Source organism: Theropithecus gelada, chromosome 1 (genome assembly GCF_003255815.1).
Source record: "Theropithecus gelada isolate Dixy chromosome 1, Tgel_1.0, whole genome shotgun sequence".
Lineage (NCBI taxonomy): Eukaryota > Metazoa > Chordata > Mammalia > Primates > Cercopithecidae > Theropithecus > Theropithecus gelada.
Genome location: NC_037668.1, coordinates 868805 through 929752, shown reverse-complemented (window position 1 = coordinate 929752; position 60948 = coordinate 868805). Strand labels below are relative to the sequence as shown.

At 41.2% G+C, this 60948-nt stretch overlaps 2 protein-coding genes across 2 annotated transcripts; both read right to left on the bottom strand.

Moving 5' to 3' along the window:
• Positions 1-219: 219 nt before the first annotated feature.
• FNDC7 (fibronectin type III domain containing 7) lies at positions 220-29601 on the bottom strand. Its single transcript, XM_025355444.1, has 13 exons — positions 29539-29601; positions 28976-28994; positions 24755-25009; positions 23739-23999; positions 20203-20460; positions 16719-16973; positions 14678-14935; positions 13870-14124; positions 11772-12026; positions 9404-9664; positions 5401-5430; positions 1141-1209; positions 220-1058 (listed from the first exon to the last, which is right to left on the bottom strand). Exons 1-12 carry the CDS (start codon positions 29599-29601, stop codon positions 1178-1180), a joined length of 2202 nt encoding a protein of 733 aa, XP_025211229.1. The 3' UTR covers positions 220-1058; positions 1141-1177.
• An 11371-nt stretch (positions 29602-40972) lies between these two features.
• On the bottom strand, positions 40973-51182 carry PRPF38B (pre-mRNA processing factor 38B). The gene is made up of 6 exons (XM_025353907.1): positions 49946-51182; positions 47047-47115; positions 46617-46768; positions 46474-46534; positions 43947-44170; positions 40973-43621 (listed from the first exon to the last, which is right to left on the bottom strand). Exons 1-6 carry the CDS (start codon positions 50222-50224, stop codon positions 42763-42765), a joined length of 1644 nt encoding a protein of 547 aa, XP_025209692.1. The 5' UTR covers positions 50225-51182; the 3' UTR covers positions 40973-42762.
• Positions 51183-60948: the final 9766 nt, after the last annotated feature.

Here is a 60948-nt window from a genome sequence, read left to right as displayed (position 1 = left end):
AAGTTTGTTCTTTCTTCCATGCTTAATTCAAGCCTAATTCCATGGTCCAATTCCCCCTGGGTGGAGTTTTATGGTTGTTCCTAACTACAGACATTCTTGGCTCCATAGCCACGTGTTTGGGGAGCAAACACTGTAACTGTGTGTGTGCATGTGCGTGTGTGTGTTATACAAGTCTATTCACACTTTTTAAATTAGGTTACTGATATTTGAAGGACAAACTTTTTTTTAGGTATGAGAGATTTATGTTATATTTCATAGCCTTCCCCCTCCAAAGATGAAAAAAGTAATTACAGTATGAGTGGGAGATACGGCCAATAAGATTGATGGTCCTCCCCCCCAAAAGGTGCCTGTGTGTCAGTCGGCCACAGTTTGAGGCTCTCCATTTGACATCTTCTGTCATGCAGAAAGCATAACTGCAATCCTTCTAGCAACAGGCTGGCAGCTCTGCTTTCCCAGATGCTCCCATGGATGTCACATCACCTGATGCTTTGGCTCAGAAAACCCTGCAAGCAGCTCAGCTTTGCTCCTAACTTGTGATGAGGGCGGTTGTTATCTCAGGTTGCCCTGGCAGCTACTGCTTTCCAAGCTATACTGAAGTCCTGCTGGAGGTTTGTCTTGGGATAAGTGCTGTCTGCATGTGGGTGGCTTGACTTTCTGGGAGTGAACATTTCCAGTCCCTGAGGGGGCTGCAGGCAAGTGCTGTTGTCAATAAAACACTCATGAAGTGGATGTGTTGAAGTCTGTGGTGTGTCTGGATGTGAAATCGCAGAAAGAATTTCTGCTAAGCAGACCTTTCGTGTTTCCAGGGTTCTCACAGCTTGCTGACTCACACTGGCAGCTGTCCAGGGGATTTTCTGGATCCATTTCTCTCCAGAGTCTTCACACGGCAGATCTCCAACTGCTGTACAGGTGAGGACACACCTGACCTTGCCCTCAGGAAGCAGAGTCAGAGTTGTTCTTCTAAAGGCCAAAGGAGCTTTTCCTATCCTAGAGGCATTATTTTATTCTACATTCTAGTAGATCTTTTCCATCTCTAATCACTAACAAATGAGACAACTCTGCAAGACAAATGGGAAAACATTTTAAACAAAGACAAAAACTTTGCCATAAAATCACACAAAATCAATTTACATTACTCACTTAGTCAAATTTTTGTTTTTATCTGGGGCTCACTTTGTCATTCTTCATTTCTCTTCCCTCTATAAATCACTGAGAAGGGTAAGGAAGGAAAGCAGTAAAAGATGCATTCAATATGCAGACATTTTCTTAAAAAGCACCAGTGTCTGAGATTTTGTGTGTATTTTGATTTGAAATACTATTTTTGCAGCACTTCACAGCAAGTAAACTTGAAACTATGACAACTGACCAAGTGTTCAAACTGATCAGCAATTTCTAATCAGAGCAATCTCTCTCCTGCTTCACCAAATGAACCCTCCCAGAGTCTCTTTAATCCCAGACTGCTGGTTCAAAACAAAAGAACTTTCCTTTCCACCCCCAGGCCAACTTGCTGTGCTCCTCAGGGAACTCCAAAATTGTAATGACTCAGGGAGTTTTATACAGAGAACATAAACCTGTTTAGCTGCTAAGCGTGTCACAGACAGGAAACTTCCTCAAAGTTGCCCAGGATGTGCAGGTGACACTGAAACATGTTGAGTCCTAAAGATGAAGGAACGCCCCCAGCCCCTGCTCATGGTGTGATGTCAGGCACAAACCCCTCCCATCTATCTACCTCTTGTTAGAGCGCCCTATCACCTCAAATCGGTTTTTTTTTTCCTTTCCCTTCCAAATTGCATCAATTTCCAGCATCGAAATAGCTTTCTTGAATTAAAGCCATGCTTTTTGTACTTTAGCATGCATCAGAAGCACTTGGAGGGCTAAAACAAAGAAGGCTGGGCCTTAGTCCCAGAATTTCTGATTCAATAGGTCTGTGGAAGAGCCTGAGAAATTGCATTTCTAAGAGGTTCCCAGCTGATGCTGATGCTTTTGGTCCCAGGACCACAGTTAGAGAATCAACGAGGAAGTGTATTATGAGGACCAAGGTTAAAATGCGAATATCTTAGAAGTAGCACATTAAAATGTTAATAATTGGTACATAATAGAATGTAACATGAGCTTAAACTGAATATGAATTAAAAACTACCATTTATTAAGTAGTTGTTATGAGCCTATTATTGTGTCCAATAATTTACATTCTCATTTAATCCTTATGTTCTTTTATGAGGGATTATTGTTTACTCCAATTTTCAGATGAGGAAACCTAGGCTTAGAGAGAATTTACACAACTTGACTAAGAGCAAGTGATGGTGGCAGGATTTGAATCCAGATCTCTCTTAAAAAGTCTGTTTATGGCCAGTGCAGTGGCTTACGCCTGTAATCCCAGCACTTCGGGAGGCCAAGGCAGGTGGATCACATGAGTCTAGGAGTTCGAGACCAGCCTGGCCAATATGGTGAAACCCCATCTCTGCTAAAAATACAAAAATTAGCCAGGTGTGGTGGTGCATATCTGCAATCCTAGCTACTCAAGTGGCTGAGACGCAAGAATCACTTAAACCCCAGAGGTGGAGGTTGCAGTGAGTCGAGATTGCACCACTGCACTCCAGCCTGGATGACACAGCAAAACTCTGTCTCAAAAAAAAAAGTTTGAAAAGCTTTAGGATACTCCAAGAGTCAAAGAAAACCCAAAGTCTTAGACCAGCAAGATTCCCATGGCTCCCCTTAGCATATCCAGAGGCTCCAGTGTCAGCCCCAGGACCTGATTGGACTTGCCCTGTGTTTGGGGAGGGGAAATGCTGAAATTGAAGACAGCAATTTAGAATTTCCCCCTAGATATAATGACTTCCACATGACCTTAGAAACCCTCAGATAATCTGGTTTACTCTTATTTTTTTAGGGCCTTGCAGGATTTTTTTTTTTTTTTCAGAGAGATGGGGTTGCGGGCAGGGGGGTTCTCACTATGTTGCCAAGGTTGGCCTCAAACTCCTGGGCTCAAGTGATTCTCTACCTCAGCCTCCCGAGTAGCTGGGACTACAGGTGTGTGACACTGTGTCTGGCTCCTACAGGATTTCTACAAGTATCTACTTTAAGAGAGTGGCAGATTTCAGACTGAAGACTGAGCCCTAGCTAAGGAAGGGAACGGTGAAGGTAAGCTGAAGCCTGGATGGTCAGAAAAGAGAAGATTAGTGACCTAAAGCAGTGCTCCTCAAACTTCACATGTATCAAAATCACCTGGGAACCTGATGGAAATATGGAGGCACTTCACTGGGCCAGGGCCTCTGCATTCATTATTAACTGTCCAGGAGATTCTATTACATAGCAAAGTTTGAGAGCAGTACCTAAGTAGTGCTACTCAAACTTGAATACGTGCATGAATCACCTGGGGATTTAGTAGGTCAGGATGGGGCCCAAGACTGTACATTTCTAAAAAGCTCTCTGGTGAGGCTGGTGTCTCACTCTGTCACCCAGGCTGGAGTGCAGTGGTGCTGTCATAGCTCACTGCAGCCTTGAACTCCCAGGCTCAAGCAATCCTCTCACCTCAGCCTCCCAAGTAGCTGGGACTACAGCAGAACTACAGGCACATGCCACCATGCCTAGCTAATTTTTTTTTACACTTTGTAGAGACAAGGTCTTGTTTTGTTGGCCAGGCTGGTCTCCAACTCCTGAGCTCAAGTGATCCTCTGCTTTGGCCTCCCAAAGTGCTGAGATTACAGGCATGAGCCACCATGCTTGCTCTCCTTGCCACCCCACCTTTTGTGTTTTTTGTTATCACATGGAAACTCTTTCTTTTCAAACTTTTTAAAATGTTTATGTTTTTGTTTTTATTAGAAACTCTTCCTTTAACATAATCATAGGGAAGGCCAAAATATCATACACCACACCTCTGCCCTGGGAACCTAGGACACTTCTACCACAGCTCTATGTCTCAGGGAGATGCAGATTAAAGAATGCAGACCCAGGTCCATGTACCTTTCACTGAAGACCAGGGCTTATGGTCTCTAGTACTTTGGGAGATTTTCCTATAATTAGAAGTGTCCTCACAGTTTGTTTGCAGTAAGCCAAGTCTGTTCCTTATTGTAGTCATAGAAAACAAAAACTCTTGAAAAATTAATAGGGATTATGCTTATTTCAGACCTGCAGGTAGGACAGGAATTGAAAAGCGTGTATTCTGCTGTGCTCAGAGAAGCAATGGACTGGGAGAGGAAGGGAGCCCAGGCAGAGAATAGGGAGTGGAGACTCTAGACCCAGTTCCTGCCAGTGGAAGGGGGTGTGGTTGGGGAGCCGGCCCCGATTGGAAGGTTGTCCAGTGGGGTTTACAAGCAGGAAGACTTCATTTAGACTCATACCATTCAAAGTCAGCCATGTCTGAATGGGGAGGGGCGGGGCAGGGGTGGGCGGGAGGGAAGTCTGTAGTTTGGGATTGATAATATTCCCAGGGGATTTTTTTCCTAAGGCTCCAGACCAAGCTGTCCCCTGAAAGGCTGTGGAAAGGACTCCTCATGAGGCAGCATACACTGCTTACTGGGTCAGCACTCATGGCTACATTTGCTCATCTCCACTGCCGTGCCAAGAGTTATCTCTGCGGGGGCAACCAAAATAGCTTAGACAAGATCATCCCTGAGCAAAACCGAGGAGGCAGTAAGGGTTCTCTTTACTCCAACTGCCCTTTCAGCACCCTCTGACTCCACGGGGTATACCCACTCATGCAAACCAGGAGCAAACATCGTAGCTCTCTGCAGGCCATTAACAGATTCTAACACCTGGCTACTCCACGTGTGGTCAGACCAGCAGCCTCGGCATCGCCAGCATCACCTGGACCTTATGGAAATACAGAATCTCAGACCCTTCCTACACCAACCAAATCAGAATCTGGCTTTAACGAGGCCCCAGGTGATGTGTGTGCACAATAAAGTTTGAGAAGCATGTCTCTAAAGTAGCAGTTCTTAGCCTTGGCTATACTTCAGAATCACCTGAGGAACTTTTACAACTCCTGATGCCCAGCTCTCACCCCAGACCCATTAAATCAAACTTTCTGGGGACAGAACCCAGACATCAGTTAATTTTAAGCTCTCCAGGTGACTCCAATATACAGCTGAGCTGGGAATCACTTTCTGAAGTGTGAGGGATAAAGCGGCTGCCCCTCCCAAAACTATTTACATTTTCCTGTAGGACCCTAGAATACTGAAAATACTTCAGAATTCAAAGAAATTCATCTCAACTGGTGGAATCTGAGAAGATGCACTATCATCGGGAGACAAAGTTATGGGATAAGAGAGCAGGAGCCCCTTGTATCAAAGAAAGAAAGCATTTGCTTTCTAATTGAAAAGTCAGCTGACTTCATTAAGTAACCCCAAAATGGAGCAACAAAAATCCGGTTCTATTTTATCCATGAGAAAAATGACTTACCCATTCCAAGTGTACTTCCAGAGCAAGTTACTGTAATAAAAACACAAGCATTTAAAATAAAATCTATTCATTTATGTATTTAAGATAGTGAAGATTTAACTTAAGAAATAGTAAAAGGAAAGTAAACCAAAAAATGAACAAGAACGAACTTAGATGATAAGTGAAGGAGATACTACTAGCAGTGTGATCTGGGCAAGTCACTTCACTGTGCCTCAATTTATCTGAAAAGCAGTAAGAATAAGAATATCAAGCTCAGCTGGGTGTAGTGGCTCACACCTGTAATCCCAGCACTTTGGGAGGCCCAGGCAGGCAGATCACCTGAGGTCAGGAGTTCGAGACCAGCCTGGCCAACATGGTGAAACCTCATCTCTACCAAAAAATACAAAAATTAGCCAGGCGTGGTTGTGCACACCTGTAATCCCAGCTACTCAGGAGGCTGAGGCAGGAGAATCGCTTGAATCTGGGAGGTGGAGGTTGCAGTGAGCCGAGATCGTGCCATTGCACTCCAGCCTGGGTGACAGAGCAAGGCTCCATCTCAAAAAAAAAAAAAAAAAAAAAGGAATGCCAAGCTGATAGGTTTGTTATAAAGTGAGTTAATACATGTAAACTCCTTAGAACTGTGCCTGGCGGCACATGGCACTCAATAAATATTAGTTGTTATTGTCATTTACAATATTGTCCTGATTATCAGAATAAAGCATCACTGATATTGCAAACAAACAAAACCAAAAAACATCTCCCAAATGTATGGCTTTTACCAGGGACACTGAGCAAAGGAGGATTTCCTAACTTGAGTCTGGATACCTAATATTACTAAGCTGAAATGGCTGCAGGCTTGAGATGGCATCCCACCAAAGAGCTTGAGTTCTAACTCACAAGGACTTCTCGTGGCTAACCAGCCTTCAGAGGAATGACTCTCTAAGGGTGAAATTGTGGGCATGGAGCAGGAGAAAGAACAAAAGACTTCCATCACTCACTTAGCTGTATGATCACAGGCGCATAAATTCGTTGATTCATTCTTTTTTAAATTTAAAATATATCAGGCAACAGTTATGTGCTACGTACTGGGAGTCAAATAGATAATCACTTATTAGGAGAAATAACACACATTCAATTCACAGTAATATGTTGCAGTACAGATAAGGGTGCTGTGGGGTGATAAAGGAGGGAGAGAGAGGGCTAACTCAGCTTATGATAATTGGAGAAGGCTTCACAGATAAGGAAAATTCAGGCTGGTAGAATTCTCTTGGTGGAGGTGGGGTGGAATTCCGGGCAAAGAGAAGAGCACAGCAGTAGCTCCAGAACATGACATAGAATAGGAGGTGTGTGTGGCAGGAGCAGGCATGCGTGAATGATGCCAGATGCCTAGACTAGAGAATAGAGTCCTCTGAGAATGGATGTTGTGGAATGAGCCTAGAATTTCTCTGTTCAGGCTGGGCACAGTGGCTTATGCCTGTAATCCCAGCTCTTTGGGAGGCTGCGGCGAGAGGATTGCTTAAGCCCAGGAGTTCCAGACCAGCCTGGGCAACATAGCAAGACCTTGTCTCTACAAAAAATTTTAAAAATTAGCCAAGCGTGATGGGGCATGCCTATAGTCCCAGCTACTTGGGAGGCTGAGGCAGGAGGATCGCTTGAGCCCAGGAGGTCAAGGCTGCAGTGAGCTGTGATTGTACCACTGAACTCTAGCCTGGATGACAAAGCAAGACCCTGTCTTAATAAAAAACAAACAAACAAACAAAAAAACCCACGAAAAACCAATTTATCTGTCCAGTACAGTAGACACTCAAGTAGCTATTGAACATGTGGCTAGTTCGAACTAAATGTACTATAAATACAAAAGACACACCAGATTTCAAAGACAGTATGAAAAATATACAAAATATCTATTAATAATTTTTATATTGATGAGGTATTGAAATGATAATATTTTGGATATATTGGGTTAACTAAAATATATTATGAAATTAATTTTGCCTCTTTTTACTTTTTTAATATGACTACTAGAAAATTAAATTTTTCATACATGGCTCATATTAAATTTCTGTTGAACAGTACAGGTATAAGCAGACAGGGGACAGGTTATAAGGGACTGTGAACACCATGCCCAGAGGATTGAATGTTATCTTATGGGGAAATGGAAAAGTTTTGAAGATTTGGAAGCATAAAAGTAACACAATTGGACCAGTGTCCTGAAATGACAACTCTGGTAACAGTACAGAGGCTGGAGTGAGGACAGGCAGATGTGACTGGTGCAGAAGTCTAGGGGAGAGGTGGTGAGGGCCTGAGGCATAGCAGTAGCTGTGGAATGAAGAGAAGAATCTGGATTTAGGAACCATTATGGAGGTGACCAGGACAAGAATTCAAGACTACTTAGATATGGAGGGTGCGGGAGACGGAAGCTGACTCCAGGGTTTTTAGCTAATGTGCCTGAAACAAGGACAGTGGAAGGAAGATCAGAAACAGCCGAGGATCAGGAATTCCTTTTGGCCCTGAGGGGTTTGAAATGCCTGGGCACCTGCAGGTGGAGGTATCAAATTTGAATATGGATTTAGGGGTCAGGAGAAGAGAAGAGTTGTAGATAGAGATTTGGGAGCCTCTGAGCTTCAGTTTTCTTATTTATAAAGTAAGAGATAATGAAATATGTTGAGACTACAGCATAGCATATTTTGAGCATTCAATGGTATTTGTAGTATGAAACTGCTTGGCACATTATAAAATATTATGCAGTTATAATGCAGTATTGTTATTGAGCTGTAGACTCATCTTCCTAAAAGCTCATCCTTACTCCAGGAACCTATTCCTGTCCCTTCCCATAGGACTATACTTTGGGCCAGTTTGTCCTGTGGACCAAATAATGGAAAAACAAGGAATCAGAGCATGACAGCCAGGGACAATGAGAACAGCCCCTTGGGAGGAACTGTCCTCCTTCCATCACCAAGGGCCATCCTGAACCTCTTGTCACCTACATATCATTGGAAATTTTAGATTCTGGCTATCAATAAGGGTTTGTGAGCCAATATTTATTCGTTTTTCTGTGTTCATCTGCAAAATTCTAGAGCTTCATCATGCCTTTTCTTCTAGGAATATATGAAAAATGTATGACTGTGCCCTGGGCAAGGTAGCAGAAGGTGCTGGAACACAGAGCGGAGAATTGCTAATGTTTTCCTGCCAGCTCTAGTGAGGTGGTAGTTGCTGACAGTCATGTTTTGTGATCACAGACTGTCTGCCCACTCATATTGCCAAGCCTGGCTTGTGATTTATAAATTCATTTTTTCTGATCCTCTAACTTTTCCTCAGTCACAATTCTCAGTCTGTGCAAATAAAAGTTCAAGTTTCCTAATTTCCAATATTATCAATAAGACTATGTTAAAAATCTATCCCTAAATCTCAAAGGAGAAAATTATCTTAAATTTGCTTTACTAGTTAAGCAGCAAGCACCTAGTCCTTTTTAGGAAGGGGAAGCATGGGACAGGGAAAATAATCTCTAAATTAAATAATAATAAAGCATCACAATTCCAGAGAATTTTGGGGTCTTCCACAGCCAGAATCTGCCTGTGCTGTATAGACATTTTATACCTTCAGCTGGGTATAGTGGCTCATGCCTGTAATCCCAGGACTTTGGGAGGCCGAGGCGGGTGGATCACCTGAGGTCAGGAGTTCAAGACCAGCCTGGGCAACATGGTGAAACCCCATCTCTACAAAAATACAAAAATTACTCGGGCATGATGGTAGGTGCCTGTAATTGCAGCTACTCAGGAGGCTGAGGCAGGAGAATCGCTTGAACCCGGGAGGTGGACATTGCAGTGAGCCAAGATCGTGCCATTGCACTCCAGCCTGGGTGACAGAGCAAGAGTCTGTCTCAAAACAAAAAAAACAAAAGAAGAAAGAAAGAAATTTTATACCCTCTGTGCCCTTCCTACATAGCAAATAAGTTTGATTGCATCTTAATTCACAGATCTGAGTTCAGGGTTAGTTTTAGATAAACTATCATAACTTGCTTTACCTGAATATATTTTTTTTGGACAGAAAGTAAGCTTCAATCCTGTTTCAGCAACTGGTGAGACCATCACAGTGTATACATCCCCACAGGGTATCTCAGTGACATCACAGAAACTGAGGCCAGCACTCGGGGTGCATGTGAAAATGCCTTTGGAGCCGTAGAGGTCAGTGCTGTAACTGGCAGAGCCCCTGGAGGCTTGCCAGTAGATCCGGATGCCGTTAGAGCCCAGCCTATATAATTTCACCCCCAAAGGGCAGCAGGCACCTAAGCAATAAAAAGAAACACAAAATCACTGGTTTTATTCCACCATCATCGAAAAATGGCCTTGATTACTGCAGGGAAAAAATATAAATAAACTATTTTAAGTAACAGGATTAATTACTGGTTAGATCAGAGCAAGATTTGAAGGGATACTCAAGTTATTTCCATGGTGGGCCACATAATCAGAAATCCATGGGTGGCCGGGCATGATGGCTCATGCCTATAATCTGAGCACTTTGGGAGGCCAAGGCAGGAGGATTGCTTAAGCCCAGGAGTTTGAGACCAGCCTGGGCAACACAGGGAGACCCTGACTCTACAAAAAAAAAAAAAAAAAAATTAGCCAGTTGTGGTGGTGCACACCTGTGGTCCCCTTGGGAGGATGAGGCAGGAGGATGGCTTGAGGCCAGGAGTTCAAGGCTGCAGTGAGCTATGAGGGTGCCACAGCACTCACTCTAGCCTAGGTGACAGAGCGAGATCCAGAAAGAAAGAAAAAAGAAAGAAAGAGAGAGAGAGAGAGAGAAAGAAAGAAGAAAAGGAAGGAAAAGAAAGAAAAAAGAAAGAAAGAAAAGAAAAAAAGAAAGGAAGAAAGGAAGGGGAGGGAAGGAAGGAAAGAAGAAAGAAAGGAAGAAAGGAAGAAAGGAGAGAGAAATTCATGTGTGAAGGTGGTGTGAGGTATGAATTTTTAATATAGAACGATGGTGAGTCAGAAAGGTCCAAAAATTGGCAGATACATATTGTACATTACTCAAACTGTGAGTCAAAGGCACAGAATCCTTGTCAAAATCTCTCATAATGCCCTAGTTTCATTTGATTTTTGGTGGCATTAAACTTAAATATAATTAATTGCATTCAGCTTTAATTGAAGAACCAATTTTGCCGAGCTGAGTAGCATGACACTTTGGGTGCAGCCATTTATACAACATGCCAGTGACCAAGTTTGCTGGTCCACGCTTCATCCATGGTAGCTGATTAGTATTTTTTTTCTTTTCTAAATACCTTGAGCGAGCCACACATTAGGTGCCAATAAGGGCACCAAATGGATTCCTTAGTAACTAAGTTAAAGATCCTACTGTATAATTTTTAACAGTTATTATAATCAGGCTTACTTGATTTTTTCTTAAAAGAATAAGCAATGAGAACTGGATATCAAGGTGAGAACTTAGGCAGTAAATCTAATACAAGATAATGGGTCAGAAGAAAGTACACACCAGCTGACATACATGCAGCATGTTCTGAATGTTCTTATGTTATGATTTATTTTGATTCTCAAAACAACTTTGAAGGGAAATATTACTATTCCTGTCTTTTTCAATGAGGAGACAGAATCAGGGAAGATTAGGCAACACAGCTTATAAGAAGTCATGTCTAATTTTGACTCCCAGTTGAGACTCTTTCTACTACCTCTGGAATGCCAAAATTATATTCCAACTCTTCCATCCCATGCCCCAGGCCGAGGTAACTGATCATTGTACTCTTTCACCTTAAGCGTAGGAAGCATCCTTAAGAGTTTTTTCAAAACCATGCTACAAGCAGCCACTTCAGTGGATTAGAATCATGCAAGAGAAATCTCGTTTGGTAACCTTGCACTGCTTTTAGCTTCCGCCGCTACTCCCTAATGGTCTGGTCTTTGTGAAGAACAAGCGACAATACTGTCAGTAGACAGATGCCTTTGCTCTCTTAGCCTGTTGAAATAAGAAACCATTGAAGGAGCTGAAGAAGCTTAGAAAAGAGAGGTAGTAGCACAATAATAATGAGAAGAAAAAAACGCAAACCAAACAGAATGTGTGATCTAATGCTTCCAGAAAACTCTGCCAGGCTGAGTTACTCTGTATTGCAGGTAGCGGTGTCATATAAAGATACACAGTCCCTTCAGAAAAAGCAGGCATGAATATTGTTACTAGGGGAGTTAATTCACCAACTACCAACAGAAGCCTCTGAAGCTTTGAGGTTCTAACCAAAGGGAAAACTATAACCATTTTAGAAAGTAATCTGAGTTTATAATGCAAACTAGGTGGAGATGCAGCATCTTTTTAAATGAGGAGGAAAGGCTTATGCCTGGATTTACAATAGTTAAGTCCTTACTGCTACTCTAGAGCTGGAGTTCGCTTACCAGAGAAATAACTTTGGTAGGAGCAATCCGCAGTCAACCCCGTGGCGCTAATTGCTTTTAATGTCACTGTGTAATTGACGCCACATGTGATGCATCCCAGGAGGCAGTAGTTTTGATGAGTGTGACACTTAGACTGTCCAGTGTGTGACTCCAGAACTGCCACATGGGTTTGAGCCACTCTCCCAATAGTCCAGCTCACGTTGATTACTGACTGGGTGATTTGAGTTACTGTCAGACCAGTTGGACAGCACGGCACTTAAATGGGATAAAAGAAAAAGAATTGGAGATTTATTTCCACTGAAGATTATTTGTGAAAAATGACAAAGAATGGTATTTTGCCTGTGTTTCACTCAATATCCTACATTCCCCAACTTTCCATTGTTAATAAAAAATTTCCTTGTGTTCATTTCCTCTGAGGCGTCATGTAACATTCACTGTATGTAGTGGGTGGTTGCCCCAAGAATGCACTGCACCAACTGGCTGTTGAAGGTTTCCACCATTTTTTTTTTCCAGAATAAGAAGGAAATCCTTTGTTGCCCCCATCTTCAACAATTTTTTTTTTTTTTTTTTTTTTTTTTTTTTTTTTTGAGACGGAGATGGAGTCTCGCTCTGTCGCCAGGCTGGAGTGCAGTGACACCATCTCAGCACACTGCAGCCTCCACCTCCCAGGTTCAAGCTATTCTCCTGCCTCAGTCTCCTGAGTAGCTGGGACTACCGGCGCGTGCCACCATGCCCGGCTTTTTTGTATTTTTTAGTACAGACGGGGTTTCACCATGTTGGCCAGGATGGTCTTGATCTCTTGACTTCATGATCCACCTGCTTCAGCCTCCCAAAGTGCTGGGATTACAGGCGTGAGCCACCACTCTTGGCCCATCTTCAACAATTCTAACTGCAAATTTCAAAGTAACGGTTGCATTCACTTCTCCCAATAGAACATTTCATAGCATTAGCAATTAAGTATAATTTGCCTTTCTTGAAAATGTTATAGTACATCACTGATATAAAAGCTTGATTTCTTAGCTGCCTAAAATACCCCAGCCATCCTGATTTTTCAGGGACCCATTACCCAGAATACAGGATGCCTAAGAGCTTCATGCATGCAGTATTTTGTATGGTCTCTATCTTACTGCTGGTTTCTTTTTTTAGGCATTTCAACTTTTATAAGCCAAAGTGCCGTCTATCGCTATATATAAGAAAAACGAATGTCCAAAAGCTGAAGTGATTTGCCACGTTTCATTCATAAACAGTGCTATGCTGTAATAATAGTTTTCTTTTATGGCGCTCTTGCTATGCATCAGGCACTATGCTAAGAGCTTTGCAGCATTAGTCAACTTAATACTCATAACCACCCTGTGAGGCCATTATCTCCCCTTTACCTATCAGGAAACTAAAAGTCAGAAAGCATTTTTTAAAGAGAAAAATTTGAAAGGGCTGAGCCAAAGAAATAAGTAACAACCCAGCTCATTTGGCTACTCATTTGTTAGCTGTTTTGATAGATTATATCATAGCGGAATATGAATTCAAATAAATGTTTCACAGAATGAGTAAGTATTCCTTCTCTGATGCCAGTGAATGGATATACTAGTCTTGAGGATATTTTTACAGAACTTGTAAAATATTGAAAATTTTGGCCGGGCGCGGTGGCTCAAGCCTGTAATCCCAGCACTTTGGGAGGCCGAGATGGGCGGATCACGAGGTCAGGAGATCGAGACCATCCTGGCTAACACGGTGAAACCCCGTCTCTACTAAGAAATACAAAAAATAGCCGGGCGAGGTGGCAGCGCCTGTAGTCCCAGCTACTCGGGAGGCTGAGGCCGGAGAATGGTGTGAACCCAGGAGGCGGAGCTTGCAGTGAGCTGAGATCCGGCCACTGCACTCCAGCCTGGGCGACAGAGCCAGACTCCGTCTCAAAAAAAAAAAAAAAAAAAAAAAAAAAAAAGAAAATTTTATTTTCTATGACCGGGACTCTTTGAAACAGCTCTGAGTTTAATGTATTTCTATGGCACTGAGGGTAGATTAAATAAGGAAGTTCATGTCTTGAAACACTTCCTAAGGACCCCACTGAAGTCAACATTCAGGCTTGGTGGTTGCTACATACCTGTTTCCAGGGGCACACTGTAGCTGGGCAGGCTCCGTCCTGCCTGTGTTTCAGCCACAGCAGTGACAGAGAACACTGAGCCACAGGGCAAGCCCTGCATGGTACAGGACTCTCCCATGCTGCTGCACTGATATAGTCCTTTCTCCCCCTGGGCAGTCACAGTGTAAGTAGCGTCATCATTAGTAGATCGCCAGTGCACGTTAATCGTGGAGAATGCATCCCTTGAAACATTTTTTATTTCAGGACTGCAAGGAGCTGCGAGATTTTAGAGTATTAATTGAAAAAGCATGAGTCGAAAATATCACATGTGCCATTTGGTCTAAAATTGATTTTGCCCCCAGTGAGATCATCATAGTTTTCAACCACGTCATGCATGCAGGCCAAATTACATTACAACTATTGACATTAACACTGGGCATTGGGTTCATATGGTACTGGAATAGCTGGAAAATGTTTAAGAGCATTGTGAACTCCAAAAGCAAACGTAAGTAAGAAACATATTTACACACCTTCATGGTGTGAGTACAGGCAGGACCCTCAAAGACAGGAGGAACTGAATGGCTGAAGTAATCATGGGCAAAACCTTCTACTCTCCCCACGGTCTCCTCTTTTGTTTTCATTTTTTCCACTTTCCTCTTCTGCCTTCTCCTCTGACTCTCCTTCATACAACAGCGGCTGTCTTGGTCCCCACAAAGATTGATTAATGGGATTTAACCTTTTTATTGGTCTTACTGAATGCCCATCCTGAGGCTCACAGCTGGGGTGAATCATTCAGACAGCAGTGAGTGGAATGATAGCTGTGCCTTACCTGTGGTTATGAACTGGGGAGTACATGACATGTTGCTGCCTCGGACTTCACTGAATGAATACACCGTGATGTTGTACTTGGTGTCACACTCTAGAGCCGAAAGGGTGCACGCGGGAACAGTGTCATTGCACTCAACCGTGTTGTACCCATCTGCAGCCTTGGTTTCATACAGTTCGGCACCACGGACGGGAGACCACACAATCTCAACTCTGTCACTGGACACCAACACGGGGTTAATGTCACTAGGGCAACAGGGAGCTGAAAGCAGGAGCAGAGGGAAAATGGTGGTCCCATCAAGAGCAATGCAACCAGGGCAGACACTGAGTCCTGACCTCCCATGCCCAGAGGCTTGGCCACTGCCCTCCCTAATGACTACAGTGACCCCCTGTGGGTCTGTCCAGGTCCAATCTTGGCCTAATTGTCACTGCATAGAGGGTAAATTCTCAGCATGACATTCAAGGTCATCACAAGCTGTAAGGTTCAGCTGTGCTCCCCCAACTCCCCGCCACACCAGACTCCTCAATTCCCCCATGACACGTGCACCCTCGTTCTCTATGCAGAGAAAATTGCTGACCCCTCTACTGGAAAGCCGGTCCCCTCTTCTGCCTGGTAAAATCATATGTAGTCTGACTTCTCAGATCCTGTCAGCCTTTCCAGACACTAAGCCAAATAAAACTGGGGGGTGGGGGTCATAGTTATATAAGTAGATTTTTTTTTTTTTTTTTAAGAGACAGGGTCTTGCTCTGTCACCCAGGCTGGAGGGCAGTGGTGTGATCTCAGCTCGCAGCAACCTCTGCTTCCTGGGTCCAAGTGATTTACATGCCTTAGCCTCCGGAGTAGCTGGAATTACAAGCACATGCCACCATGTCCAGCTAATTTTTGTGTTTTTAGCGGAGACAGAGTTTCTCCATGTTGCCCAGGCTGGTCTCAGCTCCTAACCTCAAGTGATCTGCCTGCCTCGGCTTCCCAAAGTGTTGAGATTACAGGCATGAACCACTGTGCCCGGCCGTGTATAGATAGGTCTTGAGAGACCCTAAAGAACCCCACTGGCAAATGTCTGGCTCAGCTTGGAGTTTCCCTGGGATGCTCTTGCCCCACTTACATTTCCATTCATCCTTCAAGATCCAGCTCAAGGCCACTCTGGAGGACCCTCCTGTGTTAGGACCTTATTGATGGCCTCTTATTCCACATTCCAAAGGCACCAATGATTTAGATCCCTCATCCTGGCAAAATTTACTGTAATTCAGCTAGACTTTTACATAATTATGTTGGAGTATTCTTATTTGTAATGTAGTTATTTAATTTCAAATCACTCCACTCATTCTTCAAAACTTGAGCATCTCCCATATGCTGATCATACTATTATAAGCACTGAGGATGAAGAGATAAATAAGACGTAATTCCTGTCTTGTACAAGATACAAGTCTAGTGGAGGATAATAGCAACAGCAATTGTGATGCTAATAAAAATATTTGCATCATGCTTTATCACACACAAGACCTTTTCACATTCATAGTCTCATGATTTGTCCCATTTTGCAGTGAAGAATACTAAGGAACTAGCAAGGTGGACATCATTACCCTCAGTGAAGGAATGAATTAGTGGTCAAGTTAGGGTGTAAACCCAGGTGCCCTACTCCAAAGTCCTCCACACCATGTAGCATCTTGGCCATTGTATGTCTCTCTTGGTCTTAGGGAAAGAGTGACCTCCTGAAATGCAGGCACTGCCTCCTCTTTGGCAGCAGCACATGCTAGAACACTCACGGAGTACATCTTTGTGGACAGTTCAATCTTTCAGAGCAAGGTTGAACAACTACATTCTTCCTCCTCTTTTCACTCCCAAACTTTGCATTCTAGTTACGCTTGGGTCCACAAAACCAAGATTCCCTAGTCTGGAAAGAATGTGAGATAAGAGATTACTTTCTGTTCTTAATCCTAGAATGACTCCCAGGTGGTAAGTTAATAAGTGGAATAGGTGATCCATTCTGCTGCTGAGGTTAGCGATCTCAGAACTCCCTTGACAAGTATCAAATGGGACTTACCTGTGGTATAACTGAATATGTCACCCAAAGGACTTTGCCCTGCCTTGTTATAGGCAAAAACACTAATAAAATAGGTGAAGCCACACTCAGATAAGAAATTGCACTCAGTGAGAGATGTGTTGCAGTGTACTTCCAAGCCGTCATCACTCTTCACAAAGACCACATAGTAGTCACCCAGATCTACATTGGACCAAGCCACAGACAGGTGGCCGGGGGGATCTTCTTGGATCGTCACTCTTCCAGGTGCACAAGCAACTAGGAAATGATCAATAATAAGCAAACATGAGACTACTGCAGGAGATTTTCTTCGCATGTTTGCAATTATCTAAGATTTCAGTACAACCCAAATAAGCAACTCTGAGCTTTGTGACAGATTGAATTTGGTGCACAAAATGCAAAACTGTGCACTGGAAGCATTAGAAGATTTTCTTTATAGGACCAAAGGCTAGTATAGGCCCCAAACCACTACAACAAATTTTAATGACCTGTCACATTCTCTTGTTATACAAAATATTGTTTGAAATAATGAGCCATCAGAGATTCATAGTCATCTTAAGACATAAAAATTTTCATTGTTAGATTATTTGTTGAAATATTTGATTTCATCCAGAGACGAAGCTAGTTTGGCTTCAGTGGAATAATGAATATCCCAGAAGTTATCTGTTTTAGAGATTAAAATACAGATATCATTCATTATGTTTTATATTAATATATTCTCTAATTCTTCCAGCAAATATCATCATTTTACAGTTGAGGAAACTGAGGCTTATAGAGGTTGGTAAGTTGTCCAAGATCCATAAGTGGGAAGGAATGGAGCTGGGTCTTTCTGGGGGTTTATGTGTAAAGCCTCCATAGCATGGAAAGTTCTTTTTTAAAAAACCTATTTTTTAAAATTTATTTTTTATTTTATTTCATGTGTTTATTTTTTGAGACAGAATCTCACTCGGTTGCCCAGGCTGGAGTGCAACGATGTGATCTCGGCTCACTGCAACCTCCACCTCCCGGGCTGCAGTGATTCTCCTGCCTCAGCCTCCCGAGTAGCTGGGACTACAGGTGTGCACCACCATGCCCAACTACTTTTTGTACTTTTAGTAGAGATGGGGTTTCACCATGTTGTCCAGGCTGGTCTTGAACTCCTGACCTCAAGTGATCCTCCTCCCTCAGCCCCCCAAAGTGCTGGGATTACAGGCATGAGCCAATGTGCCCAGCCTAAATTTATTTTTTAATTAATTAATTAATTTTTTTGGAGACAAGGTCTCGCTCTGTCACCCAGGTTGGAGTGCAGTGGTGCGATCTCAGCTCACTGCAACCTCTGCCTCCCAGGCTAAGGTGATCCTCCCACCTCAGCCTTGTGAGTGGCTGGAACTACAGGTGCATGCCACCATGACCAGCTAACTTTTGTATTTTTTTGTAGAGAGAGGGTCTAGCCATGTTGCCCAGGCTGGTCTCGAACTCTTGGACTCAAGCAATCCACCCGGCTCGGCCTCCGAAAGTGTTGGGATTACAGGCATGAACCACCATGTGCAACCTGGAAAGTTCTTCTAACTGCAGCCTCTCATGCACTGAATGACAGAATACATTCTCGTGCCCATTACACCCTCCAGGGAGCATCTTAAACATAGAGTTAAGATACTAGATGCTACAAATAAGGAACAAATCAAATAGTATGTATAATTCAGTGCAAACCCAGGAGACATTCTCAGATGTCCTAAAATTTATCTCACACAATAAATGCTAGACTATGTCAAAAGCAGGCATGTATTGATTTGTTAATATTGACTGTTTCTCTGTGTTAAGGCAATACCTCATTTATCCACATAATGCCTCATTTATTGATGGAACAAAATCTTCTGAAAGAATGAATTCAAATAAAGTTTATTTATTCAAGTGCTAAGCTTTAAAAATTTTAGTTTTCACTAGTGGAAATCTTCCCAAAGTATATTACACACTTCTGGGCCCCAGGAAACACATAGTACTTTGTAAAAATAGTTCTTTTATTATATGTTTTTAATATAATATATATTATATGTAATATTAATATATTAAATATATTAAATAATAATGTTACTTTATTATTAGTCAAGGTCATCCCCATGATCATGACTGTGTCATACACAAACTGCCTTAGAACCTCCTGGACCTGTAAGTGTGAAGGACTATTCCAATGGCACTTAACCCTGACTGCATAGTAGAATCAACTGGGGAGCTTTTACAAACTATTCATATCCAAATTCTATTCCCAGCAACTCCAATTGGTCTTAAGTGGGACCTGGGTATTGGGGTTTTATAAAAGCTCCCCAGATGCTCTTAATGTGCGTCCAAGATTAAAAAACACTGCATAGTTCTCCCCTGCATTAAATGCCTAACTGCCTAACTCAGAACTGCTATGCTTTTGAAAGTGTTTTTTCTCTCTTCTCCCACTCTCAACTATCTTGTCCTCATAATCACTTCTAATGTACCATTCACATTTAATTACAGTTGTCAAAAGAGAAGCCAAATCATCAAGTTTGTTATCATTGACCTTAATTTAACATAACTATAAGAGAGTGCGGGCCTGAAAGAATAGCTTTATTTTTTTTTTCCTGTGGAATGGAGTGCATCAACTTGGGGATAGCTCCTTTTCTTCCTATTCAGAAGCTTTTTTAAACTTAGAATGACATAACTGACTGTGAGATAAAGTAGACATTATTGTAGTTGTCGACATTTTCTTTGGCTTTAATCATTGGAATTAGGCAAACTTGAGCAGCTTGAATCTCAGCTCTACTGCTTATTATCAGTGTGCCCTTGGGAAAATTATTTAACTTCTCTGAGCTTCAATTTTCTTATCTAAAAAAAAGAGATAATAGAACCCACCTCACTGAGTTATCATGAGATTTAAATGAAATAATATACTTATAGCGCCAGAGACATAGTAGGTCTTCATTAAGTGTTAGTTTCATTAATTGTTAGTTTCCATCCCCGAGACACATAGATATTTCTAAATAGAGGAGTCAACCTCCACGTGTGTATGTGGTTATCGCTCTGATAAGAATGAAAATGGAAAGATATCTAAACATATATTCAGAACTAGAAATATCCTGTCTTTATCTTAAAAAAATGGCAGCTCCCACCAAGCCTAGGACATGAGACATGATGTAAAGAAGACACAGTTATCTGTACGCACAGTTAGAGCTGTGTACAACTCAAACCAGATCTTAGAATTTTCTCAGCTTTACAAAGGAAAAAGAAAAAACTAATTAATGAAAGATCTGGAATAGAAACCAGGCCTCCTAATTTTCCAAAAAGTGCTTTTTGCAATACACAATATCTCGCTTCACTATCAGTATTATTCAAACTCATGAGAATGTTCAACTCAATGCTTTCATTTAGACCAGGCTTTCATTTTCATATTTTCCCAGAGTATTCAGAAACATTGTCAGTGAATGTCTCCCTTATAGCAGTCACTGCTGCAAGTCCTACAGCAATCTCACTCTTGTTTACATACCAGTTTTCAGGGTCACTGTTGAAGATGATTTGCTAGATCCAGCATCATTACTTGCTGAAACTGAAATCATGTATTCAGTTCCACACTGGAGGGAAGAGATGGTGCAGGAACTGAAAGCTGTGCTGCAGGTCAGCTCTGAAGAGTCACTCAAAGCCATCACAGTATAATTGAAAGCTCCTTCTGCCAGTGCCCATGAAAAAGATGCCTTCAGAGCTCCACTATCGAAAGAGACTTGAATGTTGGCAGGGGCCTGAGGACCTACATTTTTGAGAAACAATTAAGATTTTGTAGTAGCCTTACAAACTAAGTAAGAGTTGGCATAACAGTGTTGCAGAGACTGGAGGATAAGATACCCAGTAGTTGGATAATTACAAGTGTCCAAAGCATAAAATTGGGATTTAGGATGATGCCTGGGAACTGGTAATACATCTGCTACTATACAAACTCATAATAAAGTTATGTGTGGCATTGGCCATATTGTTTACCCTTTTTGTAATTTAATTTTTTCTCATATATAAATAGATCTAACAAGATCCATGTCTAACACCTATAGGTGCTAAAAGACATATTTTGAATGGATTAAGGCATTATTTAATAAGTAGTTAAAATAATTAAATGAAATTATTAATGGGAAGAACTAAAAGGGCCACGTGGGTATGTTATTATTAAGTTAGAGGTCAAATATCTTCTGTCATTGATCAATGAAACTGAACATATCCCTTCTTTACTTTTGACATCTGCTACAACTTTTACTGCAATAGCTTTTCGGTCATAATCGTTTCTAGAGGAGCAGATTTTCTTTCCATTCACCATCAAAAGGAAGGAAGGAAGGTATCAAGTGTGATGCATACATATTAAGGCAGTCTTTTAGTGTCTCCAAAACACTTAACCCTACATTCTTGTAAATATGCCTTCCTTTCTTAAGACTTACCACATTAAAAAGCATAAGGAGGTGTCCTGGCCTGGGGAGGGAAGAAATTGGCCTCAGTTCTTTGGAATCTGTGCTGTAATAACGCCCAAGCAGCAGGCCTTAGGAAACTGCTTAAACAGTCTGTGAGCAGAGACCAGCATCCTCTGGACATGTCTGGGGCAAACAGGGAAGACCTTTTTTTTTTTTTTTTTTGAGACGGGGTCTCGCTCTGTTGTCCAGGCTGGAGTGCAGTGGCACAATCTCTGCTCACTGCAACCTCTGCCTCCCGGGTTCACGCCATTCTCCTCCCTCAGCCTCCTGAGTAGCTGGGACTACAGGCGCCCGCCACCACGCCCAGCTAATTTTTTGTATTTTAAGTAGAGACGGGGTCTCACCATGTTAGCCAGGATGGTCTCAATCTCCTGACCTCGTGATCCACCTGCCTCGGCCTCCCAAAGTCCTGTGATTACAGGTGTGAGCCACCACGCCCAGCCGGGAAGGCCTCTTTGAGGACATGAGGACCTAACTCATTCTCTGTAAGGCAGGCACCTGCCATGTTTTTCCTGTGGGCCATCTCGACAGGCCCCTTCCCACTACATGGTAAGCTTGTCCGCAGAGGCAGGTCTGCTTTAGGGAAGTGCTGGGCCCAAGGCTGGTAGGGGTAGCCTGCAGTGTTTTAGGGCAACTTGCTTTTCCCACAGGGAGCATGGGAGAACTAGGAAAAATAGGTAAAGTAGTGAGAGCCTGTAATGAGTTGACTTGGGTTCCCTCCCAGTTCATATGTTGAAGTTCTTACCCATAGTACCCTCAGAATGTCGCTTTATTTGGAAATAGGGTCATAGCAGATGTAATCAGGTAAGATGCAATCATTAGGGTGGGCCCTCATCCAATATGGCTGATTTCCTTATAAAAAAGAAGAAATTTGGACACAGATAAACATATATAGGAAAAATTCCATGTGAATGTGAAGATAACCATCTATAAGCCAAGGAGAGAGGCCTGGAACAGACTCTTCCTCACATCCCCCCGAAGGAACCAACCTAGCCGACACCTTGATTTCAGACTTCGTAGCCTTCAGAACCAGGAAACCAAACATTGCTATTGTTCAAGCCACCCAGTTTGTGGTTCCAGCAGCCCGAGGAAACTAATCCAGAGGTGAAATCTAAACTCTGTAAAGCTTTGTAAAACATGGGTAAACCTATGAAGGGGAAGTCTTTAAGAAGCAAGTTATTCTAGGGGATGCTGTCTCAGTGCCCCAGCCTGATGAAGATGCTCCCTCCTGTGCCTTGCTGTGTTTGCAGCCTTCTGCCAAAGCACTGGTCAGGTGAAACTGGAAACGCTGACTCACCACTGGTCTCTCCTTTGACATAATCCATTCTTTGAATGGAGGGATCATGCTTTATTTGCTTTTGTATTCCCATCAGCTAACCTATGCCCAGCACACAGTGGGCCCTTAACAAATGTGGAAAGAAAAAAGCAGTGTGAAAGGGAAAGGAAAGGGAAGGATGGGAAGGGAAGATAAGGGAAGGAGGGAAGAAGGAAAGCCAGCCAGCCTAGGAAAAGGCCCAAGGAGACTGACTTGTCACAGACATCCTGACTCACCAAGCCTGTCATGAATCACCTCAGGGCTATTATTATACAACCTTCCTAGGGAAATAGTATAAAAGGCGGCAAACCCCTCTCTTCTCCCTACATTCTGCCTTGGCCCATAGACTACGGGGCTTCCATTCCCCTCCAAACTTAGGGAAAGTTGGAGAGAACATTTCTGGTTTCTTTCCTTCCTTTCCTGCGTCCTTCCCAAGTGGTGAAACAGCTAATCTGGTTGGTGAGAGTCTTGTGTCTATTTAGGTTACATTGCCAGTGGATGGCTTACTCTGCCTCAAGAAAAGAAAACACACACACTCTCTCTCTCTTTCTCTCTCTCTCTCTCGGCTCACTCCAGCAGCTCAATTTGGACCTCCAGTTGTAATGCTGCAGGGTATCCTCTGCTTGGGGGACCTCTGGGTGGGACGGTGAGAAAACGCACCGCAAGCTCCAGCTTCTTCCCACAGCTGGAGGAGCAGTAGTGGGAAGCCCCATGCTGACTTCAGGCCCAAGCTGAGGCCTCTGGGAAACAGATCTGAAACACTAATTCCACTGCAGGATCCTTACAGCATCCTGTGCCTGCAGAAACCTTGCTCTGCTTGCTGCCGTATCTCTAGAACAATGCCAGCTCAAAGTTGGCACACTGTCACTCAGTATCTGCAGAACAAATGAATTCCTATTTGGCCCAATTCTTATACTAATTGGCCTGAACCCAGAAAGGGACAAGGGGTGATGGGTAAACCTAACAAGAATCACCTTCTTCTGTGTGATGTCGAATGTGAATGCTGAAATTGAGTTGGATATTAGAGGGCGGTGCCATGCTGTGTGCATTCTGAGTAGCATTTCTTTATCCATGCAGGAAGCGTTTAAACTACCGAGGAGGAAAAGACAAGGCACTATAAATAACTTCATAATAAATTTAAATAGCTGCTGCCAGCTGCTCTGTACTTGTCATGTAACACTGCTCTTGATGGCTGCAACGCACAGCCCCCCACGTTAATCAAAAGTAAAATTGTTCGAGGCTGAGCTGAGAAGTTCTTACTTGTTCTTTGATTGCAGGTGGAGTCGTCCCCAGGGATTCCGTTGGCATTCCATGCATAGGCCTTTATGGTGTAGAGAGTCCCAGCTTCTAAACTGGTGAATGTCAAGGAGGTGTTTGTAGTATTCTCTTTCCATATACTCCCCAAGCCATTGGCTTGCATAATGGACACAGAGAATCCAATTGCCATATATACAGCTTCCCACTGCACAAGAATGGAGTCTGAACTTGGAGAGCTTACTTCAAGAATTGGTGCAGCCAACACTAAAAAAATAAAAACATGCATTTGTGTTACCAAAGTCCAATAGAGGATAATTCAAATTTAGAAGCAAGTAAATTGATATCCATAATATACAATAATTATTTACTTTATAAGAGCATTCACAACAAAGTTTCATTAAATAATTGCTATTTAAGTGTATACTAACTATAAATAACTTGGCAGAGGAATGGGAAACAGAGAAACGCTAAATATCAGACACTACTTTTAACTGAAGTTGGTCAGAAATTAGATCAAACATTCCTATAATCATAATATAAATCAATGGGAAAATGAGGGGTTACACTATTTTAACGTGCACATAACTTTTCAGAAATATGCCTAGGTACAAATTTATCAAATCAATTTCAGTAATGCTGATGACAAACTCCAAATGCTTTTATTTGTTTTGTTAACATATATGCCATATGGTCAGAGTGCAGCAAAATCCCTTCTCTGTGTTCTTCATTTGGCATGTTAAAACCAGAAATCCCTATTTCAGAGATTTAAAAGCTGGGATGCTTTTAAAGATGCCCAGAAATGGGCTTTATTTTCCAAAGCAAAGCATCTGGCATTTAAATGCCACCTCCTCCACAGATAGCTGAATTCTCAAACAGCATCATTTGGTAGCTTTCACTTCTGGGCCTTGAATTGTAGGCACTCATGTGACACCAAATCACATTCTGCATTTGCAGCACCAGAATAACTGATCCAAGTCACAAGCAAACACTCAACAGAGGATGAGCATCCATCAAGCTACCTGTCTTTGCCTGCTTTGGAGGTGATGCCTGGCTTCTCCCAGCAGCACTGATGGATCTGATGGTGATTTCGTACAAGGTTGCAGCCTTTAGTCCCGTCACAGTGCCTGGGGAATTGGCCACCATTGTTTCAATGACTGTGTCCCCATCTTCAGCTGTGAGGAGGTAACTGGTGGCACCCGGCACTGTAGCCCATTCTACAGTGATACTGTTGCTGATTTTTGAATATGCCTGATCAATAGTGGGTATTTCAGGAGCTGAAAGAGGTTTTAGAGTTGTACATTAGCCAAGACACCTACAAGAATGACTTCTTTCATCATTTTATTCTTCAAGCTAAATCATTCTCATGCTTTCCTTCAGACATAAGCTTTGCCCTTATTATCCAGATCAAGGAAAAACAGAGAAAAAGAAAGACAAAGCTACTCTCCAGAAGAGATCCAGAAAGCTCAAACCTCTCACTCAGGGATGGTATTTCAAAGTTTTCCCCAGTTGCCTGTGGGGTAATTTGCACATTTTGTACTTTTAAAAGAGCTAAATAAGAATGGGAAGTAATTACGGGAAAGAACTCTGGGAAGACGGAGAGAATAATTGAGAGGCTTTCTTCCAGAGGATTCTACTCCAGTTGGGCATTCTGTGAATTTTGTAGGCTGCTTTGCCATTGATCTCCCCTCTGGGTCCCACAGCCATCCCACTGCCTCCAGCCGGACTCATCTCCATTCCTCCTGCCTGTGCCCCATGGCTGTGGTCACTCTCTCATGCACTTTGCACGTTTTCCAGATAACATTTAATCCAATGGAGGAAGGAGGGAGGATCGAGTTCTTTGTTATAATTACTCCATAGCACTTTCTTTCATATTATCAGAGTGGAATAATTCTCAGATTCTTCCATACAAAATAAAAGTAAACTTTATTTTCCCTTTCTCTATCACAATATCTGCCTCAGCATAAGAATGTGATGGGCCAGGCTATGGTTTGCCAGGGAGATATGAATGCTTATGTCATGGGTTTACACAAGGCATTCCTACACTCAGGAGTATGGAGTAGGAGCTATAGCACAGTCCTCAGATTGACTACTTTACAAAATTCCATAGACGCAAAAATGTCTTGGATATAGGAGATCCAAGTGGAAGAAAAGGTCAAACAAAAATAGCTGGGCTTTATTTGCAACTGGCACTTGGCCTTTCAGGTTTAATGTACTCCACTTGCTGGGTAAAATCACTATATGTCAAATATAGGGAATTTGACAAAACTAAAACTAAAGGGAAGACAAACAGGCAGAACTATAGGGCAAAGAGGGAGGAGTAAAGACAGGTGATTCTCCAGTATCAGCTCCCCTTCTCCCAGAGCCAAGTCCCTATGTGCACGACGCAGACAACTTTCTCTTTCTGTACCAACAGCCCAGAGAGTTAGCTTTGGCAGCATCTCAGAAATCACCATGCTGCAAAAATGAACAAAGTCTCCTCTGTGCCCTGGCCAGACATTCCTTGAACATCACCCAGGATAGTCTCTTTTGCCATTGAAAGAAAATTATGACAGTTATATACACTGGGGGAAAGTCTCAGTTATATACACTGGGGGAAAGTCTCAGGCCTGCTTGTCAGAGCCACTTGCCAGTGGAAGCCAATTCCATAGGAAAGGGCTACGTTCCCTCTCTCTCCTGCAGAACGGAAAGTCCCAGCAGGGGCTCCCTCTTCCAACACACACACACACACACACACACACACACACCCCTCTTCTGCTCCCCCAGCTAATGATCCTGTGCTATATGCCTTCTTTCCTCTAATTTTCTGGTATCTCTCAACATCTTCTGTTTCCTCTGTCCCCACCGTTAATCTTATCTCCTATGTTACCAGTTCTGTTCATTGGAATGAACTAACTTCCTGGGAAAATGACAACCAAACTAGCCACAGACACAGGAGGCCGGATCATGCATTCACGGAGTGGTTTGAAAGGCATCTAAAAGGCTAGCATGACACAGACCCTCTCCCCACAGGCCTGTCACAGGGCCCGAGGGCTTCACAAAACTGGTCTCATGGAATTGATCTAGGAGAGGCACATTTGCTTGGAAGTCATAATGCAGGAAGCCAGTATCACAGAATGAAACTCAGGGTTGTGTAGTGGGAAAATAGCAAAGGGTTTGGATTCAGGAGCTCTGGGTTTGAGCCCTGGCCCTGCTATTTACTTTTGTGTGTGAAGGCATGCAAGTCATTGTACCTCTTCTAGACTTGTTACCTTCCTTGACAAATACGGATTATTAATACCTACATATTAGGATTTACTTTGAAATTTAAAATACCTGCATTTTAGGATTGTTGTAAAGATTAAGTGAAATAGTGTGTGTTAGGGCACTTGGAAAGTGTGTGTGTGTATGTTTGTGTATAAGCCAAGACAAGTAAATTTTGATGGGTTTGGAAAAGCCAGACCATATGGCACTGCCATGGAGAGGTCCTGTGAAAATGGGATTCTGAGGAGTGTGGGGCAAACACAGGCTGGAGAGACAGATTGTCTGTTTTACACCTGGTTTTAGGGCAGGCTCTGACCAGCATCAACAATGAAAGAAGATCAACCCCTATGTAGTATGTTGCCCTTTAATAGATGAGAAACTTGAGTGTAAAGTCCATAAAGTAGCAGCAGTTCCTTACTCTTCCTTAATTCTATGGTTAGCCCACTGACTGGACTGATGAAAGAGAAAACTTTATTCCCTAGATGTACAACCAACCACTCCGATCAGTCAAAAATGAAACCCCTTGGTTCTCAGTGTCTGTGCATTCCACCAGCTCAAAGAGATCTAAATTAGCCCATGAGGCCCCAGTGACCAGACACAGATACACAGCAATACCAGAGCCCAAAGAGAATCAAAATACATACACAAAAAATAAAACCTTCTATACAGTGTAGCTAATACACATTCCATCTATTGAAAAGTCAGGACTCAATTAGCAATTGAGTCAATTAGCAGCAGCATCACTAGCTTAGCCTGACCCACCATTTCTCTAGAATAGGGCAGATGCTGTGAGGACCGAAAAGCGTCCTGTTCTGAGGGCTTGATGTGTCCTGGGTGTGCTGGGACCTTGTAAGAGATGGCACAGTTAGATTTAGTCCACCCAAAGGCCACTTATTTAAAAAGCCACTTTGTGTATAGCCAAACAGTCCTTCCTATAGTTTCCTGGCTAATCCTAAAGATCTCTCAAGAATAAGACAAGTAAATAAGAATAAAGCAAGAAATAATAATTTTTTAAAGAGATGGGGTGTTGCTATGTTGCCCAGGCTGGTCTTGAAATCCTGGGTTCAAGCAATCAATCCTCCCATCTTGGCTTCCCAAAGTGCTGAGATTATAGGTGTGAGCCTTGGTACCTGGCCAGGAAATAGAAATTTTTAAAAACTTACTGTATATGTATGAATTTTATGAAATTTCATGGCTCAGACATACATCTACATCAAATTTTTTAACTGTCTTGATTTCACTTCTTTTTCTGTGGTGTAGACAAAATAATAAATGCAAATTTTTCTAATTTATGTCAAATCACTATGAGAATTTATTGGTGATATGGTTGATATTATGTGGTTCTTAGAGATAAGCTAAATCCTCCTAAAAATAAATTTCCATTCTAGGTATTTAGATTTCTAGCACAAATGAGCTAGGAGGGGCCTCTAGATAAATTATTTTTGCCTTCAGTTATCTACTTAAGAAAGATGGAGATCAAATATTTTTAAAAGAGGGCCCCCTTTCAGCCCTGAGTGACTGTTGTCTCTATTTTAAATATGTAATATTAGAAGTATAAAATCCTTTTTAAAGCAGGGAATATTGCCAATTTAATCAAAGATAGCATTTCTCATTTTTCCTCTAATTCCCCGGAACAAAAACAAGAACATTTATATAAATTGGACTCTGTACAATATCTTAGCTAGAATGATGATCATTGTAATATTTCACACATGGCTAACTGTATATGAGAAAATGCATGCCTACATGACTGTATACATTACAGTACTCAGCAAGAACACTTTCTGAAGATTTGTCTTTCAAGTTCAATCCATTTATTTGTCTTACCAATTATCAACTCCCCAGGACCCAGTATAGTGCTTAGCACCCAGTGTGAGTGCTCAGAAAATATTGAATTTTTTTTCTCATAGAGCCTTTAGATTTCAGGGTAGCCCATAAATTAACAATGGAAATTAAAATCAAATACAAAGAAGAAGAACTTTCATGTCAGAAAATTGTACCTGATTTTGCTGAAGCAACCTGAAAAGGAAAGTTTAGAAAATTAGAACCATACAGAAAAACACCACTTGAACAAATGTAAAACAGGAGTAAAAGCGGTAATAAGTTAATCGCAACATTTTTATACCTAATGTGAGCAGTCTTTCGATCCATACAAGTATTTCTCCACACAAATCGTTTCCCAGCACCCCAATCTACTGCAAAGCAACTCTAAACGGAATTTAGAGGCTGGAGGCAGATCCCGTTACTATTTCATTTCTTTGCCCTTTGAATCTGCCTATTGAACTAAGTCAGTAGCTGCTGACAGATTTTTCAGAAATCTTTGTTCTTAAAATATAATGATAATCTTGTTTTCTTTCTCTAGTATATGGTATTAAATTTCAAACACGCAAACATATACAACCTGGGTACGAACTTTTGAAAAGAATTTCAATTTCTATCTCCCCATTCCCCAACTCCTCAAAAAAAAAAAAAAAAAAAAAAAAAAAAAAAAAAAAAAGGAGAGAAAAATAATGTCTTTCTTTTTCCCCTAAATATTTGAGGGCAGTTGGAATGATGAACTCACCATTTTCAGACAGATAAGAAGGAATCCAATCAAGGTCAAACATGTCTCCCGTCCACCAGCCATCCTGTTGGACATAGTACTCACATGGCACAAAACAAAGCAATCAGGGTCCTCTTTGGCCCCCAGGAGTACAACACCGTTGGTCGCTGGGATGTGGGGCTGTGATGTGGGGCTGTGATGCTGGGAAGAGACCCTAGGAAGTAGCTCCTCCCCTTCAGTGTGGCGCTGACCTGTAACTAGGGACACTTGGAGACTGGCAGGGACAGGTATTGCAAAAACTGAGAAGAAGAGAGTTGGAGAAAGCCACGCCAAGCAGGCCAAAAAGCTACTGTAACCTTGGTTTCAAAGTAACCTTCTTTTTAAAACAATTTCTGTCTAAATAAAAACGTTAGAAAGCTGCACAGAAAATTGTTGATGTGGTAGAGTAATTATTTTACACTCGGGGATGCTGACCAGTTTTATTTTTCTTTTTCACCTTTATTTGTTGTTGTTCTTTTACTTCAAAGTGAGTGATTAGTCCTACTGTCAGGAAGAATTTGCTATCAAACTTCAACATGGAATACGAAAGGGCAGGAGCGTGTGTCTGTACTGAGAAAGAAAGGGAGAGGTCCCTGGTGAGCACGTTACATTTACCCATCTCCCATACCACTCTGCAGTTCCAGTACCTTTTTTTTCTCTTTCATTTTTTCAGAGACAGGGTCCTGCTATTTTGCCAAGCAGCCTCCAACTCGTGGGCTCAAGCAATCCTCCCACCTCTGCCTCCTGAGTAGCTAAGACTACAGATATGCATCACTGTGCCTGGCTAGTTTCTTTTATTTCCAGAGCTGTCTTCCTAGTTCATGCTTTTAATAATAATTAGCATTTAATCTAAGAATTACAGTGTAAAATTTTAACAGTGAACAGATAAATAAATTAAATAAACATAATTAATTGGCTTGTCTGAAATCACACAAGAATTAAATGATCGAACTAGAGTTAAAATGCATCAGTCTGATCTCTACTTTCAACCAAGATAGAATTACAAAAAAGGGAAAAGAACTGCATTTACCCTCCCTGACTTTAAGATTTACTATAAAGCTAAAATAAAATAGAGACTGGGTGGTATTGGCATGAAGATAGATAAATAGATCAATGGCACAGAGAGTCCAAAAATAAACCCACACATATATAGATAATTGATTTTCAACAAAGATACAAGGCAATCCAAAGGAGGAAGAATAGACTTTTCAACAGATGGTGCTGGAACAACTGGATAACCACATGCAGAAAACATAAACTTTGATTCGTACCTCACACCATATTAAAACATGAACTCAAAATGGATCGTAGATCTAAATGTAGCACCTGAAACTATAAAATGTCCAGAAAAAAAAAACATAAAAGAAAATCTTTGTGATGTTGGGTAAGGCAAAGATTTCTTACATACAACACTAAAAGCAGAATCCACTTTAAAAATTTGATAAATTGAACTTCATTAAAATGAAGAATTTCTGCACTATTAAGGGAATGAAAAAATAAGCCACAGACTGGGGGAAAATATGTATCTTATAAAGGACTTGTATTCTGTGTGTGTGTGTGTGTGTGTGTGTGTGTGTGTATTCTCAAAATCTAGTAATAAGAAAACAACTCATTATAAAATGAGCAAAAGATATGAACAAACACTTCACAAAAGGAGACATACTCATGGAAAATAAAGGCATGGAAAAAATCCTCAACATCACTAGTCATTAGCAGAATGCAAAATAGCTTTTTTTTTTTTTTTTGGAGACAGGGTCTCATTCTGTCACCGAACCTGGAATGTAGTGGTGCAATCACAACTCACTGCAGCCTTGACCTCCCAGGCTCTAATGATCCTCCCACTTCAGCCTCCTCAGTAGCTGGGACCACAGGTGTGCACCACCACACCTGGCTAATTTTTGTATTCTTTGTAGAGATGAAGTTCCACTATATTGCCCAGGCTGGTCTCAAACTCCTGAGCTCAAGCCATCTGGCCACCTTGGCCTCCCAGAGTGCTGGGATTATGAGCATGAGCCATTGCGCCTGGCCCACAGAATGCAAATTAAAATCACAGTGAGATACCACTACATACTTATTGGATGTCTAAAATTAGAAGTTGGTGATAGTCACTATGCCTGTAATCCCAGCACTTTGAGAGACCGAAACAAGAGGATCACTTGAGGTCAGGGGTTTAGAGAACAGCCTGGGCAACATCATGGAACCCTGTCTGTACAAAAAATTTTAAAAAATTAGTTGGATATGGTGCCACGTGCCTGTAGTGTCAGCTACTTGGGAGGTTGAGGCGGGAGGATCACTTGAACTCAGGAGGTCAAGGCTGCAGTGAGCCATGATTGCATCACCGTACCCTAGCCTGGGCAATAGAATGAGACCTTGTCTCAAATAACAAATAAATAACAAATAATAAAATTAGAAATGCTGTGTATACTAAGTGCTGGCAAGGATGTGCAACAACCAGAAATCTCATACCTGATAATGAAAAATGGTACAATCATTTTGGAAAATAATTTGGCTGTTTCTTAAAAAGTTAAACACGTACCTCACCATTTCACTCCTAGGTACTGATTAAAAAAAAAAAAAAAAAAAAAAAGAAAGCATATGTCCATACAAAAACATACATGAATATTCACAGTAGCATTATTTTTAATAATCCCCAAACTATAAGCAAACCAAATGTCTGTCAGCCAAAGTAAGTAATAAACAGATGAAAAATTTCCCAGCAAGAAAAGGAACACACAAAAACATGGATGAATCTAAAAAAAGTCAGACACAAAAAAGAATACAGATGGTTTGATCCAATTATATAAATTTCTAGAAAATGCAAACTACTCTTAAAAACAGAAAGCAAATCAGTGACTGCCTGGGGATGGAGAATGGCAGGAAGGAGGGATTACAAAAGTGTAAGAGGAAACTCTTGGGGATGAAGAACATGCTCATTATCTGAACTGTGGTGGTGACTTTGAGTGTATATATATGTCCAAATATGTCTTAAATATGTGCAGTTTATTACAAGCTACTTATATCTAAATAAAGGTGTTTTCAAATATCAGTCTAACTCCAAAACCCTAAACTCCTTCCACTAAACTGCTCTGCCTCATGAGCTGACTACTATGAATTTAAGGCATTTCAATTTTTGCACCGAACGAATATATATTGACATATTGAGGACCTAATGAAGACAAGGAACTATTCAGGACATGGGAAATACAAACAAACCGGAACCCTGTCCTCTTGGAGCATGTACTCTAGCAAAGGAAGGCCAAACTAAGCAGCTAAAGTAATAAAATATGTCGAGTGTTGCTAAATGTTATGAAGAAAAACTGGAGTGATAGGAGAGAACACAGCTGTTAGGGAAGACCTCTCTGGCAACCAGATGCTTGAGCAAAGGCCTAAGGGAAGTGAAGAAGTGCATCCTTTGGAAACCTAGGAAAAGAACATACAAACAGAAGGAAAAGCAAGTACAAAGGCCCTGAGGAGGGAGCAGCTTGCTTAGAACAGCCTGTGCACTTATGCCCCCAGCAGCAGAGAGTGTTGGTGGTTGACAGCTCCCGCTCAGTCTCTCACAGACCTGCCCTTGGCTCATGAGAGCTGCCTGGCTTAAAGTCATACCTGCTCCCTGGGCCACCTACATCCAATGATTGGTGGATAAAGGAATGTTAGTGCTCCTGGCCCGGATTCAGGACAGCTCTGGAGGGGAGGTCTGGATGGTACACCATGGTGTACACCAGGGCAACAGAGGCACCTAGGGCGCAACATGTAAAGAAGTTTGCCGAAGCCCACAGTTCCAGAGGCAGGCAGCACAAACCCCTCAAGTGGGTCATTGGGAGTGATGGTAAACAGGGCCAGTCGTGTTCAGTCACTTGTGTGCAGGCACAGAGTAGACAGAGAGTAGTATCTAACTTGGATTGGGGTGTTACTAGACAAGTGTGATGGAGACCGCAGCAAGGGAGTTAAGAGTGTTTACAAGAATGTGATTTATAATACTGTACAGTGGAAACTAAGCTGGGTAAGCAAGGAACTGTGGTTTGTAATAACTCACTGCAACGGAGGCTAAAGGTGCTGCAATGGAATGAAAGGTTGGCAGGATAGAATGGAATAGAATGGAGACCCGAGGGAGTTAAAGAATTGTTGTAGAGTATCTTAGAGAAAGTAAGCAGGAAATATAGGAGTTGGTGATTAGAGAATGGGATGCTTGAAATGGAAACCGTGGAGAAGTGCCAGTTATTGATGATGGCCAGGTCTGTGATGTAACCATGGGAACTGACAGCCGAGGTCAGATGGAGGAAAAATATCATTAGAGGTCAGGCATTCAAAAAATTGAGAGGTCTGAGTATTGGAAGGATTGTTCAATGGGTATTGGAATCACTAAGAATTATGGCAAGAGTGGTGAAAGAGGTATTGAGCCATCTATTAAACTCTGTAAGTATTAAAATATTAGGGGAGTATCTTTCGGGTATGGATGATATAGACAACTGAGGGACAGTAGATGGTGTAATCTGATGACATGTGTTTTATAGGACCTACGGGATTCAGGAAAGAGAGGGAAACAATGGTCTGGAAGTACAATGATTTCAAAGAAATGAGTTAGGAAAGATAACTATTGTGTTAGCAACCATCTCTGGCTAATGTCAACTTCTTGGTTGTCAAAATAGGTAATGAGTGTTATCACTGAACTGTTCCATCGGGAAACAATGCAAATAAAGTGGTTGCTTTTGTAATATGAATTTACTTTAAAGCTTTGAATGACTAAATTTACCAGCTATCTGAAATTCTCCCTTCAGGAATGAGATTCCGCAAAGCAATGAATGCATGAATTTTGATACTGAAGGGAATGGAGCTAAGACAACCAAGAGAGGAAACAGCTATGAGAGTAAGTCTATTTAAACATTATTAGTGTATTAATAAGGTAATATCAAGAAATTTAAGATTAGTAAATAATGCAAAGGCCAGGAGAGGGACTGAAAATAAAACATAAAGAAAATAGTCTGGAATGGAAGAGGGAGAAAATGTGAGGATGCTCCATACAAGAATCATACGCTTTCCAGCCCACACGTAACTGTGTCCATGCTTCCTGACACCCAACCTCCTTCACTAAGCTCACACACACTATTTTAGCTTCTGTTACTTCGTGTGCAATTCCAGATATCAAAACTGTGATTAGTCGGGATTAGGTTTTGCTGAGAGCGGACAGAAAACCTGTAACAGTGGCTTAACCAGAAGTTTCTTCCTGATATAAAATAGTAGAGGCAAAGCCTCCAGGAGTCGCATGGCAATTCTATTCCACAGAGTCTTGAGAGACCCAGCCTCCTTTTTCCTCTTTAGTCTGCCTTCCCTAGGATGAGGCCCTCCTTCTTCTTTGTCCAAGATAAAGTTCCGGTTATCACATCAAAGTTCTAAGCAGCAGAATTCAGTGAGAGGAGATAGAAGAGACTAACGATACATGCCAGCAATCTCTATTGGGGAACGATTGGCAGTCAACCACACAAATGAATGAATAAGTGAATGTGATCTGGTGCATAGGTAGATTAGCCAACGGCAGAATTTAAGACATGTAACAGAAAGATATAGAGAGAGGTGGCTAGGTGCAGTGGTTCATGCCCATAATCCCAACACTTTGGGAGGCCAAGGCAGGTGGATCACTTGAGCCTAGGAGTTTGAGACCAGCCTGGGCAACATGGAGAGACCCCATCTCTACCAAAAATATAAAAAATTACCTAGGTGTGATGGTGTGTGCATGTAGTCCCTGCTACTCGGAAGGCTGAGGTGGGAGGAGTGCTTGAGCCCAGGGAGGTCAAGGCTGCAGTGAATATGAATATGAAATGAATATGGAGATGGAGTAGGAACTTTAGAAACTAGTAAAAATTTGAAGTAGCCATTGTAGGGGATATAAAAAAGAAATGTTTAGGGATATAGGAGGAATATAGAGTAGGATTAACTGTCCAGGAAAAAATTGGAAACTGCAAGATTTTTAGTGGCCCTAATTCATAAAGTAGTCTTCCACCATGCCCTTACATCCCCCTTCTGCCAAGGGCAGACCATTTCCATCAAAAAAAAGGAATTGTATAAAACTTCCTTTTTGGGCTAGGCATGGTATCTCATGCCTGTAATCCCAGCACGTTGGGAGGCCAAGGTGGGAAGATTACTTGAGCCCAAGAGTTTCAGACCAGCCTGGGCAACGCAGTGAGACCCCATCTCTACAAGGAATACAAAAAATTAACCAGGTGTGATGGTGTGTGCCTGTAGTCTCAGCTACTTGGGAGGCTGAGGTGGGAGGATCACTTGAGCTCGGGAGGCTGAGGCTGCAGTGAGCCATGATCGTGCCACTGTGCTCCAGCCTGGGCCACAGAGCAAACCATGTCTCAAACAAACAAAGAAACAAACCCCACTTTTTTATCACAAACAAACTCCACTTTTTTTCTTCTTTGCTCAAATTAAGTAGATGATATTTTCTTGCTCGTACTAAAAAGGATAAACAGATTAAAAACTCAATGTTAGAAAATATCAGGAAGACCCTTACTGATCAGGGATTCCTGATTATTACAATAAAAGAAACCAGACTTAGGCTCCTGGATCCCGGGGAAGAGAAACTCAGGCCACCTTAGGGAAAACAGAAAAATTGCAAGGATATCCACTGACCAGAGTAGGAAAAAACTAGAAAGCCAGCAGGAAATAAGGTAGCTTCAGGGTCCGGTGACTCTTTTACATGGTTACTGTTGTAAGACAACTATGCATCTTGTCCACTCTTAAAAGGACTGCCCAATTCTTAGTTTTCAGTCAAAATTCTGAAAGAAGCCTGTCTGATTCACTTACATAATTCTCAACAAACTTCTTGGGCTGAGCCCTTTATACTAAACTACTTCATCAGCTAGCCAAAGGAGGCAGCATCCATATGATTGGCATCATTTTTAATACGTTGTATCACTCAGCATCCAGTCCAGAGACAGAAAACACACAGTAATTCCAAGAGGGAAAGTTTGAAACAAACAATTATTAACTAGTAATGGGGTTAACTACTAAAGGTAAAGAGAACTCTAAAAAAAATACAGTAATAGTGGATGTAGGGAGCAGCCACTACCTCTAGTGCTGAGGCAGAGGACCCAAGAAAAGAACAAATTTGGGGGAAGTGGCCAGCCACAGTGGCTCACAACTGTAATCTCAGCACTTTGGGAGGCCAAGGAGGGAAGATTGCTTGAAGCCAGGAGTTCGAGACCAGCTTGGAAACACAGTAAGACCCCGTCCCTATGAAGAAAAATAAAAATCAGCCAGTTGTAGGGGCACCCGCCCATAATCCTTCCTAACCACTCAGGAGGCTGAGGCTGGAGGATGGCTTGAGCCCTGGTTGAGTCTGTAGCAAGCTATGATTGTGCCACTGCACTCCAGCCTGGGTGACAGAGCAAGGCTCTAAAACAACAACAACTGAAAAAACAAAAAACAACAAACAAAAAATGAAAACATTGGGAGACGTTCCCTTGCAAGACTGAGATTCAGACCTTGTTGGCGAGGGTGCAGTTGTGAAGCTGAAGGTTGGAGCCGGAGAGCAGACGTGTCAACAAAAGTAGCTAGGCGGCCACCCACTGGGGTGCCACTGAGACTTACTGGGAAACCTGTGAGGTAGGTCCTGCTGAAATTCCTGGGCAGCTGCCTGCTGGAGCACTAGCAAACTTGCTGGGAAGCTGGCAGGGGGACTTGTGGACGGGGGGAACTCCCACTTCTCTCAATGAGACGCTACTGAAATTTGCTGGGGGATATGTATTGCTGGGTGCTCTACATGCCAGTGGCCCCTACACAATGGAGAAGCAAAAAGAAAAAACAAAGCACACCTCTCTGCCGCAGCTCCCTGCAGCATGCTCCACTGACAAGCTTAACATTATGCCAGCTGGCAACGGCAAAACGTTTAAAAGGCCCAGCCCAGAATCACGAAGCAGGGAAATAAAAGGTGAATGTGGAGCTAGAAAATGTATAGATAACTGGCACATCCACAAATCACTGGCTGTCCCTGCACAAGTTTCGGCATAACTCATGGAACACTTCATTCAGGACATGTTCACTGAACCAGTACCTGGACTGACTGGATGAGTGTTGCATTTAAGACATTCCCTCTATTGGTATAGTCCAATATCCAGGACACTGACTTCAAAATTTCTAAATAAGAGGGAAGGAGAAGACAAGAGGTCTTCCCTTGCATTTGCTCAGCAAGCACTGCTTGTTTTCACTTACATTATATGTTTATTTTGGATGTCAGGGGTTTACAGCTGATGGAATTTGTTGGAAGGCGGGGGCAGGGATGTGTGTGACTAATTGCACTGACTCAAGAAATAGAGAAATAATTCAGCTTCAGAACGGCCAGAACAAGAATCAGCCAAGGAAAACCACCTGAAGATTGGTGGACTTTAAGTACCTGCAGATCAGGGAAGCTTATGTGAGGATTTCTTTGCAATAAGTAGTTCCTTTTCCAATCTTTGTGACAAAACCTCAGGGCTTACATGAAATACTGTTAAGGTCAGCTCTCTGTTTATACAATAGGCTGAAAAGGCACCCCTCACCCCCTAACACACACACACCTGGATACATATCTGTGCAACACATTGTGGATCATGATTATGTAAATAGAAATTCTTTGAATATCAATGCTCTGAGAAATCAAATAACGGATTTTAAGTCAGCCATGACGCTAACATTTTTCAGTTGTGCTCTTGCTGTCATGCAGTTTCCCATAATAACAAATGTTGATAGACAATGGTCCCAATAAATGCCATTTCAGAGGTATTTGCAAAGTGCTGTGGGACTTTATAAGACGGAATGATGGAGGGGGAATTTCACAGAGTGACACTACCAAGAAGCGTTTCCTGCCACATGAAATCATCTCTACTTAGAGGTCCTATAATTTAGTCATTCAAGGCTGATTTCAGTATTTATGTAATAGAATCAAACTAGGGCCAGAATCAACGCCCATCAGTTGGCCAATATCACCTGAGAATGGGTCAACTAGTGTTTGAGGTTGCACGTTGGCATCAGTTGAAAGATGTATGAACTGCCAGTAGTGGGACCTCATCTCTACTAACCAAAAGCTTTATATTCATAAAGGACAACTTTTAGGGAAGAGAATTAAGTGAATACCATTGCCATTTTTTCTCCCTCTACACCTTTAAGTGAAAAAACAAAATAGATATTGCCTTTGGAACTAACTGCCTAAGTACTCTTAGGAACTTAAATTTCTGGTTTATTATGCTATTAGTTTCCAAATGCTGTACATCTAAGCATAGCTTAAAAAAAATCAGTTAATGAGCAGAACCAAAGTCCTAGGGCAGTTTGTGAGTTCCTTTGAAATTACACACAAATTTTAGGGTACTTTTTTTTTTTTGAGACAGAGTCTCCATCACCCAAGCTGGAGTGCAGTGGTGAGATCTCAGCTCACTGCAACCTCTGCCTCCCAGGTTCTAAGCGATTCTCCTGCCTCAGCCTCTGGAGTAGCTGGTTACAGGCGCGTACCACCATGCCCGGCGTATTTTGTTTTTATTTTTTGAGATGGAGTCTTGCTCTGTCGCCCAGGCTGGAGTGTAGTGGCTTGATCTCAGCTCACTGCAACCTCTGCCTCCTGGGTTCAAGCGACTCTACCTCAGTTTCCCAAGTAGCTGGGACTACAGGTGTACGCCACCACACCCGGCTACTTTTTGTATTTTTAGTAGAGACGGGGTTTCACCGTGTTAGCCAGGTTGGTCTTGAACTCCTGACCTCGTGATCAGCCTGCCTCGGCCTCCCAAAGTGCTGGGATTACAGGTATGAGCCACTGCACCTAGCCCATATTTTGCATTTTTTAGTAGAGATGGGGTTTCACCATGTTGGCAAGGCTGGTCTCAAAACTCCTGACCTCAGGTATCTACTGGCCTCAGTCTCCCAAAGTTCTGGGATTACAGGCATGAACCACTGCACTCTGCGGGGTACTTTTTTTTAAGACAGGATTGTAGCTTTCATCAGATTCCTAAAAATTGGGCCCAGAACTCAAAAGTTAAGAACCATTGCGTTAGAGGAACTGAGAAACTAAACCAGAGTAAGAGATAAACAAGGCAACATTAAAATGAACATTTTATATTAAAAGTTTAAGATTGATGATATACTAGCCCATGTATAGAATTTAATTGCAAACTGAACTTTAACAGGCAAAGATATTAATACATGCAAAGGTGAAATCATTTCAGTGAGTTCAAAACTGGATGGAGGATGCTAATTGTATTAAGCTGTATTAAATTTTTTAAAAATTATACTTTAAGTTCTGTGCATAAATTACACTTTAAGATACATGTGCAGAACACACAGGTTACCTAGGTATATGTGTGCCATGGTGGTTTGCTGCACCCATCAACCCGTCATCTACATTAGGTATTTTTCCTAATGCCATCCCTCCCACCTCCGACAGGCCCCAGTGTGTGATGTTCCTCGTGTCCCAATGTTCTCGTTTCAAGAAATGTGAGATGTCTTTCATAGCCACTTGTTTTCCCAGTTTCTTAGGAAGCCACTCTCCAAATAAATCATGCATATATATAGCAATAACTAGCACAATTTACATGTTCTCACACCTACCATAATTTTCCTCAAAAGCAAACATATTTAAAAATCGTAAGGGCCGAGCATCGTGGCTCACACCTGCAATTACAGCGCTTTGGGAGGCTGAGGTGGGTGGATCACGTGAGGCCAGGAGTTCAAGACCAGCCTCAGCAACATGGTGAAATCCCATTCCTACCAAAAATACAAAAAATTAGCCGGGTCTGGTTGTGGCATGCACCTGTGGTCCCAGCTACTCAGGGGGCCAAGGTCGGAGGATCACTTGAACCAGGGAAGTGGAGGTTGTAGTGAGCAGAGACTGCATCACTACACTCCAGTTTGGGTGACAGAGCCAGGCCCATCTCAAAAAAACAAAAACAGAAACAAACAAAAAACAAAAACACAAGAAAACAAATGTAGTGACTATCATCAAACTATCAATCAAGGTGATAGTTCTTTCACCTCCATTTGAAATTATTTAAATTCTTTCCACATTTTACCTAAAATACAGTCAGATAAACATTTCACATGGAACCATATCCAAAGTAGTAGCACCATAATTTAGGTATGCTAAAAATGGATTTTCAACACAAGACAAATCTAGTGGCTTTCATATTATACAATATGTTTTCTAACTTCTGGGTGTCTATAGTACTAATTCACTTGACGCCGGGCGAGGTGGCGGGTGCCTGTAGTCCCAGCTACTAGGGAGGCTGAGCCAGGAGAATGGTGTAAACCCGGGAGGCGGAGCTTGCAGTGAGCTGAGATCCGGCCACTGCACTCCAGCCTGGGCGACAGAGCTAGACTCCGTCTCAAAAAAAAAAAAAAAAAAAAAAAAAAAACACAATGGAACTTTCTTAAAAAAGAAAAAAGCGTATCATTTTTTGATGAATTCATTTAATGAGATTTTTCTAAAATGGAGTGGTACAAATGTTAAGCCCACATATGGAGGACTCTTGCAAGTGTACTCGTTTGCTCCATTTAACACTTTTGCAAGGTGGCTTCTGAGTGCGCATTAGTTGGCCAGTATAACTAGTGAGATAAAACAAACATCAATGTGCGTGCCAGGTTCACTACACTGTCAGAATACTCAGTTTTAGCCCTAGCACTGACAACATTACTTTGGGCCTCTATTTTCTTTTCTAAAAAGAACTGGGTGAATTATCTTAAAAAATTTCCTTCAAGTCCAAATTTTAAAAAATGCTAATATATTGTCCAAGTAAAAGATATCCCAATAAACATCTTTGACATGGAACAAATTAATCAAGTGACACGTAACCACTGACAAACGGAACTGCCATTATCAAGAATTCTAATAAAGATTATTGATTACCACATGCCCAATCCCAGTCTCTGCATTTCTTTAAAATTCACTTGTCCTCTGGGAACTAAGACATCCCTGTACACAAAGTGCGACTCTACTGACGTTTCATCAATTTCCACAATAAAAACATGTTTAAAAAAAAAAAAAGTTAACAAATGGGGGAAAAGCCAAGACCCAGGATAAAGGATTTAATCCAGTATTTATTCCACACTCATGATGGTTCTCTGTAATCAGAATACAAGTCATAAGAACAATCTATCAAATTTGCTGATAGTCTTAAATAATGCAGCACAGCATTACTTTTAATACTCCTCTGTTCTAGATTAAGTTTAAAAACTCAAACAGCAATCTCCATTATCAATAAAAAAAGTTTGGAATTTTAAAAAAAGGACACTATATCAAGCTGTTTCATAATTTAAGGATTTTCCATTTATAAAAATGCTTTGGAAGCTTGACACTTGAATCTGTTTCTCTACTCATTTGCCCCACCCTCTCCCAATTACATGTTAGTATAGGGTTCTGCAAGAATGCTAGGCTTTAGACATTAATTTTTTTCTTTAATATAGTACTTTAAAATCTGAGAAAGAATTCAAGAAAAAAGGATTACATGTCATGTATTTTTTTCAAATAAAAAAGGAAAACTAAGTGAATAAATTTTAGGCATACTAAGTGTCCCTTTGAGGTAGAATGCTAAAAGGACTTTTGATGAAATCACAGCCTAAAAACCTCTGCATCAGAAACTAACTTCTCATAAATTCTCTCTAAAGGTAACTGTGGAGAATATTAAGTGTAACATATTAACAAGAGCCTTCCAAGATAATATACAGTGGACAAGAATGTTAATCCTACAATGCTGCTTTCATGTACATTGGCAGCACATATTTCTCCTACAACAGACATCCAAGTTCCATTCTCAAAGTCTTTAGCATTCTATTACGAAAAGCACAGCCATGCTAACTTCAGTACACAAACCATAATCCCACACCTACAAAACAAAAATAGATTAGTGGCAGTTTATTGCCTTATACAAATTTAACCAACATGGCAACCATGCCAAAGGAATTAAAACATTTTCAGGACATATGTACAGACTGTACATTTCAAAAACAAACAATAAAAATGCAAGAACAATCTGTGCATCATGTATCAAACTTAACAATTGGGTGAAAACACCAATGCAATAAATGGAATTACAAAGGCACTTCCCTACACAAAAGAGGAAATGAAAATGCAGCCTACAGGGAGAGCTTGAGGAGTGCGAACTACTGCACAATCTCAACTTGGGGGAAAAAAAGCAGATTTAATCATTTATAGGATTCAATGTGATCCACTTTTACAAAATATTTTCACACAGTCTCATCTTTGTTTTTATGCTGTTTTTCTTGGCTCTCTCGTTCTATACTTTGGCTCCTTCGACGATCATGTTTGTCTGACTGGTCCTTACTATCACTGTGATCTCGTTTGTGGGAACGTTCTTTGCTTCCACTACGCTTTCTAGATTTTTCTTTGCTGGGACTATGTTCCCGTTTTTTTGATTTTTCAACACTGTCAGTTCTTCCTTGACTGCCACTTCGACTTCGTTTATTTGATTTTTCTTTACTTTCATTTTTATGTTTACTTGATTTCTCTTTGCTTCTACTTCTACTTCGTTTCCCTGCATTTCTACTTCGACTCCTACTTCTGTGTTTCCTTTCTCTGCTTCTGCTTCTACTGTGTTTTTTCTCTTTCTTGGAATCTTTTTTGTCATCTCTGTGCCGCCTATCATCTTTGTCTTCTTTATGTTTCTTCTCTTCTACCTCTCCCCTACTTCTCTGTTCCTTGGACCTTTCTCTTGATCGCTCTCTCTCTTTTTCTCGGTCATTTCCTCTTTCCTTATCATAGTCACGATCTCGTCTTCTACCTCTCTCATTTTCTTTCTCTCTTTCTCGATCCCTGTCCCTTCTATCCCCTTTCCTATCACGACTTCGACTGCGACTTCTATGCCTTTCCCTACTTCTGCTGCGCCTGCGTTCTAACCCCCGGTCAATACTTCGGGATCTTCGCCGTTCTTTCTCCCTTTCTTTGGCTTCACGCTCTAGTCGCTGGCGTTCTTTCTCTCTTTCTAATTCTCTGTCAAAACTAGAAGACCCATGGCCCTCCCGATGATGACTTCTACTTCTTGATCTTCTTGGGGACCTCCGTGGACTCAGAGATCTCCTTGGAGACCTAAGGAAGGCGGAGGGAGAAAGAAAATTTCAATGAATAAAACATGAAATTCTTTTCATAGTAATTTTCAACAGCATTATTTATTCAGGTCCTCATGCTTAAGTCCATGTCAAGAATCATCAAAGCAAAAAAGTTTATTGTTCTCATTTACAGATGCATAATGTTACAGAAAAAGCCCTGAAAAGAAGAAAATAATCTTTGGGGGGTAAAAGTGACAAACTAATAAAATGAACAGTAAAATTCCTAACAACGTACTATTTCTCAGAACCATTAACTTTGTATAAAACATATATAAAAAATAAGCATAATTCAAGAGTGACATTACCTTGAACGTCTGCGTTCAACATGTCTGTCTATTTCCTCAGCACCTTCCTTCCCATCTTTCTTGATTTTTCTAGGTCGGGTTTTAATCTGCTGATCAATATTCTTTTGAACTGGAACTGGAATTCTTGGAAACAAGGTAGAAAACCACTCCAGTTTTGTGAGAAAAGATCGTAGCATTTCTCCAATGGTCATTACACAGCCTCCACCAGCCTTCACATCTAGGTCCTACAGAAACACAAAAGATACCCTAGCCGTCAAAAAAAGTATTTCCATATATACATTAATACTATAAAAATATTACCATCTTTGGAATCTCAATATAAAAAAAACTAACAGAAAAATTTTATTTTCGTATCCTAATCTGACAATGAATGAACAGAAATATTTGGGCTTAATGTGTGCATGCAGGTGAGAACAAACCCTGCAGCCTCACGGGCATAAAGGGAACTGATCTCACTCAGTTAACAATATGAAAAAGCCCCTTACATTTCTAAACCATGCGGAATGATTGACTTAAATTTACATTCCACATACCTACTATGTATTTATTTCTGTGGACATATTTGCACACATCATATACCTTGCACCATAACCTAGCTACATATAATCTACTTTAGATAATTCCTGTCTAACGGTTATCTTTTAACAGCTCTAATATAAAATGAAGCCCTAATAAAACTGGAAGCAATAGCAAACCAACTGCCATGAAGCAGTGAGGTTTCTAATTTAGTTATGTAGAAAATAAATAAATGAACAAATAATTGGAAACGCATAATCCATGATGACCATTGTCTCTGAAAAGGGTCATTACCGCATGAAGGCCTTCTTGCTATGCCCTCTCACAGCTCAGGACATGTTAGTCAGCTATTGTCAGTCCCAAACCTATAGTGCAAGCACACAAGGAAAGTGAGATTTGTTATCTAAACAGGAAAACAAGAGCTAAAGGTAAAACTGCTTGCACTCACACACATTTAAGTGTTCAGATATACAGTATATCCAAATATAATCGCTGCAGATATCTAAGGAAGAAAACAATAAGTTAGCTTAAATAGAGGACCTCAGATTTGTAAACACAATAAAAAACATAAAATAGAGGCATCCAGAAACAAAACCAATACAACACCAATTATGATGAGGAACATGCTTTTTTAAAGACAGAAGGGAGAAGTGCTTCAGTATGAAAAACTCATCTAAAGATAAAAAACCCTTAAAGATTGTGATTTAAAACACGTTTTGCTTCTTCTGAGTTATTAAGTAACTCAGTTAACTGGCAAAAAAAAAAAAAAGAGTAGAGAAAAATAAAAATTCTCCATGTCTAAACGAGATCTTTTTTTTTAAGGTGTGCATGTAATAACAAAACACAATAGATTTCCATTAGAACCATCCTTAAATTCAATAAATTCTTTGGATGAACTCTGTAAATAAGACTACTGACATACAGCACTCAAAGTCTTTATGAACCTTAAAACACAAAATAGCAGAGTGGGTAGACAAATGGACAATACAGCTCATCATTTCATTTTTGAAATGTTGGACTTCACCATGTAAGTAAATTAATGCATATATGACATTTTGTTTTGAGAAAGGGTCTTACTCTGTTACCCAGGCTGGAGTGCAGCGGCAATGATCTTGGCTCACTGCAAATTCCACCTGCTAGGCTCAAGTGATCTTCCCACCCCCGCCTCCCAAGTAGCTGGGACTAATAAGATGCACACCTATATGCTCAGCTAATTTTTAAACTTTTTTTTTTTTTTAGAGATGAGGTCTCACTATATTGCTCAGGCAGGTCAAGTGTTGGGATTACAAGTGTGAGCCACCATGCCCAGCCAATGCATACACAATTTATTTTTTATTATTCTCCTCTAGTATATGCATGCATATATGATTTAAATCTAACTTAGTATTTCAGATTTCAAATTAGGGAGACTCAAATTACAATTTAAAAAAAAATTCTTTTTTAAAGGTACATGTGGTGTACTAGGAGTCAGAAAGCTAGAATTAAAATTTTGTCACCTTGAACAAGTCATCCAAACACTTAGCCTATTTATGTAACACCCAGTTCTTCAATTCAGCACTTCTATGCAAGTGGGAATACCGATATATGGAAGAAGTTAGAGGGTGAAGAACTGAAATGTTCCAGAAGAAACAAAAGCTACAATTAGTATTCCGTGTGCATGTATTTTATTATCACCTCGATCTTGAGCATGCCCCATCTTGAAAAATCACTATTAACTATACAATTCAGGATCAATGCAATACACAGAACATAATTAAGAAGTGAAAAATTTCCAATAATTACCAAACACATTTAAACAATTTTAAAACAAGAAAATAAAACTTCAGAAATTTACCCTGAAATATATAAAAGCCATCAGGTCTCAGTAAAAGGACATTAATTCCAAAAGCATCTGACTGAAATAAATTTAACTACAGGAAATTCTTGAAGACATTAAACTACCAATAAATAAAAGATAATAAAAATATGAGCGTAATCAGAAGAAAACAAATTATTACCCTTGTTGACATACCTCTTCATCATCAAGGAAGGATTCAAACCAGTCCCATAGATCTGTAGGGGGCTGTGTATATCTAGAATTACAAAAGACTACTATTAAACATATGTGAATTAAAATGTGGTATTTCCTGGAAATGTACATAAATGCACGCTCACCTTATATACATAAATCCAAGAGCTCTAATATATGGAGAGTCTGTGTGTGTTATAAGACCCATCACTTGCTTTCGAGTTAACTTCAGGGTAAATAATTTGTATAACAGGCAAAATGCTGTAGAAACAATTCCTCCTGTTCCAACACCTCGAACCTTTAGGGGAAACAAGAGTTAAGAAAAAGCAGTAAAATAATTAACAGACTCTTAACACCAATTGATTAGTCCTGTTAGGTATTAATAACAAGCCATAATCCAGAACTAAGAAACAAGCATTAAAAAGTAACACTTTTCTAACCCTATTTCACGGAACACTTGAATTTAGATTAAAAAAATTGTCACTCAAGTATATAATTGACAGGCCTCTAGTTCTCTAAATATAAACTTAGTTATGAGAAACAGAAAAACTGAAAAATGCACGTACTTCTACTTACCCCTCCGCACATCCCTGTCTGGCCCGCTGTTTTCCTGCTTCCTTTCTCCCATGGTTCAACGTGCGTGACCTGAAAATAGAAAAGAGGAACACAACAAACATTCATACTTTGAATTTGTTTAAAAGCCTGATAAAAGTATACCCAAGTCCATAATAGAGCAGCTCTTCCAAAATTATTTTGGCATTAAGTATATGTTTACTGACATTGTGTGTAAATCATTTTTGGAAAAACTGCTTAGACATTTAAACAACACCCAAAAGCTACTAGGGTTTAACAAAACCTTAATAGCTTTGCAGAGGAGAAATCCCACTAAACTGGCCTTATAAAGAGCTGATATCTATATCTGGGAGTCAGAAAATTTCTATAGTCTCCCTTGGTTGCAAAAACTATTTGGTAATATTTTAACTTTGATAATATTTTAACTTATGAGTTGCTTTTAAAACATTTTTCCTTTAAAAATGGATTTAAGTCTCCAATTTAAAGCAAAAAGTATTAATGACGTTTAAGCATTAATTTGAAATACTTGAAAATACCTTTAATAGTTCAATTTTATTGTAATTTAAAATCTACATTATAAAATTAAGGAAAATTACTGGAAAAATCTCTAAAACAGTAACAGGTTACTTGTGATGCAAAATTATGGAACTTTTTATTTGTACATTTTTTTCCACCAGGGTCAGGTTTATTCCTGATTAAAGATAAAATTACAAAGGCCACACTTACAGAGATCATTGTTGTAATTAAGCTTCAGCCTAATTATGTGTGAACCAATCCAATTATTCCCCAGAATATAAGTTGTGTCAAAAACTGAGTGTGACTAGTCACAGGCATATACTAAGATTCATCAAAGATGATACAGTATCATATTTGCTATAAGGAACATCTTACAAAAACCATTCCTTATCTAAAAATAGCATCAACAACAACAAAAGAATATTAGCTCTATAATAGAATCCAAAAAGGCCTTTTGGGAAGACCCATTTTTGTTTTTTTAAAAACATACAAAAAAAATCCTGTTTTTTCACTACGTATTTCTAAAATTCTATTTCCACCCGCACATGGTAAATTTTGTAGTCCTGAATAATGGCTTCAGGTAGAAAATCATGCATTTAAGTTTAAGCACTACACTATTTCGCAGTGCTTTAACGTTTCCTTTACTCCCCACAGACTGCTATGTAAAAGATGTTTCAATTCCTTAAAAGCTAGCCAAAGTCAGGGTTGGATGCATACAAAATAAAATTACAACGTTGGAAACTTACATATTTCAGTGAGTATTTGATCTGAACGTCTTAAGTCCTGATAATATTAGTAAAAAGCTGGGTCTATTAGTTTTTTAACGGAATTTAAAAACAATTCCTGGTAGAATCTTGTTTCAAAACACATTTGAAACTTAAAAACGAGACTTTCCTCTATTACATTAACATTTTGCCTATGTTAGAAAACAGAACCTGCCGCAAAAAGAGCAGGAACCCAATTTTCAACTGCTTAAAGTTTACTGCATAAATAAAGCTAAGGATTAAATGTTATTCACCATACTGTATCCATGCTAAAAAGGTCTTACCTTTTAAAAGCTAAAAAAACTAATTCATAGAATTATAATCAGACCTACTCTCGTAAGAGGATTCCAAATTTATCTGTGTACTTTATCAACCCAAAGTTGAACTGTATTCCTCAAGATATGTTTTCTATAAAAAGCAACTAATCTCTCAAAATCCTTCAATAACCTAATTACTCAACTGGGGGAAAAGGTGGGCAAAACGAAAGAGAATGTCCTTTTGTTACCATCTCTACACGTACGTTCAAACGACAGAAAACACTTTGTGTGGTCTGTCGAGTTTTTAAAAGTCAATATAGACAAAAATGGATTGTATATTAGATGCTCCGGATAAAATATTTAAAGACCATTAAGGCTATTATTAATATTCTTTAAAATAGAAATTAACCTTTGGAGGCCTGGAAGGTATTTTTTACACTACCTAATTTGCAGGGAAGTGGAAAAAGCCTACCTAACTGGTGAAGGACCAAAAGCAATGGCCAAAAAAAAAAAAAAAAAATCTAATTAGCCGTTCATTTAACCAGGGAAATGCATTTATGGCGATTGAGCATGATTAATAGTGCATACCTCTACCTGCGACCCTGGGCTGCTCCGAGCCTCGCTGCAAGACTGAGTCAATCCTGCTAACGAAACAAGAACTGAGACAAGAGTGCAGTGAGGAGGCGCCAGGTGAGCTCCCCAGCACAGCCAAGCCAGCACCGACCCTGCCGCAGAAGCCCAGGGCCCAGATAATTCTAAATTAGCCCAATGCACAGGTGGCTGAGACCTCTTACTCCTGACTTCCTGCTGGGAAAATTTCCAGGCCTTCTGTACACCTCTTGAAATGGCACCTCTCCACCCTCATCCCCCCAACCCCACCCGACACACACGCACTGACCATTTCCCTGTCTGGATCGGATAGTGAGTACCAACAACACGAGGCCAATACTGAAGTCATTACACGCCCTGGCCAGGGGTGAGCGGGAGAAGCACCAACAAGTTGGCGCTCAGTAGATCCACGTCAAAAGGAATAATTTTAAAGCTGTAAACTGGAAAGGCTTCTGTTACTCTTTCCTCCTCTCCCCAATCCCTCTTGCCGAACTCCCCCCAGGGGTGGGCAGAAGGTTGGGGGAGGAGAGAGATCAATAGTGGCGGGCTCTCCCGGCTCTAAAAATCTAAAATGGAAACGAGAGGGCGGCCCCAGTCCGACCCCTCCCAGAGAAGACTACAGGCCGCAGCTCCCCCTCCGCCGAACCACCTTCCCCCACCCACAAATCTTCAGATTTCGGGGGCCGCCTTCGCCCGTTTCCTCCATACCCCCTCTTCCGAACTTACCCCCAAAGCCAAGGCCTACACGCTTCGTACCTTAAAGTAGATCTCGTCCACCACCTCGTGGTAGGTCTTGAGCTCGTAGAGCTGTACTTTGAAGTAAGGCGACGACAGGATGTTGGTCAGGATCATGGGGTTGAGGTTCATGGTCTTCTCGTTGCCCCAGAGCGGGAGCACATTGCCCTGCTTGCCCGAGACCGCCGGCTTGGTAGCGCCGCCGCCGCCGCCGCACTGCTGCTGTTGCTGAGCCGCAGCAGCGGCGGCCTGGTGCTGCGGCTGCGAGTTGCCTGTCAGCGCGGGGCTGTTGTTAGCCATGTTGCGGCGGAAGGAAGGAGGGAGGGAAGGAAGGAGGGGGGGAGGGGGCCAAGCTCGATCTCGCTCTTCGGGACAACGGTCTGGGACCCTACTCCATGGAACGTCGTCGGGAGAAGGGGCCGCCTTGCTGTGCCCCAGCCGGGCAAGAGAGGGCACCCAGGGCGCCGACAAAAGGACCCCGGGCCGAGAGCAAACAGCGAAACCCAGTCCGCGAGAACTCCACGCAGAAGAGGAGCCGGCGGCAAGTGAGCTCGATCTCTTCCGCCAACTGCCCCTGGGAACAAGATGGCGGACCCGGCGGATATGACGCCACGCACCCCAGCGTTCCAAGCTGAACTGCCGGCCAATCAGAGACGCCCAGGTGGGCTGGAGCGTCCTCTTCCTAGTTCCCCGCGTTCTCTGCACCCTGAAGTCGCTGCAGTGACCTCCCTACCTGACTCTTAGGGGATTTCCCCTGAGAATTTGGGGGCCGGGGGAGAGGGTGGTAGGCTTAATCCGTTGTTGTTGTATTTTGACTGGGGGCTTGATTTCTTTTGTCGAGAGCTGAACCAGAAAGGGTTCGCATGGCTGCGATGTGCTTGCTAATATCGTGACTCTTGACTCCTGCAGAGTATCCGAGAGGGTCTCCTGGCGTCTGTTTTAAGGTTCTCTGGAAGGGACAATGGTCAGGGACCCCACTCCTCCGGGAGATTCTGATCAAAGGTCACGTCCTTCGCCAGCCTCTAGTGTCCAGCCAGAGGTCTTAAATTTATTCAACCGTAAGATTGAGATGACATCTGCCTGGGCTGTTGAGAGCACTGAAAAAGCTAATATACTTGTGGCGCTTAGTAGACTGTTCCAGGCCTCTGGTAGGCGCCTTTTCTTTTCTCCCTGCTCCGGATCTTTCGATTCTAGGAATGTGTTCGGAGTGGTAAACATTGGGTGAGATACTGTGAAATGGGAATGGGGGTGTGAATGTGTGGGGAGTTTGTTGCAATCTTAACTTCAGTGGCGCATACACAGAGGAGAAGAAAAGAATGACGATGGAAACTTTGGGAAAAATCCCATCTGGATGAAAATAAACCAGGAGGAGAGAGAGAAGACAAGCAGAAAAGTAGGTAAACCAAGAGACAGTTGTATGACAGAATACAAGGAAACAGAAAAAAATAAATAATGAATTGAGTGACTGATTAATGTTTAGAGCTGTACAGTACAAAAGTGGTAATCCTGTCCGGTTCCTTTGTTTTAGGTTGCAAGAGAACTAGAACCCTAAGAGGAGAAGCAGTTTTCACCTTCTTAGTAGCAAATCTTGTTTTTCTCTATAGTGGTTTTTATTAACTTCCAAAGGAAGACTGAAGATCCTAACCCCTGTGTCATGAGTTACCACGTTAGAAGTCCATAGAAAAAAAATTTTTTGAACCCAGTTCTTTTTGTGTATATATATTTTTGCCTTGATAATAATAGTTTATTGAGTTTATCGAGTGACACATTGCCTAATCGTATGGCTTATTTTTAATTCCTCAGATACATGATCTTTCTGTATAGTCTTAAACAGTCTTTACCCCTAGTCACTTTGGATGAAAAGCTTGGTAGAGAGGTTGAGTTTGATATCTAAGTGTCAGTGGCATCAAACTCAGGGAGCCAGGTATTATGATAAAGTGCTTAACATATTCAATGAATCCCTACAACAGGCTGAAGATGTTATTTTTATCACCATTTTAAAAAATGTTTATTCACTTGTAATTGAAGACCTCTACGCTGCACATATATAAAACTGTAAGTTTGGTTTGATTAGTTTTGACATATATGTATACCCATTAAACCATTACTACAATAAAAATAATCTTCCGTCATTCCCAAAAGTTTTCTTGTGCCCTTTGTAATCCATCTCTCTTTCCAACTTCATACCGAAGCAACCACTTTCTGTCAATAGAGACTATTTTGCATTTTCTTGAATCTTAAATAAATGAAATCATACACAGTGTTCTCTTTTTTTGCCTCCTTATTGCATGTATCAGCAGGTTGTGTTTTTTTAAAATTACTGATTAGTATTCCATTGTATTGATTTATCACAATTTTATTTATCTAATCATTGATGGGCACAGCATTTTCATTTGTAATAGCCCCAAATTAGAAATAATGCAAAGTGTTAAAAATGCTGTGAACATTTGTGACTAGACAGTGTGGACTTTTTTTTTTTTTTTTTGGAGACAGAGTCCCACTCTGTTGCCCAGGCTGGAGTGCCCTCTTTCAGCAGGAAGTAGCCAGATAGACTTGACACCCGTCTTCACTATGCTATTTTCTCTTTCTTGAGACCATGATATGCAGCAGGCAGACATGAGCATGGGGGAATATAAAGGGTCCAAGATTTGCAGAGCAAAATCACCTGGTGACCATCCAGCAGGCCCTGGAGACTAAAACTTCTTATCTGAGGATTTCAAAAGTAATTAGACTTCCCTATTATCTAACACAGGCGTCTGGTTCCAGTTTTTTTCCCCCCAAATTTATAACTAGAATTTCTATACATCCCTCTTGAATGCATGCATATCAAAACTCATTGTGTGACCCTTGCTGACATTAAGGCACCAGAATGTCTACAAATGTAATATTTATCATGACCTACATGGCTAATATGGTCCAAATTGCTTGTAAGCTCCCACTTTAAGTTCCATAAATATCCCTAAGGAAAAATTCACCGTGGCACACTCAGTCCTCTCTTGCTGAGGCACCCCACTGCACTCTTCTGTAGCATTCTATTTAATAGAAGTTTCCTTTTTAAACCTATACTGTTGTCTGTAAATTCTTCTTACCAACCCAAGAGTTGACCACTTTCTGATGCAGGGGCTCTGACACCTCACTCGGTGTCATGCCTATGGCGTGAGGTAGGGTTGATGTTCATTTTTCCCCCCCGACAGGTACTGAGTTCATCCAGCACAATTTGTTGAAAAGACTTTCCTTTCCCTTTGGAATTGCTTTAACACTTTGTCAAAAATCAATCAACCCTGCCATGTGTGGATCTACTTCTGGACTGCGTTCCATTGATCTTGGTGTTTATCTTTTCACTGATACCAAACTATCTTAACTACTATTGCTTACAGTAAGTTTTGGAATCAGGTAGAGTACAAGTATCCCAACTTGATTCTTCCTTTTAAAAGTCACTTTGGTTACTCTAGTTCCTTTATATTTCCAACAATTAAAAAAAAAAAAGCCTGGCATATTGATATGTATTGGTGCTCAGTGAACATGTATCATTCTTGAATAAATGATAAGAAGATTAAAATGGATTGCCATGTGTAACTAAAATGACAGAAACTGAATATGTGATTGTTCAGAACAACCACAAATCTAGGGTCACATAAGAAGCCATTGACTAACGTACCCAAGAACTAAAAATCTGAAACGATCGGTGGTTTGTGCTAAAGAGTCAAGGGTGTTAGACAAAGGTACCCATCTCCTTGGTTATTATTTCAAAACACTGAATCGGACGAGTTATGAATTGAGATTTAAGAATTACCAGGAGTTAACTAGGTGAATAAAGGGGAACAGATATTCTAGGTAGGGCAAACCTGTGCAAAGGCTGTGAGTCACGAAAGAACAGATGGTGTGTTTGGAATGGGTTGTCACTATTAAGGCACTCAGCTATTTTTTCAGGGGCAAATTAAAAACCAGTGGTGGCTTGGCATGGTGGCTCATGCCTGTAATCCCAGCACTTTGGGAGGCCAAGGCTGGTGGATCACTTGAGGTCAGGAGTTTGAGACCAGCCTCGCCAACATGGCGAAACCCCTTTGCTACCAAAAAAAAGAAAAAAAAACACCAAAATTAGCTGGATGTCATGGCTCATGTCTGTAATCCCAGCTTCTTGGGAGGCTGAGGCACGAGAATTGCTTGAATCCGGAAGGCAGAGGTTGCAGTGAGCCGAGATCGTGCCACTGCACTCCAGCCTGGGCAACAGAGTGAGACTCCATCTCAAATAATAATAATAATAATAATAATAATAATAATAATAATAATAAAAAATAGTGGTTCATACTAATGAATAATGGCTGAATAGTGGGACTGAATATCTGCTTGTCATCTCTGGCCACCAGAGGAAGGGTCTATGCCTTCCATCTAATAATTCCAGGCCCCAGTCACACAGTGATTGACATATAGTAGATACTAAGTAAATATTTACTTATTGAGAGAACAAATAAATGAATGAATTATTGGTTCTACTTGGCTGGAGAGTAAGACTCATCCAAAGCCTTTAATGAATGTGAGAAGAGTCCAGGAAGTCAGTTAAAGCCATGTGAGGGGAAAGAAGATATATGTCTCAAAGATGCAGCAGTTTTATTCAAGGGGGGAGTATTATAATGTAAGATAACATAAGAATGAACCTGAATTATTTAAATTATGGCCATTTGATTATGGCATGGGGTTATATATTTTAGAAAACTTTATGTGAAAATTATTGAAGTTATCTAAATTCACCTTGAAAATGTTATAGTAGTCTTATATTTAAAAATCTAACCGTTAACTTTAATTCCCATGAAGAATCTAAATTCTGATACAATGTTTGCCAGGGACATTTTTGTGTGGTTGCCAACTCTGTAGCATGGCCAGGGTTACAGATGGAAGTGATCTGCTCAGCAGATGGGTCATAAATTTGTTGATACTGGATTCATTTTAAGCTGCTGCTAAGAAATAAGAAATATCCAGAGGTTATATCTCAACCATTTGGAAAATTACACAAGGGGGGATAACTGTCACTATCTTTTTTTTTTGAGATGGAGTCTTACGCTGTTACCCAGGCTGGAGAGCAGTGGTGCAATCTCGGCTCACTGCAACCTCCACTTCCTGGGTTCAAGTGTTTCTCCTGCCTCAGCCTCCTGAGTAGCTGGGACCACAGGCGCCTGCCACCAGCCCCGGCTAGTTTTTGTATTTATAGTAGAGATGGGGTTTTGCTATGTTGGCCAGGCTAGTCTTGAACTTCTGGCCTCAAGTGATCCTCCTGCATCAGCCTCCCAAAGTGCTGGGATTAGAGGTGTGAGCTACCGCACCCAGCCCCCCGCCTTTTTTTTTAATGTGGAGTCTCGCTCTTGTCACCCAGGCTGGAGTGCAGTGGCGATCTCGGCTCACTGTAACCTCTGCCTCCGGGGTTCAAGTGATTCTCCTGCCTCAGCCCCTTGAGTAGCTCGGATTACAGGCGCCCACCACCATGCCTGGCTAATTTTTTTTGTATTTTTAGCAGAGACAGGCCTTCACCATGTTGGCCAGGCTGGTCTTGAAATCCTGACCTCAGGTGATCTATCCACCTTGGCCTCCCAAAAGTGCTGGGATTACAGGCATGAGCCACTGCACCTGGCCCAGCCTCTCTTTTACAAGACAATTCTTTGTATGTCTGATCAGAGACAGAGTACTGGGCTGAATGGGTGATTGTCACATCCGGGCCCAAATGAGATTAGGTAATGGATTCCAAACCTTTTTTTATTTTTTATCCTTTTGTTAATTGCCTTTGCTACAAAATGAAGTCAGGATAGAAGAGTTCTGACTGGTCCCTTCTTTATTTGGCCTTTATAAACCCATGGATCCTTGTAAGTGAAATCCTCTCATTCACAGTGCTATTGACAGGGCAACCCTATGTGGCCCATGATTTATACCAAGGGACCCTGGCTGTCTCACCACAGCCAGTTGGACCACAGGTGGCACTAATCTACATGCTAGCCAGTCACCTGTTATATAGCTTCCTTGTGAATAGATGATCTAGGGTTTCCAGATCCTTGTAGGAATCTGAATGGGGAACGTAATCAAACAGTTAGCAGTAGGCACTAAAACAGAAAGAATGGAATGAGATAGGGAAGGAAACATTCAGGTTCATATCCAGGTTCTGAGTAAGCAGTATTACAAAATAAGCAGGCGCTATGAAGTGGAGAAAAGATTAAGTTCTCAAGTCAGTATACTATGAAAATAAGCATAATCAATATTACCCTTTAAAAATTTGTTAAATAACTTACAAGTAGTACAATCACATAGTTTTGTGAGGTTCTCCTGTATACATGGACATTCAGATTGTTTTAAGGGATTCACTTTTTCACTTGCCAGGTCCTCAACCTTTATGCTGTATTTGTATCTAAAAGCGGTGATATAATATGTTCCTGCCTCCTCCTCTTCCACATTGCAAAAGAAAGGTACACATCTCACTCATCCAAATCTCATAATAGTGCATTGTCTTGAGGTATAAAAACCTCAAGGTACCAAAGTGCCATTTTTTAAAAATGGTGTTGGAAAGACCAGGTAAAATTTCCTTTTGCAAGTCAGGTGGTTTCCAACGTGCTGCTTTCAACAAAATAGGTGAAGGACCTAACCAAATTGTCCACTGAGAGATCTTTAAACATAATTTTTTTTTTTTTTTTTTTTTGAGACAGGGTCTTGCCCAGGCTGGAGTGCAGCAGCCTCTGCTTTCTGGGCTCGAACTATCCTCCCACCTCAGCCTCCCAAGTAGCTGGGACTACAGGCATGTGCTATCATGCCCAGCTAGTTAGTTTTGTTTTTTGTAAAGACGGAGTCTTGCCATGTTGCCCAGGCCAGTGTTGAACAGCTGGGCTCAAGTGATCTTCCCACCTTGGCTTCCCAAAGTGCTGGGATTACAGATGTGAGTCACTGCACCTGGTAATTAACCATAATTTTTGATGAAAGCTCACCAAGTCATGTTAGCATGTAACTTGGAAGTCTTTTAAAGAATTATCACACTGCTATAACAAAACTTTGAGATCCATTTACTCACATAAAGGAGGTTTCTCAATACATCTAATAAAAAAATAGGGATAGTATTGATGCAAAACTGTCTCATTTTATAAATCATAAACAGCTATATGAAGTAATTGCTAAAAAGACACATCATCTCATCAAAAGATATAGTTATAATAAAATGCTACTTTTTGTGTTTAATAATTACTTATCAATATTTATATCTGTTATTTTGATATCAGTTATGTCCTAAGAGTAACTGTTTAAACAGTCAAATAGAAGAAAAAAATTTCAGAACTTAACAGCCTTATTGGAAATGAAACATTTTTAAAACGTAGGTAATTTTATATAATAATGTGACCAATAGGTGATGTCTGAACATAAAAACATTTGTCACTAGGATAAAATTTTATCCACTCCATATCCAGATAAGGACTTTCTTGCTAGCAAATACCCTTAGTTTATTACCACATTTATAAGAATCACATGTTTGCTTGCTTTCCTAGGAATATTTATAAAGGAAGAAGACAGATTATAGATCTTCTACTTAACTCCTTCCTTCTCAGTCATTGATAGATGAAAAATGGTGTTTCATTGTTTATTTTAATTTACATTTTGAGTGATGTTGAATATTTGTTCACATGCTTATAACTGATTTGCACTTCTTTTTCTGCCTCATATAAATAGCAACAAAATATTGAAAAGCTGCAAAGTAGATGAGTCAAGTAGCCGTTACCTTAGCAGACTTGAGAAAGAGGAATCTTAGCAGGCTGTGGAGCAATCTGATTTACACAGCTAAACCCTGCATAAGGCTCAGGAATTGGGAGCACCATATAACCCTAGAAGAGAGCATGATGGGCTAAAAATATGAGGAATGGTAGAAAGTCTGTTATAAGAATCAGTGAGATGCGGCTGGGCGCAGTGGCTCACGCCTCTAATTCCAGCACTTTGGGAGGCCAAGACGGGCAGATCACGAAGAGGTCAGGAGTTCGAGACCAGACTGGCCAGTGTGGTGAAACCCCGTCTCTACTAAAAATACAAAAATTAGCTGGGTGTGGTGGCGTGTGCCTGTAGTCCCAGCTACTTGGGAGGCTGAGGCAGAAGAATCGCTTGAACCTGGGAGGCTGAGGTTGCAGTGAGCCAAGATCATGCCACTGTACTCCAGCCTGGGTGACAGAGCGAGACTCCATCTCAAAAAAAAAAAAAAAAAAAAAAAAATCAGTGAGTTGCTCAGATTCCTTCCCTATCATAGTAGAAGCCCAGAGATTTAGCCTTGTAAGAGGGTAAAACATAGATTCTCCAGCTTGGAGGACACCAGGCCCATTTAAGCGTGAAGATCTCATGTAGAAAAAAAGCAAGAAAATTAGAGGACTGACCTCTGAATAATGGGAGCTCATAAAAAGATAGGGGAGGAAATAATCAAATAATTTAATCAATAATCAATAACTCAGTGCTATTTATACTCTTTCAGGCTGACCAATTTATTTGATTCATATTAACTGTAAAATGCCATTTTCTAAGCTTTCACAAATGTTGGGGATAGTCAAAGGGCCTTTGTTCAGGTGATTAAAGGAGGGGGTTTGCATTACCTCTCCCCTAAGCAATCATACCAAAGTGGCAAAACTAAAGAACTACGATTAAAAAACAAGAAACCAAAATGGATAATTTATAGAAGCTGTTCAATGATCTACTGATAAAGCTCAATAATCATACCTTAAGTTGTCAGTGTATAAAGGCTGAGGCTGTAATTGGCTAAAGCTCTAACTGGCTAAACTACCAAGGCAGGAAAGCCCCCCTTACAAGCAAATATAAGATATATAATCAACCGTAGAAGAAAACAATAACTTCTGGGTCATCTATAGAGTCTCACTGTCCTGTCCAGGCTATAAGAAGCTTTTCTTCTAAGTAAGGCATTTCAGTTCAAGCCAGCCTGGCTCTGGGTTAGTAAACTCACAGGTAGTGAGTCTAACTGTGGGCTTTCTCTTATTTGTTTGAGGGGAATAGAGCAGTGGAGTGGCCATGCAAGGACCATTTCCCACCTGAAACCTGAAGGTTCCCATGTCTGGACCTAGCTATTCCAGGTTACAACTAAGGAATACAGGGAAAAGAGCACTCAGTCCTCGTCCCCAAATCTGTCCAAACTAGCGTGTAACTTTCAGGAAATCCCCTCTCTGGACCAGCTATTCCTAACATCTAAAAAAAGGAGCCTGGACTAGTAACGCTTAACATTTCCAAGTTTAGGATCAAAAAGTCCCTAGGCGAACCCAAAGCAGGTCACCACCTTCTAAACGTCTCATTAATCCCAGTATGGAACCTCAGCGCCCCTTGTTGAGGGATCTCTCAGAGCTTCTGACACCTCCCCGAGCGCCCTCCACACATGGCCCTGAAGAGTCAGTTATTATTCCTCCCTAAAACAGCATAATCTGGGGTATCAGGGTCTAAACCATGTGTTAGGAATAATGCTCAAAATCCTAAGGAAATCGAACATTCGAACAAAGGATTCTTAGCAAAGCAATTTTACTTCTGCACAGAGGGGTGCCTCCTTAGCCAGTTGCCATGAAAGCACACCTGAACAAAGGGCTATAAGAGCCTCTATTCCTGACGCAAGTCCTGCCCCTGTACCCTTTCCTCATTGGTCGGGGTCGGGTGGTACAATCTAAACTAATCCCTGCTGGCTAAACATTTGATTTTGTGAGATAAGGTGGGGCCGTAAAAGAAAGTAGAGAGGAAGGGAAGGGGTGTCTGTAATGAGCTAGAAAGTTAGTCCTCTTTCCGAATAAGGAAAGGAATGTGAGCTGGTACTGATAACGCCTAGTACTGTGGCTTGCCTGGGCATTTAACAAAGGCAAAAAGGAAAAGAGGAGAAAAAGGAAAAAGCTGGGGGGATACTATAAATAAAAGATTGATCAGATTATTTGAAGAAAAACCTCATCATATCACATACGCGTGTGGACCGGGGCTTCTCTAGGTAAAGACTAGAAGGTGGAATGAACTCTCTCAACGATCTCCGTGTCTTCTACTTAAACTTTTGATGAAAAAATTTAGGTATTAATTTAAAGATGGCTGAGAGATATTTCATCAAGACACATGTAATAAAGGACTTTTATTCAAAATATACAAAGAACTTTTTTTTTTTTTTTTTTTTGAGATGGAGTCTTGCTCTGTCTCCAGGCTGGAGTGCAGTGGTGCGATCTCGGCTCACTGCAACCTCTGCCTCCCTGGTTCAAGTTTCTTCTGCCTCAGCCTCCCAAGTAGCTGGGACTACAGATGTGCACCACCACGCCCCGCTAATTTTTGTATGTTTAGGAAAGATGGGGTTTCACCACGTTGGCCAGGATGGTCTCGATTTCTTGACCTTGTGATCTGCCCACCTCGGCCTCCCAAAGTGTTGGGATTACAGGTGTGAGCTACTGTGCCTGGCCACAAAGAACTCTTAACACTCAACAATAAGAAAAAAACTCAATTAAAAATTGGGGAAAAGACCTAAACGACACCTCACTGAAGAAGATACACAGGTGGCAAATACGCATATGAAAAGATGTTCAAAAGCTGGGCAGGGTGGCACATGCCTGTAGTCCCAGCTACTGGAGAGGCTAAGGGAAAGCAATTTGCTGGTGATTTAGCTGCTGAGCCTTTATATAAGCAGGTCAACATAGCAAGAAAGGCATTGAAACTTGAAATAAGCTTGTTGAAGAAATCTTGGAGAAGAACTGGCATATAATTTTACAATTTTTTCTTAACCATTAACAAAGTTGAAACACCTTATTCAGGTGGAGATGAAGGAACTGACTGATTAAAAACATTTATTGGTTTTCAAATTTTTTGACAATGAAAGGACATGCACTCATCCTACTTTTTTATTTTTATTTTTATTTATTTATTTATTCTTTCGAGATGGAGTCTTGCTCTGTCACCTAGGCTGGAGTACAGTGGCCCAATCTTGGCTCACTGCAAGCTCCGCCTCCTGGGTTCACGCCATTCTCCTGCCTCAGCCTCCTGAGTAGCTGGGACTACAGGTG

Coding starts and splice junctions, on each gene's coding strand:
- FNDC7 (XM_025355444.1), bottom strand. CDS start 29,601: ATGGCTGGTGGACGGGAGACATGTTTGACCTTGATTGGATTCCTTCTT. Junction 14,936..16,718: donor CATATTCAGTTATACCACAG/GTAAGTCCCATT, acceptor TCCTGCTTTCAG/CTCCCTGTTGCCCTAGTGAC. Junction 9,665..11,771: donor CTACCAAAGTTATTTCTCTG/GTAAGCGAACTC, acceptor TTTATTGCTTAG/GTGCCTGCTGCCCTTTGGGG.
- PRPF38B (XM_025353907.1), bottom strand. CDS start 50,224: ATGGCTAACAACAGCCCCGCGCTGACAGGCAACTCGCAGCCGCAGCAC. Junction 46,769..47,046: donor AGACAGGGATGTGCGGAGGG/GTAAGTAGAAGT, acceptor TTTCCCCTAAAG/GTTCGAGGTGTTGGAACAGG. Junction 46,535..46,616: donor CTTGGATTTATGTATATAAG/GTGAGCGTGCAT, acceptor TTGTAATTCTAG/ATATACACAGCCCCCTACAG.